The following is a 60,948-nucleotide window of genomic DNA, read 5'->3' as shown; positions in this document are numbered from 1 at the left end:
TGTTCGTACCCGCGGAGGGGGAACCGGAGTTCCGTTTGTAATGGCACTTTGAATGCCAGTGTCTGTGTTCATTGTGGCTGTCGAGGCCTGAATATGTATGTAATTTCGGCACGGAGCCGTGTTTTTTCCTCATTTTCGAGCACTAAGTCTCGCCTGTTGATTATCTGAACCGCTTCACCAAGCATGAGTCGCCCCGTGTCAAGGTGACGAGTGTGGTATCCGTATCCCGGAGGCGTAGGAGTCCCTCGGCTCGATCGGCCTTGTTGTCTGAGGCTCCTCTAGCTTAGTTAAAGAGACCCCTTGGCCGCTCTTCGATGAGCCGAGGCCAGGGGTAGCGATATCAGCACGAACAGAGGCGGAGATGGCTCGAAAATGAAAACCTGGTTGGCCGGAGCCTAGTCGGGTTGTCCGTCAACGGGACCGACGCCGGAGTTGACCAGCCGAGGCCTCGGACCGGGCTGGTGCCCTTGGAAGATGGTTAGCCGAGGCCCCTGGGGTAACCGGCCGAGCCGCCTGCTCGGACCGGATTCCCGGAGAAGTCCCTGGACCGCGTCGCCGTCCGAGGCTGGGTCGGATCTCACTGAAGGTATTGTCGATGACGAGGGTGCTACAGCCCCCTTCCAGCGTGAAGACCTGAGCCTGCAGGATCAGATTGTCTTGTAGCGTGTGCCTTCTGCGGCCGCTGAGGCCAGAAAACACACCCTCGCTGAGTTGTAAAGCTGCGTCTCCTTTCCTCTTATTTCGAGCATCTGGACTTTTTTTGTCGGTAACAGGGATGTTTGTGCGAGCGAGAGTTGCTTCTCGCGGAAGGTGATGAGTGAGGTATCCGTATCCCGGAGGCGTGGGAGTCCCTCGGCTCGGTCGGCCTTGCCGCTTACGCGTACTTTCACCCGTCCATGAGGCCCTGTCACCGACTCAGTCGAGAAGGCTTGAAGGACCGCTTCGGCAGAAGAGCTTCCGAACGTAAAGACTTGTTCGGTCCGCGGGATCACTTTATCCAGACGCGAGTTACTTATCGCAGAAGGTGATGTGTGAGGTATCCGTATCCCGGAGGCGTAGGAGTCCCTCGGCTCGGTCAGCCTTGACTGCTTACGTGTACTCCGTCGTTTTCAGGATCCGCTTTTCGAAGTAGTCAAAAAGCATGAAAGATATTCTGGAAAAAGGGATCTTTTTTCGAGAAAATTTCGACGCAGAGGGGGTCTCCCCCCTTTTAGCCCCCGAGGGAGGGTCGGGCTTTGCCGAGGCGAGGCCGACCCTTCCTTGATGACTAAACTTTGCGTGGGTGCGAGGTATATGAACAACTTGAAAACATCTTAAGGGTAGAAGCGACGTAGCTGTTTGATGTTCCAAGCGTTGCCGTAGACCTCGCCTTGATTGTTGGCCAGCTTGTATGTTCCGGGCTTCAGAACTTTGGCGATGACGAATGGCCCCTCCTAGGGGGGCGTGAGCTTGTGCCTCCCTCGGGCGTCTTGTCGCAGCCGAAGCACCAGGTCGCCCACCTAGAGGTCTCGGGACCGGACCCCTCGGGCGTGGTAGCGTTGCAGGGACTGCTGGTACCGCGCCGAGTGTAGTAAGGCCTTGTCCCGAGCCTCTTCCAGCTGGTCCAGCGATTCTTCTCGGCTAGCTTGGTTGCTTTGATCGTTGTAGGCCCTCGTCCTCGGGGAGCCGTATTCCAGGTCAGTGGGCAAGATGGCCTCGGCCCCGTAGACCAGGAAGAACGGCGTGAAACCCGTGGCTCGGCTTGGCGTTGTCCTCAGGCTCCAGATCACCGAGGGGAGTTCCTTCATCCATCGCTTGCCGAACTTGTTGAGGTCGTTGTAAATCCGGGGCTTGAGCCATTGTAGAATCATGCCGTTGGCACGCTCTACTTGCCCATTCGACATGGGATGAGCCACGGCGGCCCAGTCCACCCGGATGTGATGATCCTCGCAAAAATCCAAGAATTTTCTGCCGGTGAACTGGGTACCGTTGTCAGTGATGATGGAGTTTGGGACCCCGAAGCGATGGATGATATTGGTGAAGAACGCCACCGCCTGCTCGGACCTGATGCTGTTCAGAGGTCGGACCTCGATCCACTTGGAGAATTTGTCGATGGCGACCAGCAGGTGCGTGTAGCCCCCGGGCGCCTTCTGCAAGGGACCGACGAGGTCCAGACCCCATACAGCAAAGGGCCAGGTGATGGGTATCGTCTGCAGAGCCTGAGCGGGCAGGTGGGTCTGCTTCGCGTAGAATTGGCACCCTTCGCAGGTGCGGACAATTCTAGTGGCGTCAGCCACCGCCGTTGGCCAGTAGAAGCCTTGTCGGAAAGCATTCCCGACAAGGGCTCGAGGCGCTGCATGATGGCCGCAAGCCCCCGAGTGTATTTCTTGCAGGAGTTCCTGACCTTCGGCGATGGAGATGCATCGCTGGAGGATGCCCGAGGGGCTGCGGTGGTAGAGCTCCTCCTCATCGCCCAGCAAGACGAACGACTTGGCGCGTAGCGCTACCCGCTGAGCCTCGGCTTGGTCGAGGGGTAGCTCTCCTTGGCGGAGATATTGCAGGTACGAGGCCTGCCAATTTCGATCAGGCGTGGCCCCGCTCTGCTCCTCCTCGACGTCCAGTGCCTCGCCCTCTGGGGCCGAGGGTACCTCGGGCTGAACCAAGGGCGCCTCGGGCTGTGCCGAGGGTGTCTCGGGCTCGGGCGTGTCGTCGATCTTGACGGAGGGTTGATGCAGATCCCGGGAGAAGACGTCCGGGGGAACCGTTGTTCGCCCCGAGGCTATTTTAGCCAGCTCGTCCGCAATCTCGTTGTAGCGCCGAGCGATGTGGTTGAGCTCGAGCCCGTAGAACTTGTCTTCCAGGCGCCGAACCTCATCGCAGTAGGCCTCCATCTTCGGGTCGCGGCAGTGGGAGTTCTTCATGACTTGGTCGATGACGAGCTGCGAGTCACCGCGGGCGTCGAGGCGTCTGACCCCTAGCTCGATGGCGATCTGCAACCCGTTGACCAGAGCCTCGTACTCAGCCACATTGTTGGACGCCGGAAAATGGAGGCGTAGCACGTAGCGTAGGTGTTTCCCGAGGGGCGAGATGAAGAGCAGGCCCACGCTGTCACACCCGGTTTCAGGAGGCAAACCGAATGCGAACTATGTACGTGCCAGGATCAGAATTCACGTACACAGCGATTACATAAATGAACATCATCGCACAGTGCTCGAATAATAACATAAAAGAGTATTAACTTATTACATCACAGAGTCATAGACATCCACATAGTCATCAACTTAACAGTTAAATCAAAGTGCAAGCGAAACACAGTAAAGATAAGGCCTTCACAGGCAGCTGACTGGGGGTTGCCGCCAACCCACACCTAAAACTCGTCGTAGTCTTGAAACTCCTGGAAGTCTCCTTCCACGACTTCGTCTTCTCCTGAGCAGTGGTTGCAATGTGGACAACCTGGTGTTTTGTGGTAAAGCAAGGATGAGTACACATCAACGTACTCAGCAAATGCCCCGTTTGGCTGAAGTGGACTAGCTTTATGTGGGGTTAGGCTCAAGCAGTTGCTTTTAGTTGGTCAGGTATTTATTATTAGTGAAGCCAGGTTTTAGCAATAACTAACCCGTGAATCATTTCCTCATCGAGGAACATCATTATCATCATCGAACCAAAATCATAAATAGAACCATTGTATCTCGAACCATTCGTATCTCTAATCAAAGAGGATCCCAAGGCCGCTCTTAACCGTGAGCACGGCTGATATATCAGTTTCACTACCCTCTGCAGAGGTCGCACACTTTACCCATGAGCCGTGATTCCCTCTCTAGCCCGGGCTTGCAAGACCCTTATTCACTCCCAAGGTGAATGGCCAGGGATTCACTACGAAGCCTTTACAAAGATTCCCTAGAGGTCATAGCTGCCCGTTAGGTTTCTCCAGTTTGATAAACACAGTACCTCTCCCCGCAGGAGGGTGACTAAAAAAGACAAAACGAAAAAACCTCGGCACTCAGCCTCGGCAGAGCAAGCACTGTGCCTGGACCCCATTGACGGCACAACGGCGAAGCAACTACACTTCTAGTTCCTCTAATTAATTAGCTAAGGGCACCCCATTCCACCCTCATGGTTGCACTGTTATCCCGGGTGGTCTCTCAACGAACTGGTCCTTACGGAGAGGTACTCAGGAAACAGCCTGAGCCCCCTAGAGTATCACCAGATCAACAATATAATCAGGATAACAGTATCGTATCATAAATAGTCACATCATGTTCATTGATTAAATTAAGGCAATAGCAAAATGCTAACCATAATCACCCAAAAGGTCATCAAGGATAAGGTAAAGTATAAAGCTAGTCAATCCTTAGATTTCAATTAAATACTGCGGGAAAGTCAATTATAAGTGAATAGGACATAATGGGTCAGAGGACACTTGCCTTCACCAAGCTGCTGCTGCTCAGGGTCTTCATTCTCGTAGAACTCGAAGAGTTCAATCTCTTGGTCGCCGAAGCTTGACTGTCGATTCCTCGAAGCTCGAAAATGGATCGCAGTCTATTCGCGACGCACAACGAATACAAACAGACACAAAACAAACAACCATATATATGCATAAGAACATTACACTATTCAAGTAAGACATAATAAAATACGCAAAATAGAATAGAGTGTGTTACTACGGTCACACGAGGACAAAGAAACGCGACGGTCGAGGTTACGGTCGAGAGGTTATCGCGTCCACAATAAACGAGTATTAATCATAATATCTAATTCGACATTGTCAAATATAAGTAATATCTGTAATTTAGTTCGATTAATCCGCTATGCTACGAATGTCAGTCAAATAAGTAATTTAATTAACACGATAGATTCTACGTGAGGCGAACTTACGATACACGAAATAACACGACATCGGAAAAACAACGCGCGGACACGCGCGACACAGCACGCTGACAACACACGAAACAACGCGCGCGACCAATGCGAATGACGCGCGAATCAGCACGCCACCACGTGTGGAACAGCACGCGCGACACACATGACCACTGCACACGTGAATGATGCGCGACGAAGTGGGCGAACAACACGTGATACTCGTGAACGACGCGAGACGACACGCGAATTGCGCGCAAATTAAAACGATAACTTAGTTTTAATTGAATCGCTATTTTAATTACCATAAGACAAACTAATAATAATTAATTATAGTTAACTATAAAATGTGTTACGGCAAAACTATATTTTTAACGTGTACACGACATTATTACGAAACTAACACAACTGGAACAGATAAAAAGGGTAATTAACACAAGAAATATGGAATAATTACTAAATCACGGATTATCGACATGTCGCATACTAATTGGCTGAAACTTAGCCACGAATGACCATACTGAAGGTCCACGAGATCCGGTGCGGGATTTATAAAACAAAATGCCAACTCGTGGCCAGATGTAGACACGTGACCATGATTAGGGAGACAATTTCTCCTGGTTATTCTTGGTTGCATGCATGCATATAAATGGGGCCCACTAGCGATTTTATTTTCTTCAACCTTCATGTGCATGACGGTTGACGGCACAGGTGCGACCGTGCGGGTTGGCATTCCCTGGTCATGAACGGACGAAGCGCAATGGCAGTTTTTATCTTTCTTCTCTATTGCATGCGGCAAAATCGGATCGTGCAACGAGCACTCCTAGTGGGGCGGGGCTACGCAGGCAGCGCGGCATGGCGGTGCGGCTGCGGTTGCGGCAAAGCTCGCAGCCATGGCATGGGACTCACGGTCAGGAGGCAAGGCAAACGAGGATGCACCCTGTTCACATCCGCGGCTAACAGGAAGGCAGGCTCTCCGGCTAGGGCGGCACATGTCTCGCCGGAGCCGAGGTCGAGGCTGGACAGCCATGATAGCGAGCATGTTCAGCGCAGGGCCGGGGCTGGGCGAGCCGTGCCGGTGGAAGGGCTCTAGCCACACCTAGCACGTGCAGCAGAGGGGAGGAGCTAGAGCATCGCCGGTGGGCCTCGACCGCTCACGGGCTCATCGGGCACGGGGAGAGGTAGACGTCTTACCATGGCAACGACGGACGAGGCAATGGCGCGACGCGGTGGGCCAAGGCTGCTCCGGGCGAGGCGGTGATGGTGGCGAGGTCGAGTCCGGGCACAACGAGCTTAGCGCTGGCTCCCTGCTCAACGACGACCAGGCCGCACGGCTGTGAGGTGAGGCGAGGCACGACGCGACGGCGATGGTGAGCGTGTGGGCTGCGCAGTGGTGGGCATCGAGATCGGCTGAGGTGGCGGAGGATTGAGAGATGCCGGAGTTTTTTTTATTCGTGCAGTTAGGCAGGGCCGCAGTGGTGGTTGCAGCGTCGTGGCCGGCTCAAGCGGGTATGGGAGGTTAACACGAGAGGGATGACAAGCGGGTCCCGCAACGTGGTGTGACGGCTGGGTGGGAAAGGCTACTAGGAGACCGACAAATGGGACCCACGACATAGCAGCTAGGCGCTCCCCGTGCACGCGCTGGCTGGGCTGGGTCGTTGCTCAGGACGGGTGGGAAACTATATATGTAGAGATATATATTTATGAATATATTTCTTTATATTAAATCATGTCAATTTATTCCAAATTAAATATTTTGTTTTTTTTCAACGTGAACATCACCAAGACTATTTTGGCAGAAAGAAAGAAAGAAAGAAATTGTGCTTGGGCAACAGATGCAACACACATATTCAAAATAGCACCTGTAAATACCAGGTTAACTCTCTTTTTCTAAGGGAAAAGAAAAAAAGGAGAAAAAAATAAAGGTAACACCAGAATTTGATGGATATTAGAAAAGAAATTTTGTACCCAAAATTCAGGGTGTTACACGCGCCGGCTCCCGTCTTCATCAGCGACCCGTCGAAAAACATGGTCCAGAGCTCCGGTTGAATCGGAGCCGTCGGCAGCTGGGTGTCGACCCATTCAGCTACGAAGTCCGCCAACACCTGGGACTTGATGGCCTTCCGAGGGGCGAACGAGATTGTTTCGCCCATGATTTCCACCGCCCACTTTGCGATCCTGCCCGAGGCCTCTCGGCACTGGATGATCTCCCCCAGGGGGAAGGATGACACCACAGTTACCGGATGAGACTCGAAGTAATGTCGCAACTTTCGCCTCGTCAGGATCACTGCATACAGCAGCTTCTGAACTTGTGGGTAGCGGATCTTGGTCTCGGACAGCACCTCGCTGAGGAAGTAGACTGGCCTCTGAACGGGCAATGCATGCCCCTCTTCTTGCCTCTCGACCACAATCGCGGCGCTAACCACCTGAGTGGTCGCGGCGACATAGACCAAGAGGGCTTCTCCATCAGCTGGGGGCACCAAGATAGGCGCCTTTGTAAGGAGCGCCTTCAGGTTCCCGAGAGCTTCCTCAGCCTCAGGGGTCCAAGCGAAGCACTCGGCCTTCCTCAAGAGGCAGTACAGAGGCAGACCTCTTTCGCCGAGGCGTGAGATGAAGCGGCTCAGGGCCGCGAGACATCCCATGACCCTTTGTACGCCTTTTAAGTCCTTGATGGGCCCCATGCTGGTGATAGCTGAGATCTTCTCCGGGTTGGCTTCGATGCCTCGCTCGGAGACGATGAACCCCAAGAGCATGCCCCGGGGCACCCCGAAGACACACTTCTCGGGATTGAGTTTGACGCCCTTCGCTTTGAGACATCGGAATGTCACTTCAAGGTCGTAGAGGAGGTCGGAAGCCTTCCTTGTCTTGACTACGATGTCATCGACGTAGGCCTCGACCGTGCGACCGATGTGTTCGCCGAACACATGGTTCATGCACCGCTGGTACGTCGCGCCCGCATTCCTCAAGCCGAACGGCATGGTGACGTAGCAGTATATGCCGAAGGGCGTGATGAAAGAAGTCGCGAGCTGGTCGGACTCTTTCATCCGGATTTGGTGATACCCTGAGTAGGCATCGAGGAAGGACAGGGTTTCGCACCCAGCAGTGGAATCCACGATCTGATCGATGCGAGGTAGAGGGTAGGGAACCTTCGGACATGCTTTGTTGAGACCAGTGTAGTCTACACACATCCGCCATTTCCCCCCTTTCTTCCTCACAAGCACAGGGTTGGCAAGCCATTCGGGATGGAATACCTCTTTGATGAACCCTGCTGCCATTAGCTTGTGGATCTCCTCGCCTATCACTCTGCGCTTCTCCTCGTCGAATCAGCGCAGAGGCTGCCTGACGGGTCGGGCTCCGGCCCGAATATCCAGCGAGTGCTCGGCGACATCCCTCGGTATGCCGGGCATGTCCGAGGGACTCCACGCAAAGACATCGGCGTTTGCGCGGAGAAAGTCGACGAGCACTGCTTCCTATTTGGGGTCGAGCCCGGAACCGATCCGGATCTGCTTGGAGGTGTCGCCACTGGGGTCGAGAGGGACGGCCTTAACCGTCTCCGCTGGCTCGAAGTTGCCGGCATGACGCTTCACGTCTGGCACCTCTTTGGAGAGGTTCTCCAGGTCGGCGATGAGGGCCTCGGACTTGGCGAGGGCCTCGGCGTACTCCACGCACTCCACGTCGCATTCGAACGCGTGTTTGTACGTGGGGCCGACGGTGATGACCCCGTTGGGGCCCGGCATCTTGAGCTTCAGGTAGGTGTAGTTGGGGACGGCCATGAACTTCGCGTAGCATGGCCTCCCCAGTACCGCGTGGTAGGTTCCTCGGAACCCGACCACCTCGAACGTCAAGGTCTCCCTTCGGAAGTTGGAGGGCGTTCCGAAGCAGACGGGAAGGTCGAGTCGTCCGAGGGGCTGGACGCGCTTCCCAGGGATGATCCCGTGGAAGGGCGCAGCGCCTGCTCGGACGGAGGACAGATCGACGCGTAGGAGCCTGAGGGTCTCGGCGTAGATGATGTTGAGGCAGCTGCCCCCGTCCATCAGGACCTTGGTGAGCTTGACGTTGCCGACGATGGGGTCGACGACGAGCGGGTATTTCCCCGGGCTCGGCACGTGGTCGGGGTGGTCAGCTTGGTCGAAGGTGATGGGCTTGTCGGACCAGTCTAGTTAGACTGGCGCCGCCACCTTCACCGAGCAGACCTCCCGACGCTCTTGCTTGCGATGCCGAGCCGAGGCATTCGCCACATGCCCACCGTAGATCATGAAGTAGTTGCGGACCTCGGGGAACTCTCCTGCTTGGTGATCTTCCTTTTTGTCGTCGTCGTGGGCCCTGCCACCCTCTGCGGGTGGCCCGGCCCTGTGGAAGTGGCACCGAAGCGTGACACACTCCTCGAGGGTGTGCTTGACGGGCCCCTGATGATAGGGGCACGGCTCCTTGAGCATCTTGTCGAAGAGGTTAGCACCTCCGGGGGGCTTCCGAGGGTTCTTGTACTCGGCGGCGGCGACAAGGTCCGCGTCGGCGGCGTCGCGTTTCGATTGCGACTTCTTCTTGCCTTTCTTCTTGGCGCCGCGCGGAGTAGACGCCTCGGGAGCCTCTTCCGATGGGCGGCCCTGGGGCTGCTCGTCCTTTCGGAAGATAGCCTCGACCGCCTCCAGGCCAGAGGCGAACTTGGTGGCGATGTCCATCAGCTCGCTCGCCCTGGTGGGGGTCTTGCGACCCAACTTACTCACCAGGTCGCGGCAGGTGGTGCCGGCAAGGAACGCGCCGATGACATCCGAGTCGGTGATGTTGGGCAGCTCGGTGCGCTGCTTCGAGAATCGTCGGATGTAGTCCCGGAGTGACTCTCCCGGCTGTTGCCGGCAGCTCCGGAGGTCCTAGGAATTCCTGGGGCGCACGTATGTGCCCTGGAAATTGCCGGCGAAGGCTTGGACCAAGTCATCCCAGTTGGAGATCTGCCCCGGAGGCAGGTGCTCCAACCAGGCACGAGCGGTGTCGGAGAGGAACATGGGGAGGTTACGGATGATGAGGTTGTCGTCGTCCGTTCCACCCAGTTGGCAGGGCAGGCGGTAGTCCGCGAGCCACAGTTCCGGTCTCGTTTCCCCCGAGTACTTTGTGATAGTAGTCGGGGGTCGGAACCGGGTCGGGAACGGCGCCCGTCGGATGGCCCGACTGAAGGCCTGCGGACCGGGTGGTTCGGGCAAGGGACTCCGATCCTCCCCGCTGTCATAGCGTCCCCCACGCCTGGGGTGGTAGTCTCGGCGCACCCTTTCGTCGAGGTGGGTCCGACGGTCGCGACGATGGTGCTCGTTGCCGAGGTGGCCCGGGGCCGCAGGCGCGGTGTTGCGCGTGCGCCCGGTGTAGACCGAGGCTTCCCGCATGAATCGGGAGGTCGCGACATGAGGTTCCGAGGGGTGTCCCTGCCTTCGGGAGGCAGAGCTCTCGGCCCGTCGGGCCACAGCGCCTTCCAGGAGATTCTTGAGCTCTCCCTGGATTCGCTGACCCTCGGTGGTTGATGGCTCCGGCATCGCACGGAGGAGCATCGCTGCGGCTGCCAGGTTCTGGCCGACCCCGCTGGATGCGGGCGGCGGCCTGACCCTGACGTCGTTGGCAACGCGGTGCTGGAAACCTTGGGGCAGGTGACGTATTTCTCCGGCCGAGGGTTGGCCCGCCCATACCTGCCCGACGTCCCGACGGATCGGCTCAAGCGCTCCTGCTCCCTCGTCGAGCCTGGCCTGCGCCCCGCGGACTTGCTCGAGCTGTGGGTCGTGACCCCCCGCCGGAACGGGGACCACAGCTAGCTCCCGCGGGATGTCGGCGGGAGGCACCGGCCTAGGAAGATCACCGTCCTCCGGCATGCCGAGACGGTTGCCTTCGGAGGGATCCCCTAGCTCGACGTGGAAACATTCGCGGCTTGGGCCGCAGTCCTCATCGTCAAGGCTGCGGCTACCGTCGGAACAGTCGGAGAGGCAGTAGTCACATGCGGTCATAAAGTCCCGCATGGCACTGGGGTTGCCAAATCCGAAGAAATCCCAACAGATGCTGGGATCGTCATCTTCCTCGGACCCAGAGGGCCCGTAGGTCGAGACGTCCGTCAACCGGTCCCAAGGCGACCGCATACGAAACCCCAGAGGGGTTGCACTCGCCTCAACGAGAGCGCCCGCTAAAGCAAGGTCGCTAGGCGGGTTGAGGGCGAGTCGAAATGATGTAAGATGGGAATTAGTCGGTACCTTTTGGTCGACGAGGAGCGACATAGTCACGTCGGGGACTGGTTGCACCGTCGTCTCAGGTACGAGGGCGACGTCCTGCAAGCTCTCCGCGAGTGTGCTGGCGTCGTCTTCTTGCTCGGGATCGGCGTGTCGCGGGGGGACGGCGCTTGCCTTCGTCTCGAACGCGAGGTCGACGCCCGGCGTGCCTTCCATTGGGGCGTCGGGGACGTCGATTCGCTCGACGGCCGACGAAGCGCGGCCTCCCGCTTGGCCTTGGTTGCCCCGCGTCCTCCTCCGTTGGCGGGGGAGAGGATGGGGCGAGCTCGAATGTTGTTCTTCCATCATGCGGGGAAGACGTCGTCGATTCCGCCGCCGGCGGGCGGGTTGTCGGCCGCCATTGTCGTTGTCGCGCGGCGGTGGAAGGAGTATCATGTCGTAGCTGCCGTCGAAGGACATGAACTCAAGACTCCCGAAACGGAGCACCGTCCCGGGCCGAAGAGGTTGCTGGAGACTGCCCATCTGGAGCTTGACGGGAAGCTGTTCGTCAGCACGCAGCAGGCCCCTACCTGGCGCGCCAACTGTCGGCGTTTCGAGACCGGGAGGTCCCTAACCGACGAGTGAGTGTGCCGCGTGCCCCAGCCCAGATGGGTCGAGCGAGTGGGCGAGCGCGAAGGGGGGAAAGCGAGGTGGCCGAAGACGGGCGTGAGAGAGGTGGGAATCCCGCGGCCTTCGTGTTCGTCCCGCGCCCAGGTCGGGTGCGCTTGCAGTAGGGGGTTACAAGCGTCCACGCGGGTGAGGGAAGCGAGCGGCCCCAAGAGAGCGCCTGTCCCGTCCTCGTCCCCGCGCGGCCAACCTTCTCTAAGAAGGCCCTGGTCCTTCCTTTTATAGTCGTAAGGAGAGGATCCAGGTGTACAATGGGGGTGTAGCAGAGTGCTACGTGTCTAGCGGAGGGAGATCTAGCGCCCTAAGTACATGCCAATGTGGTAGCCGGAGAGATCTTGGCACCCTGCTGGTGTGATGTCATGGCTGTCGGAGGAGCAACGGAGCTTGGCAGAGGGACAGCTGTCGGAGCGGTCGAGTCCTTGCTGAAGTCCCCCTGCTTCCGTAAGGGAGCTGAGAGCCGCCGTCGTCACAGGGCACGCGGGGCGCCATCATTGCCTATCTGGCGGAGCTAGCCAGATGGGACACCGGTCTTGTTCTCTGCGGCCCGAGTCGGCTCGGGGTAGGGTGATGATGGCGCTCCCTGTTGACGTGGCGGGCCCGCGCCCGAGGCCGGGCGACGTGGGGGCTCCTCCGAAGCTGGGGTCGAGTCTGTCTTCCGTTGCCGAGGCCGAGCCCAAGCCCCTGGGTCGGGCGAGGCGGAGGTCGTTCGGCAGAGGCCAGGGCGGAGTCCGAGCCCTGGGGTCGGGCGGAGCGGAGTTCGCCGTCTTCCGGGTCTTAGCCCGAGTCCGAGCCCTAGGTCGGGCGGAGCGGAGTTCGCCGTCTTCCGGGTCTTAGCCCGAGTCCGAGCCCTGGGTCGGGCGGAGCGGAGTTCACCGTCTTCCGGGTCTTAGCCCGAGTCCGAGCCCTGGGCCGGGCGGAGCGGAGTTCGCCGTCTTCCGGGTCTTAGCCCGAGTCCGAGCCCTGGGTCGGGCGGAGCGAAGTTTCCTATGGCGCCTTTGACAGGGCCTGACTGCCTGTCAGTCTCACTCTGTCAAGTGGCACTGCAGTCGGAGTGGCGCAGGCGGCGCTGTCCTTCTGTCAGACCGGTCAGTGGAGCGGCGAAGTGACGGCGGTCACTTCGGCTCTGCCGGGGGGCACGCGTTAGGATAAAGGTGTCAGGCCACCTTTGCGTTAAATGCTCCTGCGACTTGGTCGGTCGGTGCAGCGATTTAGTCAGGGTTGCTTCTTAGCGAAGGCAAGGCCTCGAGCGAGCCGGAGATGTGTCCGCCGTTAAAGGGGGGCCTCGGGCGAGACGGAAATCCCTAGGGGTCGGCTGCCCTTGCCCGAGGCTAGGCTCGGGCGAGGCGTGATCGAGTCGCTCGTACGGACTGATCCCTGACTTAATCGCACCCATCAGGTCTCTGCAGCTTTATGCTGATGGGGGTTACCAGCTGAGAATTAGGCGTCTTGAGGGTACCCCTAATTATGGTCCCCGACACATAAAAACATGTAAAATCTAAAAATAGAGACAGATCTACAATTGCACTCCAAAATAGAGACACTAACGTAATTGTTCTTTGTCTTTTTTTATCAAGACTTAACAACGTTAGTTACAACTAACAGAGTAGGGACATATATCATTTTTGCTTTGAAAAACAAGAGCAAACACGCACGCAAAAGTCTAAAAAATAGGGGTAAAATGCAGTTAAATCCCAAAACAGGGACACTCGCACAATTACACCTAATATTGTATTAGGTGTAAAACCGTGTGTTAGACCCTTATTATCGAAATCACAATTCACGGTTGAGTGGTTGCTCATCACTGAGCTATTACTCTAAGGTGGTAGCTAACCAGATAGATTAGATTGGTGAGTGGTGATCAAGTACCACTCGTAGCATTGTTATTTCCTTATCTTTAAAGCCGCACGGAAACAGCGCATACTAGACTATCCACGTCTGCAGAATTTCGTCTCCCGCACGATTATTCATCTACGGCCACGAACGCCTCCGATCCAGGCGAACACCTCAACATGTTCCAGAACCCACGCGACCGTTCGACCGAATCCGAACGGACAGATGACAGAACTCCTCACATCTTCTCTCAGGATAAGGCTAGGCCTAAAAAATGGTGGCGGCGGACACCGAGCGAAGCGCTGCTTTCCACTGTGTTCCGTACTCCGCCGTTGTCTTGCTCCCTCTCCTCTCGGCTACTTCGATCTCCCTTCCATCTCCTCGCTCTCCGCCACATCGTCGATCCTAGCCTTCGCCGCATGCTTCCCGAACGCGCTCGACTCTGTCGGCTCCTGCGATTGGGACCCTTTCGTCTCCGTCCTCGAGGCCTTCGCCTCCTGGGACGCCGCTGGGCTGGGCCTGAGCTACCGACACCAGGCAGCGGAACCAACACCACGAAGGACCATGCAGCGACATCCGTCACCGGCGTTTCTGCTTGGCGACGGGCTGCGAGGTGGGAGGACATGGCGGCGCACAACACCCGTCGGTCGACCGGCACGCTGCCATGGATCGGCAACGGTGGTGCGATTCGGATGTAAGTGTGGCCGGTCCAGCACTCTAGTTTTTATTCTGTGCATTTAGTTTAGAGATGGGTTGAATTTTGGATTAAACTATTAAAGTTGCTTGTTAATTATAGAATCCTGTTTTTGTGGGCGCTTGGATGGTCCCATTAATCTGTTAGGAAATCTGGCGAAGTTTTTGTTTCCATTGTGAAGGGAGAACGGTGCTTTACCCAATTACCCACAACATTCTTCTCTTATGTACGACTAGAGGTCCAATACGTTTTACTGTTTGTTCCTTCAAGGTATGGTCATATCATATGGCGAGTGGTGAATGCAGTTTGGTTTAGTTCTATACTTGGCTTATAGCGTGTTTCAGACTTGATACCAGTAGTATCCGGTAATGTAACATATGCGCAATGCTGTGTTGGCGCCGTATATTGTTTCTTCATTTTGTTGGTTTATGCATGTCTCCCCTTGTACTCTGCTTGTTAATAGCTTCAATATGCTGATGTTGTCTGGCAATCTAATATGAAAATATTTGCACAAGTTCAAAAGCCAAAAGGCAAAGTTGTGTGATTGTGATGCAGTTATACTTGCTAGTCTGTTTTTCAGATTTGCTTCAGCCTTCTCACGTTATATATATTTTACAATATGTTAAGTTACTCAATCCAAATTTCTTAATACTTTGTTGTGATTCACTATATGATTCTTGTTCAAGTATTTTATGCTTGTTCCTTTTGAACGCCAGATAATGCTTATATTCTATGTGTTTGATGTAAATTGTACATATCTGTTGCAGTTATTTTTTTTATTTAATCCCTGGTTGATGCTTTTTGGGTGCAGAATGATATGGAAGTTTCTCACCAGTATGTTTCTAGGGGGATGCATACCAAAAGTAGCAGTGGCAATAGCCTGCAGAGTTCATTCCATAAGCCATCTAAAGCAAATCAAGCCGTTGTGGGATCATCCGCATCTGGAGCAAGCCGACTGTCGTCGACGACACACACATTGCATTTTACTTAACTGCAATCTATTTGTGCTCCCCAGACACTCATGGTAATAACTTAGTCTATAAAGAACATATTTAATGTACTTCCATTTCTTGCTATAATTAGAGAAGGAATAATGAAAATGGTCCTATGGTTTAGCACCGAGTAGGGTCATTTTTAGATACCAAACCAAATTAAAGATAGAATGTATTGATTTATGATGTTACGTCAATGTTTTCGAGCAGATTTTATTTAAAAGGAATTTACACCGCTTTAGCTTCAAAAGTCGTATCTCACTTAATTGTGTTGATGGAATGATAGACCAATATGTGCCCCTTTGATGCCATGTGCATATATTTAGACAGGTGTCTGCAATAGTTGACTCTAAATTAATGTGAAGCGTGCAAAGCATGTGGCTTCCCAGTGGACCCTTTAAAGAAGAGAGAGTAACTACGTAACTTACAATAGAATGCTCATTTAGATAAGCCAAATTGATCCTGATAAATTCTCCCTTTTTTGACATATTCCTGCCACGCACCCAGAAACTGAGGATTGCGATTGATCTAGATTGGAACGTTAGAGGTCTTTGCATTCAAGAGCCCAATAGCTTCAGTTTAATCATCATTCATTCCAGGCAAGGATGCTGCTGGCCACCAGTTGTCATCTTTTTTTGATGCTTCAGATGTACTCTGGTCTTTTAGAAGTGGCACACTCAGTAGTCAGTATTGTTTTAGTTATTTGTTTATTGGCATGCCACACTCCTATCTATAATGGTTGGCATGCATGTGTGGATTGGTATAGCCATCGGTGACAGAAATAGGCACTTCTACAAACTCTAATATTTTTGCTTTATCTTTTGGAAAAATCATTGCCGCGAGTCTGAATAAGTACAGGCACTTCGAGTCTAATATTTTTGTTTCTTATTTATGTATAAATTAAGATCACATAAACGGATTTAACACCGCGCAGGGCGTGCGGCAATACACTAGTTTGTGATCGTAACGGGCCGGGAAGTGCTCATCGTTTTCGGTAGTATGGAAATTACAGGTCCTGACAACCGCGGAGTCCCTGTCGTCATCAGTGTGGAGTCATCATCAAGTGGGACGCTAGCGTCCGGTGATGAGGTCAATAAAAAAAACGTCACGAGAGGAGCACTAGCTAGCCGCGGCTGGTGAATGGTGATCCCCCTCCGGGCGGGGTGCTTTGCTTTTGTCGTGGCGTTTGCCTTTGCGGCGCGCGCCCCCGCCGTCAGGTGCTCGGGGCGATGACCGGATGGGCTCATGCATGCATGCGGTAGCCAGAGCCAGAGGCGTGTGGACGCTCGAACAGCAACTGCACTGCACGCACGGCTGGCCCTGCTGCTCGCATCCACACCGGCCAGCACGTCGTCGTTGGCCGGTTGAGCATTGTTCTTCGTTGTCGTCGAACGCAGCGGCGGTGCGGCCCTCCTTTTTAATTTCTTTTCCTGCTGTCTCTGTTACCCCGAACAAATAAAACAAAACACCATGCATGGTATGCACGCTACTGCTGTGTCCAAGGACACTGCACGCACGACGCAGGGTTGAAGGTTCCTGAATCTTTGAGGCCGCAGAGGAACAGTCGCAAACGCTGTGGTACGCGTACGCCTGGCCCCATCCGTAGCGTGGCCATGCATGATCGCGAACAACGCATGCCCTTGCTGCTACCACGTCAGGTGGCTGGCGCTATATATGAGTGAATTCCTTGCGTCGTTGCCTGCATGCATATGTGGGTCATGGCGAGCGACAGCGACCGGCGACGCCACTTCCACAACTTGCGTCAATTTATAATTAATTGAATTCATTCCCCCGGCCTCGCCACGATCTTATCAGGATACGGAACGGACGACCGGCCGGGGTAGAATTTGGAGTCACCTCCGCCAATCCATCGGCAACACACGTCGCGAATTCGAGATGTGCATGGGTGACCTAGACTTGGAAATGTGCCTGATCCATTCAGCCAACGCACTTGTGTGGTGCCCCTCGCTACATCAGTACAAAATTTACCTGGAACCTTTGGCAGGCCCGCTTGTCGATCTAGATTTCGTAGACGATATATATATATGATGGTGTTCTCTTAATTGTGGGTACGTAAGAGCATCTCCAAGAGCTTTCTAGAATTCTCTCTTAAATCAAGATTTTTGGGAAAAACATAAAAATGTGTCTCTTCAACAGTTCCCTAAAACACTCCTAACTTTTCCATAGCCTTTAAAACTACCTCATTTGTAGCTACAAATGAGGAGGTTTTTGGCTCCCCAGAAACAATCTGCCGCTTTAAGAAATCTGTTGGAGAAAGGATTAAAATCTACCCCCACTAATTTTTTAGATGACCCTTAAAACTGATTTTGAGGAGTCATTTTCTAGGGAGCTCTTAGAGATGCTCTAATAACCTTTTGTTCTTCCATGTGTCAATAGTGGACAGCTAATTGATCTCCCTTTAATATAGCGGAAAAGAAGTCGATATAATAATGTTCCTGATTCTGAAACTAAGCGCAGGATGATTAGAGCGCGCACTCTTAACTGTGGACCAAAGATTCGTTCAATGATTTTTTTTTTTTTTGTCTCTGGTGACTCGCGACGACGTACTAGCTGCTGCCCGATAGCGACTTAACTATCATTATCCAATGATTGACGGCGGCAGGTGGCTACCGCCGTGGCAGCGTGATGCCTCGAAACGACGGGAATTTTTTTTATTAATGCATGATGATGAATATATGCATGAACAATGAGGAGAGAAAACATCGCCATTATTAGGGGAAGAAATGCAAAGCTTGGCAGGTTTAGTTTTCTGCTATAGCACGCGTGGAATATTCTAAGCAACCACCACTAGCTACTACAGTGGTTATTCCGTTTTTTTCTATAAAAAGAATGGTTTTATTTAGTGCATGATGATGAATAGATGCATGAACAATTAGGAGAGAAACATCACCATTATTATAGGGGAAGAAATGCAAGTTTTGGTAGCTTTAGGCCGCGTTCGTTTGCTTTGGTTTGAAAACAGACATGTATTTATTCCTGGTCCATATAGAGTGGATCCGGGTGGTTCACTGGAACCTGGTCTGTTATAGATCCGGCTCTGAAATGAAACCTGGTGGCCACTAAAGTTTGTTCGTTTCAGCCTGGACTAATTCCATTCCATGCAGTTAATTCCATTCCAACAAAGCAACATTTTGCAACAACAGATCTGTCAACACGCAGATCGATCGAGCAGCTGGAAAATCAACGAAGCCATCCATTCCAACAGCTGACGTACCAAATCACAGTCTGCTTATCGTTGATCTATGGCAAGCATAGAATAATTGCTTTCCTATGCAAACCTAATTATAAGATGAAGTAATTTCTTTATACAATATAACTGGATGAACCAGCTAGAGAGCACAGATAATCATCGGAAGTTAACACTGGACTGAAATCTCAGTGATCAGGACAAAAAGCACTAATTAAAGCCACACTAATATCCTGGCTCATACCGAAAGTTCTCAAAGGGGAAGCATCACCGATTGATTACCCAAACCTGTCCAAACAAATGGAACAATTAGATTGGAATATAAAGGCCCAAGTGAATATGGTTGAGTGGAAGGTAAAGACACAAATATCATACCTACTAAGCCATCTCATTTCTTAGCCAAATCAAAGCTGATTCTTGATCCGCTTCACATGCACATATGAAAGTCTCTCTATTCTCTTTGCTCTTGGTGAAGACTGAATATGCTTTTGCCTTCTCCATTTTGGTCACTTCTTCCATTGTGTTCAGAACTGATATGCACCTTTTGATGGAGAAATCTTCACTTTGAGCTGCCTCCTTTTCTCTTGTCTCCTTTTCTCTTGCTTCCTTTTCTCTTGCAGCTTCATCTTCTACTTGCTTGCTCCTCATTTCTAGGTATTTGTTCATCATATTTTCTATGTTGTCAGTCTTTCTAGGCTTCTTTGGTTCCTTTTCTTGCTTGTTTCTTGACGCAGCAGGTCTTCGCTGTCCACTTTCTTCATCTCGTGACAGAGTATTAGTCCTTCCTTGAAGCATATCTTCATTCCTTTCAGCGAGTGCATCATCAACTTCATCATCTACATCATGAACAACATTCAGATCAAATCCTTGTGGTCCATCTTCTGCATCCTGAAGTTGCTCATTCAGTTCTTCCTCTTGCGGTGCCTCAAGAGAAGTGCAATTCCAAGTCCCTTCAGCCAAGTGTCCTACACAATGACAAAGAAATATATATTATATATTTCAGTATATTATATATTTCAGTACGATGTTTGGAAACTTACCATCATAAAGCTCTCCCAAAGCATCAAAGAGCGGGAAGGTTGCCTTGTTGTTGTTAAACTTCTTGATTTTAGGAAATGTCTGCACAATTAAAAAAACATTGATCAAATACGAGATTATCATTATAAGGTTATCCTACATAACTAATTTAATAATTGAATTTCAATAAATCAACTTACCACCATGAGATTCTCCCACAAAGCTGGTGGTCCTTCAACCATATTCCTTTTCTCATTCCAGGTGGACCCACTCTGTTGCTTTGCTGCTTTGAGCATCTTGTAGTCTCTCTTCAGCTGACCTTCTTTATCCTGAATTTGAGACTTTGTAAAGGAGACATACTTGTTCCTCACATGAAACTCCTTGACCATTCTATTCCACCCTTCGGAGTTCCAACCATTGTCACCTCTATATCCACTTTCTTTAAATTCATGGAGAATGTCAACAAGAGACCTCTCAAGACCTGGATTCCAATCCGCTCTTTGTTTCACTACTACATAAACAATGGTCACGCATCAGTAATACAAAACTTACAAGAAAGCATGAAGAAACATTGAACACAATACCTCTTGGAGAACTTCCACTCTTTTTTGCCCCACTGCATTTAGGAGAAGTCTTCTTTTTAGTAGCACTTGTTGTAGGAATGAACCTACGCAACTTTGGGGAACCACCTATGTTGAACCTTGGGGAGCCTTTTCCAACCATAGCTTTTTAAAGAAAAAACGTATTACATTTTACAATACTACTAATTTAAATTATTACAACTTATTCAACCACGAAAATACTAATTTAGATGTTGTTGGTATTGAGCCCACATTTCTTGGGCGATGGTATCTCTTAAAGCATTGCCTTGTGTAGTGCCTGGGTCACTCATTTGATCACCACTTGGTAGAGCAACAAAGTTTGATGGATCAATATTATCTGGCTGATGATCTAACCAATCTTCATCACCATGAAGTGATCGAATTAGATTATGGAAGATGGCAGCAGCTATAGGTATCTTTACTTGGTTTTCCAGTGTGTGGAACGTGGCAACTTTGAGAATGGGGAAGCGCTTTTTAAGCACCCCCAAAGCCCTTTCCACATGGTTCCTCAGAAGTGCGTGGCGATGGTTGAAGAGCTCCTTCGGGTTCTGTGGTCTTCGATGTCTAGCCCCAAATTCCTTCAAGTGGTACCGAGCTCCTCGGTATGGAGCAAGAAAAGATGGAGTATTTGCATACCCTCCATCAACTAGATAGAATTTTCCTGGAGGTACCTGGAAACCCTTGCTCATAGCTGATCTTAGCACTCTAGAATCTGTGGCCGATCCCTCCCATCCACTAGAAACAAAAGTGATATTGAGATCGAAATCACATGCCACCATCACATTTATGCTTAGTGTTCCTTTCCGATTTCGAAAAGGAGAATGTTTATCGGGAGATATGGAAATAGGAATGTGAGTTCCATCAATGGCACCAAGACAATTCTTAAAGAATGGATAGAATCTAGGATTATCTTGGATTTTTTGATGCACTTGATTAGGATCAGGAGGCTGAATGAAGCGACGAGATAGGACAGGAATGACCTTATTGAAGAAGTGGTTGATGTGATGATGGAAGGTGTCATTACTGTGCCCAAAATACACTTGGAGATCCTGATATGAGGCGTTGCGACTTAGCATGTATAAGAAGAACCCCAACTTCTCCTCGACCGTGATCCTTGTATCAACAATGATCCTTCTCCTTCTAAGATAAGTTGCAAGCTCTCTGAAGATATGTGGTTCCATCCGAAATGTAACTTGACAGTTCTTGACATGTCCCTCGAGGAGTCGACGAACCTTAACCTCGCCTGTCTCATTTGAGGTATGACGTTTCTTCTTTTGTCCCCCACCTCTAGTAGAACCCATTAGATATAAGGCGGGGAAAATAAATATCATCATGTCATCATCTTCTTCTTCCCTCCTCTTTCTAATACGATCCCGCAATGAGATACTCATTGTAGAACTAAATAATATAGATGTATTGTCAGGTAGAAGTTAAATAATAAAATAGAATTAAAGCAAATCATGTATCGCTTCAAAAGTACAAGTAACAAGGACTAAAGTAAACCATATATACGTACAAAGAATTTAATACCTTTTGGAGTTGGTACCGGATCCCAAGAGGGAGGAGGTTCACCTTCCCCAACTATAATTGGTGTTGTAGGGATCTATATGTAACAGCTCAAATAAATAGCTGGCATACATGATCATAAAGTATATACTAAATTCTTGAAGAAAACACATGAATCTAGGCACACAAATGAATCGGGATAAATAAATCTACGCAGGACAAATGAATCTAGTTTTCATGTCATTCTGCAAGGAATTCCGGTGACCAGACACCCACCCTACGTTCACAAAACTATATGCTAAAATCAGCGTAATGGAACACATCTCCTTTCAGTTTGAACACAAGATTTGCTGCCAACTCATGTACTGAAAGATACAGGATATATTGAGGCCATGCAATTCTACTCGCCTGTTCATTTCAAACTGGAAAACAAACATAGTCTGGAACTGAAATTTATACCCAAAGTACGTAAGAGCAAGATAAGACCCTGATCCATTGCATGCATGGTGATAATTAAGTGCAAGATTTAGTTTCATCGAAATCTATAATTTGCGATAAATTCAGCGGGAATCGAATTTTCTAGATGCCCAAATCGGAATTCGAATGCTAGAGACAGGCACAGAGCTAGCCTTGCTTCTTTTTATCTGAATGTAACCAAATAATGAAACAGATATATAGAACATTCAGCTCAGGATGCAATATTAAACAGAAGTGTCATGCATGTCCGAATTCAGTCGTTTCAGGCAGGCAATCAATTCAAAAACATTCGCAGGGACTTGATATATACAAGCAGAAGTGAAGGTTTCTGAACAAGAACTTGAGAGGCTGGGCAATGATACTAGCTAGCAGCAAGCAATAGCACGCAGTTCTTGCAGAGCGATAGTAACAAGCAGTAACACACAGTAACATGCACGGACCAGCAGATCGCGCGCGAGAGTGAGAGGGCGCACGAACCAACAGATCCTGCCGAGCAGCCGGCCAACAACGACGCAACGACGGCAGGGGCAGCCGCTGCCGTCAACGGGGCCGGCGGCCAGGCAACTTGTGATGACCCCAACGAGGACAGGAGCGGAGTCGCAGTGTCGAGGAGCGAGATCGAGATCGAGGGTAAGAAGAGAGCATATCTAGATCCTCACCGGGGAGAAGGCAGCGGGGAGGGTCGTCGTCAGGGTTGTGCGCCGCCGCCGTGCCGGTCGCGTCAAAGCCGCCGTCGCGCCGGTCGCGTCCGCCGCGTTGGTCGCGTCGTCCAGGCTTCGATCCGGAGGCTACGACACAGGGGTTGGTTCCGGGTTGTGGAGTGAAGGGAAATTTCAATTCGGGCCAGTTTCGATTTCAATTCGGGCCAAAACGAACGGTTTCAAAGAGTTATACCAAATTCTAAACCAGGCCCATTGGTTCCACCCGGATAAGGCCTGGAATGGGCTGATCAGCTGAAAACGAACGCGCCCTTAGGGTGTTTTAGGGCGTGTTTGGTTTGAGGAATGAAGTGATCCATCTTTTTCTCACTCCTCCCATTTTTATTTGGTTTGTTGAATAGAATGAGTTGATCCATCACCACCTCATTCCTCATAAGCTAATAATTAGTGTATACATGGGGAGTTGGTTGATTTCACCAAAATTGATGGAATAAATTTATGATGCATTGAATGACTACATAAACCAAACACACCATTAGTTTTCTGCTAGCACGCGTGGAATATTCTAAGCAACCACCACTAGCTACTAGTGGTTGTTCCCTTTTTTCTATAAAAGAATGGTTTTATTAGTTCTCAGCCATGACGTACGTAGACTTGATACTGTTAGAATCTATACTGTCTAGGATCGATTCCTAAGTCCTTAGAAAACCAATCTGTAACTGAAAGTAAAATCTTGATGACGAGTAGATCTGATCTACTAAGAGGAATAGGAAAACATACCTTTGTTGTTGTTGGAGAGTTGCAGTTGCCGTCTTCATAATGTTGCCCTGCAGAGAAACAGCACGCATCGAATCCGAGCTGCTACAGGTTGTAGCGTTTCCAGACACTCCGACACTTAGGCGATGGGGCCTCTGGGGACTAGGGTTTTGGGGCAAGGTACTAGCGTTAGTCTTTCCTGCGACCCCTTAGTCCAATATATAGCGTCGTGTGTCTGGGGGCTCCAACCGAGGTTAGCGTGAGCCCTCCCGATCAAGGGTCCGATTAAAGGAACGATAGTTGGGTTAAGCCCAATCCAGACTCTATTGACCGGCTGTAGAGGACACACCCAACAATCTCCCCTTTGTTCTCTACATTCCTTGTACTCAACTTTTCTGGATTCCATCCCTCGACAAGTTTACACATAGAGACCAATGCGTGACAATAACCGATTAAGTATCATCGCACTCATTGACTACAACATGCTCGCCTGCTTCAGAACAAAAAGAGACTTTATTTGGTTTCAATCTGTAGCCCCTTTGATTCAAGGTCATAGGTACTCCCTTAAACCCATGCCGGCTGCGTGCTTACTAAACACGCTGGGTGGAAGACCTTTTATGAGCGGATCCGCTAGCATCTGCTATCTTCTGTTATGCTCATCTTTTATGGTTTGATCCTGAATCTACTCCTTAACAATGTAATACTAAAAGTCAATGAACTTGGCGGCGCCACATGACTTGCTGTTATAGGAGTATGGTACCGCTGGCTCATTATCGCAGTAAATTCTCAGTGGTCGCTCTATGTTATCAACCACTCTTAATCCGGGTACAAATCTCTTTATCTTTATTGCCTGCCCATTTGCCTCATGCATGGTTACAAACTCAGTGTGCATTGTCGACGATGCTCTCGCTGTCTGTTTGCAACTTTTATAAGAAATAACTCCCCCCAGATATAGTAAATTTATACCTCGAAATAGGGAACTAGATCTTCTGTTTGTTAGCATGAGGCCATTTTCGTACCTTGGAGGTACATTAGAGCCTTCTTAACTGCTTAACAGTGTTCTATGCTTGGGTTGATCTGATATCTCCCAAGCATCCCGGTAGTAAATTCTAAGTCAGGGTGAATATACATTTGAGCATACAAAATGCTTCTGATAGTAGAAGCATATGGTACTGACTTTATCTGATCTTTCTGACACTGAATCTGGGGACACTGATGATTCCCAAACTTATCACCCTTGACTTTTGGCGCAGGCGCGGCCTTACACTGATGCATACTGTACTTCTTTAGTACTTTTCTATGTATGACTTCTGTGAGAGTTCTAATACTTCATTATGTTTATCTCTGTGGAATTCTATTTTAAAACATAAGAGGTTTCTCTTATGTCTTTTTATATCGAAGTTCGAGGAACAAAAACTTTCTGTTTCCGCCAGTAGATCTTTATCACTACTAGCTAAACATATGTCATCGACATACAGAACAAGGAAGATATACTTTCTTTTTCCTTAGATTTCGCATAAATGCAATTGTCTTCCTCGTTATCCTCGAAACTAAACTTTCTGATAGTCTGATCAGACTTGACGTACCACTATCTGGAGGAATGTTTTAATCCATAAATGGACCTCCTTAAGTGACATCTCTTGTTTTTCTTTTACTGCTCACAACAAAACCCTTTGGTTGTGTCATGAACACGTTTTTCTGTTAACTCTCCATTTAGTGATGTTGTCATTACATCCATCTGATGGAGCTCTGGATCAAAAAGAGCCACTAATGCCATAATGATCTGAAATGAATCTTTTGTTAGGACAAGTGAGAAGGTTTTATGGAAGTCAATGCCTTCTCACTGTGTGAACGCCTTGGCCACATGTCCTTGTATCTTTCTATATTTCTGTTAGAGTCACGCTTGGTCTTCTAGACCCACTAATTTGCGCTTCTCGTAGCTGTTTCATATGTAATGGGATCACTTTCTGCTTCAATGTCCTCACACATATAAATCTCATCGCTTTCTATGTCTACACTTGTGTAAACTTCATAATCATCAGGAATCGCAGATCATCTAGACCTTTGAGACCTTCATAAACTTGTTTCTAGTTCTGGTTCGTTATGGGGCTCCTGCATTGGTGCGTCACTTGGCACAACACTACCACTCTCATGTGAGCTCTCCTGTGCAACCGACTCAGAAGAGCCAGACTGTTCAAAAGGTGAATTGACTTACTCTATGGTAGTTGCACTTGGTGATGCAATATTTGCAGCAAGGGTTTCACCTCGAGTCGTTACAACTGTTGGTGGAACCACAGCGGGTATCGAGAAGTATGGTTCTTCAACCATCGGAATTGGGACATACGTCCTCTTTTCCTGAAGGTCAACCTCTCTGAGTACCTTACTCCCCTTGATCATGTCATCTTCTAGGAAAATGGCATGTCTAGTTTCTATAAACTTGGTTTGTCTGCCTGGATAGTAGAATCTGTAACCCTTCGATCTCTCAGGGTAGCCAATAAAATGACAGTTAGTGGTTCTCTCATCTAGCTTTTCCTGTCCAGGATTAAATATTCGAGCTTCTGCTAGACAACCCCATATGTTGAAGTAGTTGAGCGTGGGCTATCTGCCAGTCAACAACTCATATGGAGTTTTAGCCACTGATTTACTAGGAACTCTATTTAGTATATGCATGGTGGTTTTTAAAGCCTCCATCCATAGACCCAATGGTAAGTTAAAGTAACTAAGCATACTCATTACCATGTCCATCAGTGTTCTTCTTACGCCTTTAGGCAACCACATTCTGTTGCGGTTCACCAGGTGTTGAATACTGTGCTACAATACTGTTTTCACTTATGAACCTCGCGAAAAGATCCTGGGACCTGTCCATACTCAGTATGGTGCCCTCGGTACTCCCCCACACGATTTGATATGACAATCTTTGTGTTCAAATCGTGTTGTTTTTCTACATCAGCATTGAACTATTTAAACTTGTCTAATTCTTATGATCTGTCCCTTAAAAAAAAGGGTAAATATAATCGTAGCGAGAGTAGTCATGTGTGAAGGTTTTGAACAAGTCAAAACCCATCTACTGTCCTAACTGGAAAAGGACCACATATATCTATATGAATAATTTCTAACACTCTCGTACTGTGCATGCAATCTTTGCATTGCACTAAGTCTGTCAAGTCTAGGTGATGGAGAATCTGTCCCTTCTGTCAAGTCTAGGTGATGGAGAATCTGTCCCTTAACGAGACTTCTTTTCTCCCCCTCGAAATATGGCCTAAACGATAGTGCCATAATTTCGACGAGGTTTCTCCATCACGTTGTTTTCTTACTCCTGCCGATGTTGGCTAGTTTGTTTTCTGGTGTATCTAGCACCATTGTGCGAAGATAAATAAAACATGTCTCGTCAGATGGCGAGACCAACATCTTTATTATCAAAATTGAATAACACATAGTCTCTGTCACCGAAGTGATAGTGGATGCCGATTGTCTAATCACGAAACTGAAGTTAAGTGTCTGCTTGCTTTCCGTTAACCACTGTAACTGTTTTCAGCCCTCTAGGAGCCTTAGGTTTGTACGGAATTGCATTCTGTAGCATCTATTGCAGGAATTCTGGATGCTTTCTATTGTATGCCCTGTCTTCTTGCAATAGAGGCAGGTCTCAGGGGGGTCTGAGAAACAGTCTGATTGTTGCATATAGAAAACATCGTGATCATGTTTGATCTTATTCTTGAACCTTTCTTAGAGGTTTTGTTCTGTTTGAGGATTCTTAGTTTGGGAAGATTGATAGAATCACTTATTTGACTTATCAACCATTCCTCCTTCTGGACACATTGTGTCGTGAGTTGATCTATATAGCACTTGTCCATTTAGACAGGTGTTTTACTGATCATGAAATGTTTCATATTCTGGAATAGCACCCTCAATAGGATCCTGAATGAGACTCTCATTGTGATCAAGTACATTACACTTGAATCTTTTTCAGTTGACCTTATAGATGCTGTACTGCGCCATCTTAAGGTCATCCTAAGGTGAGCCTACTGTAGGCTTAGTGGGTTTCTCAAACCACAGTGAGGAATCTATTTCATCCACTGTAGTTATCATTTCAATCTTTTCCCGCCATAAGTGACAATAAATACCACATAGCGGTTTAATCTACCTTATCTGACCACTAGTAGGCCAATATGTGTACTTTTGCAAAGTAAAACAGAAAATATTTAGGACATCTGAAGTAAATACTGAAACATAGAACTTGCATGAATTAAATATTCGACGTTGGTCAAATAATAACCATGTCTGATCTACAAAAATTTCTTGTTCTAACATTCTAAACCATCGTTGGATGATCTAGAAAACTTAATTCTTGTATAAAATGTGGCAACAATATTCGACGTTGGTCAAAATATTCAATCACCACAAAAAAATCTGAATTTCTATGCACTTAAAGAGAATTAATCCACGTAGGCTTCATAATAAACAATAATGCATAGAAAAACAAATAATAATCTGGTTCTAAATTTTAAAACCATCGTTGGATAATCTAGAATATGTATACTTCTGTTCAAAATGTGGTAACAATATCTAACGTTGGTTAGAATATTCAATTACCACAAATTTTCTGAATTCTATGCAATTTAGACAATAAATTAATCAACGCTGGTTTCATAATCAACTGAAAAATTGCATAAAATATTGAATAAAGTACCAAAGTACGCAGCGGAATAAAATAGTCCATAAATATATCTGTAATTCTCTATAACTGAAAAAATATTTCCGAAATATTTCTGATTTTTCTTTACAATTTTTCTTATTTTCTTTTACTGTTTCTGATTCCTGGAAATAGAAAAAAATAAATTCCAGGAAAAAATGGAGCCATTTCGGCTCTGGTCGGCCTTGCGGCTCAATTCGGCTCTGGCCGCGGGAGAGGGGCGCGCGCCCAGTCACGCTGGCTGGCGGCCCAGCGCTGTGGTGGCTCAGCACGCTTCCACTGCGTGGGGAGAGGCGCGCGCACGGGACCTAACATGGGCCTGGGCCGGAAATTCAGCCCAACCGCATGCGCCTCCCTCCCCCTCCTCAACTTTGCACCGTTGGATGTGATCCAGCGGACAGGATTGAATGGCGCACTGTTCAGGGTTTTAAATAGCGGAAATCTCGGGGTGAGGAGAAACCCTAGCTCATTTCTGTTCTCCTCCCCAGCCGCCAGAATAGTATCCAGCCGCCAGGAAGCATGGCCGACGGCGCCCTTCTCATCCTTTCTCTGTTTCTGTTCTTGCACTGCCAGGCCGTGCCCTTTCCCACTGGTGATGGCGAGTAGCTCAACTGGCCCTTACCGCCAACGAGTGCGTCCCCATGTGAGGGTGCGCGGTCGTCGGTCGGTGGCCGGTGAGAGCTCGGCTAGCCCAAAAAAAAACAAAAATATGTCGGCCATCGCCTTTTGAACCTTGCCCGACGACCAAAACCGGCCGCCTCTCCTCTCTGTTCATGCTCTTTCTAATCTCTGTTTCTAAGTTCCAGACCGCTCACCCAAGAACCGGTCGCCAGGAGCTTGGGCCGACCGAGCTATCCTTTTCTCCCTGCTCCTTTTGGCCGTTCGCCCCTTCTCCTTCTTTGTTTCTGTTTTTTTTATTTCTTTCTAGCATCTAGCCGCTAGTTACTCTCTCTATTTCTGTTTTTTTTATTTCTTGTTCTTGAATCTGGCGCTATTTCCCTCGCCTTGCGCGGGCAGGTCTTTTCCTTCACCAGAGTTGGTCGGCCGATTATGGGGCGCCGTCTTTAACCTTTCGAAACTCGGATCTAGTCCCCGTTTACTCGAATCCCTTATTGTGTGTGAATGAATGTATGAGATGGATCTAATGTAATATTCGGGATCGAGTTATGAGCTGATAAAACGTAGATCCGAGACCTTGCGTTATTTCTGTTATTTTCTGTGATGATTTTCTGTACCATTTCTAATTTATTCTGTCATCTAGGCCACAGATTTAAAATACCTCGAGCCACTGTGATCTCTGTTGACCCAGATTTAACACAGATTAGGGTTAGGTTATTAAACCCTAACTCTAATACATCGATCTGTTTTTACTATCTCAGATTTCATGGGTTTTGCCGAGATAGTCTCTGTCAGTGGCCAAAACCCTAGATTTAGGGTTAGGTAAACCTTAACTCGAGAGATAAAAAATATTCTTTCTATTCTAATCTATCTGTTCAATCATGTTGATCCGAGACTTTTCTGTGATCTCATAAAACTAATACGGATTAGGAGATCTAGGGTTCTTAGGATGTTCTGATACCATTGTTAGAATCTATACTGTCTAGGATCGATTCCTAAGTCCTTAGAAAACCAATCCGTAACTGAAAGTAAAATCTTGATGACGAGTAGATCTGATCTACTAAGAGGAATAGGAAAACATACCTTTGTTGTTGTTGGAGAGTTGCAGTTGCCGTCTTCATAATGTTGCCCTGCAGAGAAACAGCACGCATCGAATCCGAGCTGCTACAGGTTGTAGCGTTTCCAGACACTCCGACACTTAGGCGATGGGGCCTCTGGGGACTAGGGTTTTGGGGCAAGGTACTAGCGTTAGTCTTTCCTGCGACCTCTTAGTCCAATATATAGCGTCGTGTGTCTGGGGGCTCCAACCGAGGTTAGCGTGGGCCCTCCCGATCAAGGGCCCGATTAAAGGAACGATAGTTGGGTTAAGCCCAATCCAGACTCTATTGACCGGCTGTAGAGGACACACCCAACAGATACAATAAAAATGGAGAACGTGCATTCCAAGGACTATCAATTCTAACACTATCATCACCCATATATGTTCGGGAAACATGGTCTCTGATTGGATCTAGATGGCTAGAGGACGTGAATAGCCCATTAAATTAATCTAATATCATGGACTAATAACTTAACGGATAATAGATCACACACATCAAGGGATGTACGTCAGTGGTGACGTGCCCACCGTTGTAGCCTGTCTCGTCGTCTGACGCGTTCGCGGAGGATCACCGGCGGCTCCGGCCGGCCGCCGCGTATCAGTCTACAAAAGGCCTACTCATACACACCCGACCTGAGCTGTATGGCGGTTGACACGATGGAATCGGTTGCCGTCGTGGCCGTGCCGTTCCCGGCGCAGGGCCATCTGAACCAGCTGCTCCACCTGTCGCTGCTGCTGGCGTCGCGGGGGCTGTCCGTGCACTACGCGGCGCCCCCGCCGCACGTCCGCCAGGCGCGCGCGCGCGTGCACGGCTGGGACCCCAGGGCGCTCGGCTCCATCCACTTCCACGACCTCGACGTGCCGGCGTACGACTCCCCCGCGCCGGACCTGGCCGCGCCGTCGCCGTTCCCGAACCACCTCATGCCCATGTTCGAGGCCTTCGCCGCCGCGGCGCGCGCCCCGCTCGCGGCCCTCCTCCAGCGCCTGTCCACCAGCTACCGCCGCGTGGCCGTCGTCTTCGACCGCCTCAACCCCTTCGCCGCCACGGAGGCGGCGCGGCTGGCCAACGCCGACGCGTTCGGCCTGCAGTGCGTCGCCATCTCGTACACCGTCGGGTGGCTGGACCCGGGGCACCGCCTCCTCAGCGACTACGGCCTCCAGTTCCTGCCCCCCGACGACTGCATGTCCAGGGAGTTCGTCGACCTGGTCTTCCGGATGGAGGAGGAGGAGCAGGGCGCGCCCGTCGCCGGCTTGGTCATGAACACGTGCCGCGCGCTGGAGGGCGAGTTCCTCGACGCCGTCGCCGCGCAGCCGCCGTTCCAAGGCCAGAGGTTCTTCGCGGTCGGCCCGCTGAACCCGCTCCTGCTCGATGCGGACGCCCGGACGGCGCCGCGGCACGAGTGCCTGGAGTGGCTCGACAGGCAGCCGCCGGAGTCGGTGCTCTACGTCTCGTTCGGCACGACTTCGTGCCTCCACGCCGACCAAGTCGCCGAGCTCGCCGCGGCGCTCAAGGGCAGCAAGCAGCGTTTCGTCTGGGTGCTGCGCGACGCCGACCGCGCCGACATATACGCCGAGTCCGGCGACAGCCGGCACGCCAAGTTCCTGTCCGAGTTCACCAGGGAGACCGAGGGCACGGGGCTGGTCGTCACCGGGTGGGCGCCGCAGCTGGAGATCCTGGCGCACGGCGCCACGGCGGCCTTCATGAGCCACTGCGGCTGGAACTCGATCATCGAGAGCCTGAGCCACGGGAAGCCGGTACTTGCCTGGCCCATGCACTCCGACCAGCCGTGGGACTCGGAGCTTCTGTGCAACTACTTCAAGGCAGGGCTCCTGGTCAGGCCCTGGGAGAAACACGCTGAAATCATACCGGCGCAGGCCATCCAAAAGGTGATCGAGGAGGCAATGCTATCCGACAGCGGGATGGCGGTGCGGCAGCGGGCCAAGGAGCTCGGGGAGGCGGTTCGCGCCTCCGTGGCTGACGGCGGGAACTCGCGTAAGGATCTCGACGATTTCATTGGTTACATCACAAGGTGAAAGTATGACGACGACGCATCACGCATGCATGGGGGATACAATACAAAAACTTTTTGTGCTTTCAGCGGTTAATCGGAGAACTTTGAATCGTTCACTGCAAATAAAAATATTACTGTCGAAATTTTTAAATGATACGTTGTGTCAGAGAGATACATTATAGCAGTATTGTCTTCGTTCTCGAATATCGTCCGCTGTTTCATTTTTAACTAAAATAATACAGTCACAAAATATAATTCGTTTTAAACTAATTACATATTCATTGAGTAACACATGAATGAATGTATAGTTTCAATATATATATCTATTGGTGGAGGCATGCTTCGTAGCCGAAGATCCTAAAGAAAGAAACACCTTGAGCGGATCCTATCAAAAGCAGTGCCGAAGCTATCACCTATAAAGCTTCGGCATAGTGACATGTCTCAAGACGAAGGAGTGAACCGATCTAAAGATGAAATGACCAATAAACACATGATAGTTTGTGTCATGATTGTAATCGATTGTAAAGGGCATAAATGTAATTTCACACAGGCTGCGCCCTATGCCTATAAATAGATGAACAATACCTCCGTACTGTTCACGCAATCTTGTAATCGCTCACACGCGACACTAGGATTATTGTCTTCTGTCAAGACGAAGGTATAAATGCGATTAAGTGTTATGTTTTAATATTTAAGCTTGCATAATGGAATATATGAATAAGTTTATATGTTTTGATATATTATTCCTTCATGTTTTATATTTTATATTTCATCTTTCATTATTTCATTATTTCACAACTTTATCCACGAAGGTATGACCTTCGTGATTTCTGCTCATGACCGTCGTCCGAAGTTCATTATAACCTTGGGGAGATAATGCTTTAATGGACGAAGGACATTAACATTTAACATTTTATGTTGCCTTATTCTTAATTCAAAGCATTTGAGAACAAGTCCCCAACATGCAACATCTATATTTATTATCATCTACAAAAACTATTTTGGGAGAGAGTATTTTTTAGCCAAAAGAGGTCTAACAGATTTGGCCACGTCCAAGGTTAGCCTGTTGTTGGCGGACCCGCTTGACCGTTTGGATTTGGAAAAAAAAAATCTTTGCATTTCAGATGCAAACACATTACTTTGCAGACTGTTTTGGGTTTTAGAGTTTTGCAGGCCCACATGAATAAAAGAAAAACAAATTATCAAGAATTAAGTTGTAAATTTTGATTTGTTTTTGTGGGTCTCTAGGTGGTGGATGTGAGCAAGGATTCCAAAACTGCCGAAAACCGGCGGTAAACCGCTCGGTAAACCGAAACCGCCAGGGGGCGGTAACGGTTTTCCAGCGTTTTTTTTGAATTCAGTCCAAATTTAAAAAATTTGAAAAAATTTATAAAAAAATATATGATAAAAAACTACATGCTTTTCTGAGTAATTTGGTATAGAAGATATTTAAATTCAAATCAGTTTAGCCAACAAAAAAATAGAAACATATATGGACCCGTTATGGACCCGTTAACCCATTAACAAAAAAATCTAAAAACTCCTCTCCTCCGCGTCCTCCCCAGCTCCCCTCACTTTCCCCATTCACTTACGCTCTCAGCCACAGACCCGACGCCGCCGCACACGCAAAAATCGCCACCGCTGCGACTTTTACCGGCGGCTAAGCGCGGTTAACCGCCGGCCAGGAGCGGTTTACCAGCGGTTTACCGCCCGCTTCGCCGCTGCCCCCCATCGTCGCCGCAGATCCCCTCACCGACGGGTTCCATCGCAAAACCGGCGGTAAACCGCCCACGGGGAGAGGTAAATCGTGTTTTAACACCGGTAAACCGGTTATGGTACCAAGATTTAGCTCTACTTTAGATATTTAGTGCCTAGATTTGGATTTTTAATGTTTAGGTTTTCAGATTTCATTCATATTTGCGTTAATAACTTAATACATAGTTATTGTTAGATTCCGTTCATGGATTTTTAATATTTAGTGCCTAGCTCTGTTTTAGTTATAGTATATGTAACTCATAATATTATTTACTACTAATGTAAATATGATTTTGTATTGTTGTTATAGATGTGTTGGCTTATGGTTTATGTATTAGTTATGGTTTAGTTATTGTTTCAAGTTATATGATATTTTTGCCACATCTGTAGGAGACATGTCGGATGAAGATAGAGATAGAGAAAGAGATAGAGATAGAGTCTGGTTGCACGGAGAGAAGGTTGGCGCAGGTTTCAAATGCAAGTATTGTAGAGAAACAAAGAGCGGAGGGGGTGGTACCCGATTGAAGGAGCATCTCGCGCATAGAGGGAAGAATGTCAAGAAATGTCCCTCTGTTCCTCCAGACATAAAGGCATACTTCCAGCTTGACATAGATAAGACAAAGGAAAAAAAGAGTTCTAGGTTCAGGCAGCAGCTGAGGGCAGATGAGGCAGCACGAACCCATTTTGGGGACGATGAGTATGAGGATGACCTTAAAGCGGCTCTGCATCAGTCACGTGTGGAGCACGAATTTAGTCAGAGGGTTGGTGCAAGGTATGACAGGGGTGGTGGATCCTCCAGCCAGAGGGTACCTGAACGTGTTAGAGACTACAATCTTGCTCAAGCCTCTGGACTAAGGCAACAGAGGATAGATACTGGTCCCTGGACAAGTAAGGGAAGGAGCTCGAAAGAGATTCTTGGTAGGGCTTGGGCAAAGGCTTGTCATGCCATTGGCATCCCGGGTCGAAAGGTCGATAACCCATATTTTAGGGCCGCAATTATGGAGTCCCAAAAACAAGGTAACAAATAACACAATATATTTTTGTTGTATTGGATCTATGTTGTTGACATAATCTTGTTGCCTTAAATGCAGGTGTGGGGGTCAAATTACCAACTGGTCGAGAGATTGATGGCAAGTATCTTGATGAAAATGTTAAGGAGTTTCAGAAGGAGATTGACAAATGGAAGATTGAGTGGAATGAGTTTGGTGCGACTCTAATGTGTGATTCATGGACTGGTCCTACACAAAAGAGCATCATTAACTTTTTGGTGTATTGCAATGGGATGATGTATTTTTTAAAGACTGTTGATGCAACTGGAGAGGTCCAGGACCATAAATTCATAATGCAGGTACGTATGTTGTACATACTCGTAGTTGCTTCACCCTTTTTTTACTGGCCACTCATACATATGTTGATGTAGCAGGAGATAAAAAATGTCTTGAAGATTATTGAACCAGAGAATGTTGTCCAAATTGTAACATATAATGGTTCCAACTTTAAGAAGGCTTGTAAGATGCTGAGCAGAGAAGCCATAGAGTACAAGCATATAGTATGGCAGCCATGTTTAGCACATACCATTAATCTGATGCTAAAGGACATTGGGAAGTGGGCACATCATGAAGCGATGATTCAAAGCGCACAAAGGATCTGTAGTTGGATGTACAACTCATCAAGTTTACACAGTATGATGAAGAAAGCCATCGGAGGTGAGTTAGTGAAATGGAATGCTACCGGATTTGGCACTAACTACATGTTCTTGGAAAGTTTCATGAGAAGGAAGGATAAGTTCATGGTATGGTTTATGTCACCAGAATTCAGGCACTCACGTTACTTCCTAACTGAAAGGATGTTTGATTCAAATACTGCTGCAATGGCACTCCAAGAGTATGACTTCTTCAAGAGGAAGATTGGAGACTTCTCGAGTGATCTTGCAAGGAGAATGGTCGTTGACTGTCGGTGTTTTGGGTCCGACCGCACACCCGGGGTTGCCCCTCAAGGTGTTTTTAGGAGTAGGACGGTGTCGATGACTGTAGCAAAACGGTTCGTGCCGATCGCACGAGGGACAGTGGACAAGGTTTACAGGTTCGGGCCGCTTAGAGATGCGTAACACCCTACGTCCTGGTGAGTATATGAGCGAGGTTACAAGAGGACTCTCTGGATTGAGGGCGCCGAGAGTTTACGTGGGTGGCTAAGTAAGAGTAGGGCCGATCGTTCTGAAGGGGTGCCCCCTAGGCCTTATATATTCGACCGTGGGGCAGTACATGTAGATATGATAACAACAAGTAGCCAAAAGATAGTGAACCTCCTGAGTTTATCCCTACGCAACCCTCGCCGACTTATCCTCGCATGGCTCCGTTGCATGGGGGCTTCAGCGCGGGAAAGTCGGGTCTCTGTTGCGATTCATTCGTTCGACGTTGTGGGCCGTCCGGGTTTGCACCAGTCCAGTCTCACGTCTTCTCTTCTTTGTTGGTTGCCTTTCCCTAGGCCCACGAAAGAATGACCTTACGAATTATTGGGCCATTGGGCCTTTCGTGAGGCCTTTTACTTCTTTAGTGGACCCAGGGGATATCTATCCCCCACAAGCCCCCGATCTTTGGGTTGATTTAGAGGTAATCAACTCAAAGATCCAAGGTCTAAAAAATGACTCCCTGCTGTCTTCTCTTGCTCTGATCACTCGTTCGACCAAAGTTTAGTTTTGTGCTTGTGCCTTAGAGGTCGGCATTTTGGATTATAAGATTCTGGACTTCATTGGGTGCACCGGAGGTGCACCCAATGGGTGTAGCCCCCGACCTTTGAGTAGATTTTAGAAGATAATCCACTCGAAGGTCTTTCCCAGGAACTATCTCCATTTGCGTTCCTGCATCTCGGTTGAGGATTGGTCTTTTTAATCTTGTCCCACGCCTTAGAAGTCGGCACTATCTTGGTTTGGAATGATAATCCATGGGGTGCACCGGAGGTGCACCCAATGGGTGTAGCCCCCGACCTTCAAATGGATTCTTTAAGGATAATCCATTCGAAGGTCTTCCTTTCGTTTGTAGAAACTGGCATGAAGCTATTTTGCATTATGCTTTGGAGGTCAGCATTATGTCATCAATATTTTGCTGCAGAGATCAGCGTATATTTTGTCTTTAGCAGCCGAGTTTGCAATCCATCCATATCTTGCTAGGTAGTGCAATTTATTTGCTTCTGCGATTGATTGGACGTTTGACGGACGTTCTCTGTCTAGTCTTCACGTCGCTTCTGTCGGCCATATCTTGTACTTTGCTGGCTATATTTGGCTTTCCTCTGACCCTTACTGATATCTCATTTTTGTCTTGAGGTATTCACTGCATGCCCTGCACGGATGTGACCGTTTTGAAAAATATACTGATAATTCCTGGGCGTCCCCCCCAATGGGTGTGGGCAAGGGACGACTTGGTACGCTGAGTGTTTTAGCCGGCTGCTTCTGAGTAGTAATGTGATGGGACGGCTAGTGTAATCATATCCTTTGCGCTGTTGACTGGAGTCCCAATGGGTGTAGTGTTGCATGAAACGGCGTCCGCCGTCTGACGTGTCTTCAGATGGGTGGGAGTGCTTATTGAATGCTTTGCGACTGTTCAGTGACCGCGGTTGAAAGTGAGCGGTTGCCTTTCCCTTCTATAAATAACACCTTTGCTTCTCTGGTTTTTTCACATCTCTTCGCTGCTTTTTACTGCCTTCTTCTCCTCCCTTCTGTCTGCTTCCACCATGGGCAAGAACAACAAGCGCAAGCGTGAGCCGACTCCTCCATCGGAGGATTTCGGCGACTCGGAATACTCAGAGGAGGAGTTCTCCTCCGAGTCCGAGGGATCTCCGGCTCCCGTCTCTCCCCCAGCGTCGTCTGATGATTCAGACGACTCCCAGGGGATTGCCGCGGAGGTCTGGACGTACATCCAGGCCGTCGAGCGATCCGGGCTCGAGGGCTCGGATGAGTCTGAGTTCTCCTCGGACGAGGAGGACTCGGACGGCGGCAAGGACGAAGATGACGATGACGACGACGGCGACGACGACGATGGTGGCGACGGCGACGGCAGCAACGGCGGCGGGGGCAGCGGCAGCAAGGACGGCACCAGAGGCGGCACCAGCACGGGCAGTACCAGGGGCAGCGGCGGCAAGGGCAGCAGCAGCAAGGACGGCACCAAAGGCGGCAGCAGCACGGGCAGTACCAGGGGCGGCGGCGGCAAGGGCAGCAGCAGCAAGGCCAGTGGCTAAACGCCACTGGTCTTTAGATATTAGTATAGTGTAGTTAGAATAAAGTAGCAGTAATGTAGAGTAGTATAGTGTAATTTAGTAGTAGTAGTAATGTAGAGTAGTAGTAGGGAAGCACCAACTCGCAGAGAGTTGGTTTGTAATGTCATTAACTTCCCCTTAATGAAGAACTGTCCTTGACCCCCTTTTTGATGGCTCGGCGTTGCTTTTTCTGAATGTTGAACTGCTTCTTTTGATATAGTAGAAACAACGCCGAGCGATGTGAAGGTTGACATCAGCGTTTTTAGAAGTAACACCAAACAATCGAACACAAGACCAGCGTTTTTAGAGGCAACGCCGAATGATAGGAGGTCGGCGTCGGCATTTTAGAAGTAATGCCGAGCGACGGAATACGAGTGTGGCGTTTTAGAGGCGACGCCGAGTGTTTAAAGGTCTACATCGGCATTTTAGAAGTAACGCCGAGAGATTGAGTACGTGGTCTGTGTGTTAGAGGCCACGCCGAGTGATTAGAGGTCGGCGTCGGCATTTTAGAAGTAACGCCGAGCGACAGAGTTCGAGGTCGGCGTTTTAGAAACAACGCCGAGTGATTGGAGGTTGACGCCGTCATTTTAGAAGTAATGCTGAGCGATTGAACACGAGGTCAGCGTTTTAGAGGCAACGCCGAGTGATAGCCAGCCTCACGAGTTGTTTTAAGAATAATAACCGAGTGACGAAATGGCACGTCGGCTTTCTTGGAAATAACTGTCGGATGTCCACGTGGCATGCTAGGATTTCGGAAATAACCGCCGGGTGATGACTGGACACTTTTTGAATGGGTATCTGGCTTAAGAATATTCCATAAGAGTTGCGCTTTTAGCTGCCTTTGCTTTCCGTGCCCTAGTTCTTGCATTCCTGCATCTGAATCTCCTCTGCCATTCGCCTCCTACTCTGTCCGCCAGTGAGAAGCAAGATGGCGCCCAAGAGAAAAACTGCGAACTCGTCTGCTGCGGTGATCCCCGCAATCGACCCCAACAGTCAGTTACCTTTCGCAGGTAACCACATGTTCGTTATTTCTGAATCTGAGCTTCTCCGTCTTGTCTCCATCGGAGTTCTTCCTCCGCGGGAACTCTGTTCTTGGCGGATCTGCCACGGGACTACTGTCCCGACCGAAGATACCCACGAGTCAGTAGTTTATGCTCCCTTTCTTCTCCGCGGCCTCGGCCTTCCAATCTCTCCTTTTTTCTGTGGCCTTCTTGACTTTTATCATATCAACTTGACCCACTTGAACCCTAATTACATTCTCCAAATCTCCATTTTCGTTCACCTATGCGAAGCCTACCTCGGTGTGCTGCCGCATTTTGGTTTATGGAAGTATTTGTATCATTGTCGCCCTGGAATGGCTGGGGGCAACATCAGCTGGTCGGAGGTGCTAGTTTGGAGATGCGTCGTGGGCGGAAGACCGAGTATCTTGAGATTCCCCTCAAAGATAGCATTAAAGGATGGCGCCTGGAGTGGTTTATAGTTGACAATTATGGAAATTCTCTCCCCTCCCGGTCGGGAAGACAGCTAGACGTTCGCACTCCGAGTTGGACTGAGTCTCCCACAGATCAGGAAGTTGCCGAGGCAGGCGTGTTGCTTACTGAAGTCAGATTACTGAAAGAGAGAGGTTTGACTGCCGAAGCTGTGGTCACTGATTTTGTTTTCAAGAACATTCAGCCACTGAAAGACAGGGCTTATCCAGCATATCTGTATCAAGGGCTGGCCGACTCAACCCGGATTACTAATAAGAGAATTCCTTCTGTTGACTTGGTAAGCCGACTTGAAATGATCCTCAGGGGTAAAATTTCGAATGTTGGTGCTCCAGTGGCATACTCGGCTTGGAATCTATCTCCTCCCAAGGCTTTCACCCTTTTTGTGTCAAATCCGCCCGTGACCGACAGCAATTTGGGCCTTAGAGTGCGACCCTCTGCTGAGGAAGTCAGTACTTTGGTTGCTTCGCTCGGGGCAATTCCTGATGATGAACGGCAGGTTTATTTTGAAGTGCCTCTGAACCCCAGTGATGCTGACATAAATGACATGCTTGATCTATTAGCTGAGGATTCGTCCGATGCTGCTCCTGATGGTACCTTGGCAGTGGTGCCCCTTCCAGAGATTGATACAACTTTGGATGTCCCGAAACCTGTCAGCACTCGTCCAAGGCGCCCTAACCGAACCAGTCAGCCCGAGCCTTCTGCTGATGAGCAAAAGAAGAAGAGAAGACGCCTCCGGCGAGTATCCAGTTTTGATGAAGACGCTGGTACCTTAGCTTCTGCTGCTGAAGAAGTGACTGCAACTGGCCTTACTGACACTGAACCCAATGGGTGTGCCCAAACTGCTACTGATCCCAATGGGGGTGCTGCTTGCGTTGTCACTGTGGAGGATGAGGAGGAAGAAGATGAAGTCCCTTTGACTCGGAAAAACAGTCAGCGGCTCATCGCCGGCGGTGAGAGTAGTGGGGTTCCTTCTCCTGCATTGTCTGCCCTTATTGGTCTGCAAGAACTGTCCCTGGCCAACTTTGATCAAACTCTAGAGGATATGGTCCCAGAGGACTTGTTGTCAGAGCCTATGGATGATGATGCAACAGGGGCTTGTGCTGCCGCGCCTGATGCTGGGTTAAGGTCATCCCGTGCCTCGTCGACCTTAGAGCGCGATCTCGAGGGTCGGGAGACTGATTTGGATCGTCCTGGTCCCATGGAAGTAGTCGAAGGCCCATCAACCTTAGAAGTGGTTACTGCAGAGAGCCTGGACCCCAAGAATAGTGCTGACGCATGCTCAGCCCCCGAGGATGTCGCTGGGGATGACTTAGCTCGGATGAAGAGTATAAGCCACTGCCCAGCCCCCGAGGGTACTGCCGGGGATGATCCGGCTCAAGTGGGCAGCGCCAACTATAACCCAGCCCCCGAGGGTGCCCGAGCAGGGTCTCCTTCCTGTACTTCCATGGACGTTCACGCAGGATCTCCTCCACATTCTGGCTGCATGGTGGTAGCCCAAACTTTGGATCAGGGGGTCGCTTTAGAGGGCAGCATCCCCACTGGTCTGGCATTAGGCTCTGTTGAAAGTACTGAGCTCGTTCCTGCTGGTCTGCTGCAAGCTGCTTCGGGTGGTGGTCCGGCACCTGGTTATCAGCTGATTTCTCCTGGATTGGGAATCCCTTCGCTCTTTTCCAACCTCCAGGTGCTGTGCTTTGCTTTAGTTTGATCTTTATGTTGCATGAATTGTTGTCATTATGTTCATCCGCTCTTCTTATCAGGCTTTGGTGGATGGAATGATCAGCCAGTTGAAGTCACATGGTGCTTCCCTCCCAGAAGTGGCTTCATCTCTTGAGCGTTGGAATCCGGTGTTGCTTCCTCGTCGTGTATCCGAGTTGGAGGCAACTAATGCTGGTTAACGCCCTTTCTTCTTCTTCCTTGCCTTTGTTCGCGGAATGTTTTACCTTTTAACCTTATTTCGTTTGATTACCTCTTGATAGGAATGACTCGGCAGATTGCAGCTCTTGAGGAAAAACATTCCCGAGATCAAGCTGAGATGGCTCGGCGGTTTGCTGACTTCGAGGAGAAGTACTTTTTTGAGCCAAACTGAGTTGAATCAGGTCTCTGCTGCCTTGGATGACGCCAATGCTCTGAGTTCTTCTCTCCATGCTCGGCTCGATGCTGAGAAGGTGACTTACAAAACTGTGCCTTGCCTTGCTGTGCTCTTTCCACTTGTTTAGTTTCTGAAGGGGTTGACTTTTGTTTGCAGGAGGAAAAACGTATTCTCGCTGCTTCTCGCGATAATCTGGATAGGTTGTACCGAGATTCTAGCAATTCGCTGACCATCTTGGAGAGGAGCCACCGTTTTACAATGGAAGAACTGGACAACCAGCGTTGCAAGCTGCAGGAGTCTTTGGATGAAGTGACCCGCCTTACGCAGTTGCTATCAGCAAAGGATGCCACCATCAAGGAACTCCGAGCTTCTAAGAAATCCATTGCTCGGGAGTTAGAAGCTGCTCGGCTGACCACTAGGGTTGCCGAAGAAACAGCTGTCACTTTCAAAGCTCAGCGCGATAAAGCCCTGGATAAGGCTATTCGGGCGGGACGAATCTTGATGAGAAGACCCGACGTGGTTGTTCCTGAGGATATAAGGGCGGACGTGATCGCTGCCCCTGATTCCTCGAGTCGCCCTTCTTCGTCGGTTGCTCCTGAGAAAGATATTGCCAAATAGAAAACATTTTGCGTGCTTTGAGCGCGCGGTTAGTATGATCGAATTAGAGGACCTCAGTTTAGTATTCGGACGATATGATTACTCTCTTATTGTATCAGAATTCATTAGTTCGTAATTTTGTAGTAATGAAACGACGTATGATGATTGTGAGATTCGTTTACGGGATATAGAAGTCATCCCCTGAACTGCGTGAGCGCGAGTATGCTGTACCGACTTAAGCCATCAGTAACTTTAGCCGATAATTTCGTTTGTAGGGCATAGTGGTTACCCCGAGTTGGGTTAGCGTGAGCATGTTGCACCGCCTTAAGTCGTTGCCGACTTAAGTCGATTGCTCCGTTAGCAGGGCATAGTGGTCACCCCGAGTTAAGCAAGCGTGAGCATGTTGCACCGCCTTAAGTCGTTGCCGACTTAAGCCGATTGCTCCGTTAGCAGGGCATAGTGGTCACCCCGAGTTAAGTAAGCGTGAGCATGTTGCACCGCCTTAAGTCGTTGCCGACTTAAGTCGATTGCTCCGTTAGCAGGGCATAGTGGTCACCCCGAGTTAAGTAAGCATGAGCATGTTGCACCGCCTTAAGTCGTTGCCGACTTAAGTCGATTGCTCCGTTAGCGGGGCATAGTGGTCGCCCCGAGTTAAGTAAGAATGCAAGTCAATCGTCGATGAACTGAGTATCTTTGAAAACCTCTTTTTTATTGATGACATATTTCCACTTTACAGATTACATCGTTGCCCCAGCAGTTTTGAGATACAGCTAGGGATAAAACTTTCTGAGGTGTTCTATATTCCAGGAGTTCCCAACTTCTGTGCCATCCATCCGAGTGAGACGATATGATCCGGGCCGAGTGACCTCTGATACTATGAAAGGCCCTTCCCATAAGGGTGATAATTTGTGTTGTCCCTCCCCCGTTAGAATTCGGCGGAGGACGAGGTCCCCTGTCGAAAAGGAACGTCGCCGCACAGCCTTGTCGTGATAGCGCCTCAGAGTCTGCTGGTACCGTGCAGATTGGATCACTGCGTTCAGTCGTTCTTCCTCAAGTACATCAATATCCTCCAGCCTGGTGGCCTCGGCCTCTGCTATGCTTTCGAAGATCAATCTTGGCGCCCCGAATTTGAGATCAGCAGGCAGCACTGCCTCCGACCCATAGACCATGAAAAAAGGAGTGTTTCCATGCAGGGCTCGGCTAGGTTGGGTTCTCAGGCTCCAAACAACATAAGGCAGCTCTCTTATCCACTTTCCTGCGGATTTTTCATTCTTATCGAAGACTCTTTTCCTGAGTGCCTCCAGTATCATTCCGTTGGCTCGCTCAACCTGCCCGTTGGCTCTTGGATGTGCTACAGATGCATACTTGATCTGAATGCTTTTTTGCTCGCAGAAGTCAAAGAATTCTGAGCTGGTGAAGTTGGATCCTAAGTCGGTGATGATGCTGTTTGGTATCCCGAATCTGAATATTATATCCTGTATGAATTCCACGGCCTTAGCAGAGGTTAAAGAAGCAATGGGCTTGAACTCTATCCATTTAGTGAATTTGTCAATCGCCACCAGTACATGAGTATATCCCCCTTGAGCCTTCTTGAAAGGTCCAATCATATCCAGCCCCCAGCATGCGAAAGGCCAGGTTACTGGTATGGTTTGCAGCTGCTGTGCAGGCATATGCTGTTGCTTTGACAGGTATTGGCAAGCTTCACACCTCTGAACTAGCTCGGCTGCATCATTCTTTGATGTTGGCCAATAGAATCCTGTCCTGAAGACCTTCCCGACTAGTGTTCTGGAGGCTGCATGTATTCCACATTGCCCTGCATGGATTTCCTCCAGAAGTTGTTTCCCGGTGGACGGGAGAACGCACTTCATGAGAACTCCTGATGCTCCCCTTCTGTATAATATCTCCCCAATGAGTGTGTAGTGAGCCGACTGCCTGGCAATACGCTCTGCCAAGTTCTTGTCGTCTGGTTCTTCTTCGTTCTTTATATACTTAATGATCGGCCTTCTCCAGTCATCGGAGTCTGACTCGGGTTGATCTACGATGTCGCACTCTTCTGTTTGATCCATTGAGATGCTCGGCTGCATAATTTCTTGCACGAAAACTCCGGGTGGGACCTGAGTTCGACCGGATCCGAGTTTGGACAGTACATCGGCTGTCGTGTTCCGATCTCTTTCTACATGATGAAATTCCAGACCTTCGAATTTATCTTCCAGCTTTCGGACGACAGCGCAGTATTTTCCCATTGAATCACTTGAGCAATCCCACTCCTTGTTTATCTGGCTGATAACTACCAGAGAATCTCCGTATACCATCAATCTCTTGACGCCCAGTGATATGGCAATGTTTAATCCATGGATCAGAGCTTCATACTCGGCTGCATTGTTGGAGGCCGGGAATAGTAACTGGAGGGCGTACTTGAGGTGTTCGCCTCCAGGTGCAGTGAAGAGAATCCCTGCTCCTGCTCCCTGCAGCTTCAGCGAGCCATCAAAATACATTCGCCATACTTCTGCAGTCTCTGGATTATCCGGTACTTGCTGTTCGGTCCATTCTGATACGAAATCTACTAGTGCTTGGGTTTTGATGGCGGTGCGAGGTCGGAACTCGATGTCGTGTGATCCCAACTCGCAAGCCCACTTGGCTATTCGGCCAATGGCTTCCTTGTTGTGAAGAATATCCCCTATTGGAAAACCAGTGACTACTATGACTTTGTGGTCGTCAAAGTAGTGGCACAGCTTGCGGGCAGTTAGAAGTACTGCGTATAATAGCTTCTGAACTTGAGGATACTTTTTCTTTGAGGGGCTCAGAACTTCACTGATGAAATAAACAGGATGTTGTACTGGGTAGGCATGCCCTTCTTCTACTCGCTCGACTACCAACGCGGTGCTTACCACATGAGTCGTGCAAGAGATGTACAACAGCAAATCTTCAGTCGGTTGAGTTGATGTAGCTCGCCGAGGTGGTTTCAGTACTGGTGGTGTTGTTAAGAATTTTTTCAATGCATCTAGAGCTTCTTGTGCTTCTGAAGTCCATTGAAACTTATCCACCTTCTTAAGCAGCTTGTAAAATGGCAAACCTTTCTCTCCCAGTCTAGATATAAATCTGCTCAGAGCTGCCATACATCCAGTGAGTCGCTGAACCTTCTTTTGTGACCGAGGAGCTTCCATCTTCATGATAGCTTCGATCTTATCTGGATTAGCCTCAATTCCCCGGTGGTTGACGATAAATCCGAGCAACTTTCCTGCTGGTACCCCGAAAACGCATTTTTCAGGATTGAGCTTCCATCTATATCTTCTCAGGCTGTTGAAAACCAGCTGTAAATCTTCGATGAAGTTTTCCGAATTCTCAGTTTTGATCACCACGTCATCAACGTAAGCCTCCACACGCTTGCCCCAGTGATCGGCTAGGCATGTTTGAATGGCTCTCTGATAAGTCGCTCCAGCGTTTTTGAGGCCGAACGACATGGAGGTATAACAGAAAGCACCAAACGGAGTGATGAACGCCGTTTTTTCCTCATCTTCTTTTGCCAGACTAATCTGGTGATACCCGGAATAGCAATCTAAGAAAGACAACACAGAACATCCAGCGGTGGAATCCACCACCTGATCTATCCTCGGGAGCCCGAAGGGGTCCTTCGGACAGTGTTTGTTGAGATCAGTATAGTCGACGCACATGCGCCAATCCACTTTATTCTTTTTGAGTACAAGAACAGGATTGGCTAGCCACTCAGGGTGTAATACTTCTCTAATAAATCCAGCCGCGACCAGACGAGCTAATTCGGCACGAATGGCCTCTCTCTTGTCGGGCGTGAAACGACGTAGCTTTTGCCGGATCGGCCTCGCCTGGGGATAGACCTTCAATTTGTGCTCGGCCAGTTCTCTTGGGACTCCCGGCATATCCGCAGGTTGCCATGCGAATACGTCTCGGTTATCTTGCAGGAACTGGACGAGCGCGCTTTCCTATTTGTCACCCAGACTGGAGCTGATGATGGCCGTCTTGCGCTCATCAGCGAACCCCAGGTTGATCCGCTTGGTTTCTTCAGTCGGCCGCATAGAGGTTGCGGCCTGAGCTTCATTCGCCGGTACCGTGGGGTCCTCATCAGGCTTAGAGTTCGCCGATGTAGAAGGAACCGTCGACGGCTTGGTGGTGAGAGCTGCTTGGATGGCCACTCGGAAACATTCTGCGGCGCCTTGGAAGTCGGCGCGCACAGTTATGATTCCTTGCGGTCCTGGCATCTTCAGTATCATGTATGTATAGTGTGGAATGGCCATGAACTTAGCCAGCCCCGGCCTCCCGATGATGGCGTTGTACCCGCAGTCGAAATTTGCCACCTCGAACCTCAGGAACTCGGTTCGGTAGTTCTCCGGAGTTCCGAAAGTGACCGGCATGTAGATGTGGCCTAGCGGGTATTCCCCTTCCGTCGGCACGATGCCAAAGAAAGGAGTGTCCGACTGGTGGAGCTCTTTGAGGTGAACTCCCAAACCCTGAAGTGTCCGGGGGAAAGTGATGTTGATGCTGCTCCCCCCGTCCACTAGCACCTTCTTTACCCGGCTTTCTCGGATCACCGGATCGACGAGAAGCGGGTATTTGCCTGGATGGTCGAAGTTGAGCCATTGATCCTCCCGAGCGAAAGTAATTGGGTGCTCCGACCACCGGTATGGGGCGGGAGGACCGGTGGTTGCCACCAGTATCTGGCGGTCGTTGAGCTTTTGTTGTCTTTTGTTCTCCTGCGACCCATGTCCGCCGAAGATGACGTTGACCTCCCTGTCAATGCGTGGAAAAGCTCCTCCTCCCCCCTCCTCCTGCCGATGGGGCTGTCGTGGTTCATCTGGTCCTCCCCTCGGCGGAGGAGGCGGTAGAGGTTGGAAGGATCGACCGTGCCCGACGGAGTGCTTGAAGTCCCGGCAGTTTCGAAGAGTGTGGCGCATGTCCTTGTGGTACGGGCACTGGGCGTCGAGGATGTCGTCCAGCGTGCGCTCGCCTCCACGAGGTCCTCCTCGGGCGCGAGAGGCGGGCGGTCCGGCGGCGTGTACTTCTTCTCGAGGCCTCTTCTCCCAGCGTTTGTCGGATGGCTGGTTCGCGTCGCGTCGTGGTGCTGCCGGTGCAGGCTTTGCTCCTCCGATGAGATCCTGGGCCCGCTCGTCGGCGGTGATGTAGAGGTCGGCTTCCCGGAACAGCTCCTCGGAGGTAGTCGGCGCCTTTTGTAGTATGGCTCGGACAAAAGCCGAGTCATTGGATCCTCTGTAGAAGTCCTCGATCACGGCCGCCTCCGTGACCTCGGGGATGCGGTTTCTCATGGTCTGGAACCTTTTGAGGTATGACCGGAGAGTCTCATCCCCCCGGCGCTTGATGGATTTGAGGTCCCATGGTTGCGCTGGCTTGTCGGAGAGAGACTGGAAGTTGGCGGTGAAACGTCGACTGAAGTCTCCCCAGTCGTCGATGCAGTGTCGAGGTAGATGTCGTAGCCACTGCAGCGCGTCTTGCCCAAGGACGATGGGTAGATACGCGGTCATGACGTCTTCGGATGCTCCGGCAGCCCGAGCAGCGGTGGTGTAGACGGCTAACCAACCCCCTGGATCCTGCTTAGGTTCATATTTGTCGACATTGGATACCTTGAAGTTGGGAGGCCATTGGATGGCCCTAAGGCGCGGAGTAAGAGCGGATACTCCGCACGTGTCCTCCTGTCGTCGGGGATGACGTCTGTCCCGGGGAGGGGAGTGGTGGTGGTGGTTCCTCGACCGTCCCCGGGTGGTACCGCCAGTTGAAGCTGTTGCCGACTCAGTCCTGGTGGCCTGGCTTTGAGTCGGGAAGCCATGATCTCGGTCATACTCCTCCCGACGGCGAATTTCGTTCTCATGCCGCCGTTCGCGCGAAGCATTGATGGAGCTTCGCGCGTCTCGGCGACTGTTGATGGCGTGTCGCAAATCGTTCGGTGGGTGAGCGAGCGGTAGAAGATGGTTGGCCGCCTGAGTGAACAGGCGTCGGTATCCTTCGGCGTCGGGAGTCCGAGGAAGTCCGTCAGCTATCCGAGCTAGAACGCCTCCGACCTCGCTCGGCGTGTTCATAGCTCGGGCGAAGTCGGGGTTCAGGTTGCGCCCGAAGAGCGGATTCTCCCGGCGTTGCCTTGCATCTTGCTCGGCTTGCTCCTGAGTCCGTCGGCGATCACGTCGTCGGGAGTTCCTTCGTTCCCTGAAGACGCGTTCTTCCGGAGTTTCCCCTATCTCCGAGACCTCGTCTCGCGAGACAGGCTGCTCCGGATCCCGTTCTCCAGCCGCGTGATGTAGTCGAACGTTCCTGCGTCGGTTCCTCCGTCGGCGGGATTCTCGTTGAGGTGGTTCTTCTCCAGGCGCGGTCGGTTCGTCGTCAGAGATGGTGGGCGACTCCACTCTCTTGATGAAGAGGATGTCGGGGTAGAATGGTACTGCCGTTGTGGCGACTTTCTTTCCGTTCTCCTTTGAGGTTAGAGGAACAGGAAGAACGACTTGCCTCCCCCTGGTCTCCTCCTTTCTCACGACCTGTGTCCATTCTTTCGTCGGGGAAGTAGACGGCGGGGTCTTCCGAGTTGGCGAGCTTCTAGCTCCAGCCTCCCCGGAGACGATCTTTTTCCGAAGAGCAGGAGGTTGCGCCTCTCCGGCATTTTCGGGGTTTGTTGGAGGAGACTTCTTTTCCGGCGGATCCGCGATACGGTGTAGAATTCCCTCTTCATCCGCGACAGACGAGATCGTCCCGAAGCGGAACACGGATCCGGGACGCATGGTGATCTTGCTGCAGAAGGTGACGGCCATTGAGCTAGCTTCGATCGTCGACACACTCCCTACCTGGCGCGCCAGCTGTCGGTGTTTTGGGTCCGACCGCACACCCGGGGTTGCCCCTCAAGGTGTTTTTAGGAGTAGGACGGTGTCGATGACTGTAGCAAAACGGTTCGTGCCGATCGCACGAGGGACAGTGGACAAGGTTTACAGGTTCGTGCCGCTTAGAGATGCGTAACACCCTACGTCCTGGTGAGTATATGAGCGAGGTTACAAGAGGACTCTCTGGATTGAGGGCGCCGAGAGTTTACGTGGGTGGCTAAGTAAGAGTAGGGCCGATCGTTCTGAAGGGGTGCCCCCTAGGCCTTATATATTCGACCGTGGGGCAGTACATGTAGATATGATAACAACAAGTAGCCAAAAGATAGTGAACCTCCTGAGTTTATCCCTACACAACCCTCGCCGACTTATCCTCGCATGGCTCCGTTGCATGGGGGCTTCAGCGCGGGAAAGTCGGGTCTCTGTTGCGATTCATTCGTTCGACGTTGTGGGCCGTCCGGGTTTGCACCAGTCCAGTCTCACGTCTTCTCTTCTTTGTTGGTTGCCTTTCCCTAGGCCCACGAAAGAATGACCTTACGAATTATTGGGCCATTGGGCCTTTCGTGAGGCCTTTTACTTCTTTAGTGGACCCAGGGGATATCTATCCCCCACATTGACCGCGGGACTTCTCCTTCGAGTTGGTGGTCCATGTTTGGATCAGATACGCCAACACTTCAACGTGTTGCTAAGCGGCTGCTATCACAGTGTGTCTCGTCGAGTGGGTGTAAGCGCAACTGGAGTACTTTCGCATTCATCCACACAAAGCTCCGCAACAAACTCGGCTACTTGAAATTGCATGAGCTTGTGTTCGTTAACTACAACCTTCGTCTTCGCATCCAACGAGCAACTGGTACACCAGAGCCTAGTGAGTTTGATCCTGCCTTGGCCTTCATGGATCTATCATTACATAGGCATAATGAAGCCATTAGAGATTGGATGGAAAGAGGAAGATCCAATGCACCTCCAACATTGGATGAAGACTCACCTATCAGTGACACTCCTCTTCCTAGCACGCTTTTTACATCGCTTGTACGTGAACAAGGAGGCACAGAGGAAGTGCAAGAATGGGCCGATGAAACAATTGGTGACACCCACCTTGGTAAGCGGAAGACAAGACTTGGTCCATCAGATAGGAAAGGAAAAAGGGTCAAAATCACCGATCAAATCGAAGAGGAAGACGAGGATGAAGACAGTGATGATAACACAACCGACCCTAGTGCTGGTGATGATGACAGCCATGGTGATGCTGGATTATATGGTGGAGGGAGTGGTGCAGGAGGGAGTGGTATGGGAGGGAGTGGTGCAGGAGATTGGAGGTCCACTGGAGGAAGTCGGTTCACCCATTCCACACAAGATTCTTACCATGATGCACCTCATTCACAGCGGGAGACAATAAGTGGTCGACGTCGTTCGGTTTCATTTCCTGTCCAAGATGGAATCCGTAGCTCAAGTAGCTCTGGTTCTTCTAACTATCCGACTGGACAAGACCCAGTCTATAACCCTTATGCATGGCAATGGCAACCGAGTCAAGGAACCTATGGACCCCCTCCACCATCAGGCGAAGCACCACCATCGATCATGTATGGGTATGGAAACTATGGACCTCCTCCACCACCATATTCAAATTTATCAAATATGTATCCACCAGGACCACAATATGGGTATGGACAAGTTCCCGCTGCACCGGTATGTTCTTCTGCTTTGTGGATAAGTATTTATTTGTCGTTCTTGTTTCCTCACTAATGTATCTCATATCTTTTGTATAGGCCTATCACTATCAGTATGACGGATTGGATCAATATCACGACCCTTTCAACATGCCTGAGTACTATCACTATGACTCGAGCTGAACATGTGAGTATTGTGAAATAAGTCGACCTATGTGTCGTTGCCTCGTTGGAGAGGTGTAAACGAACTTGTATTTGAGTATTGCGAAGTTCGTTGGATGTTTATTGCATGAGAACTAGAGTTTGTGGTTGCATATGTATGTTGTATGTTATTTTGATGAACTCATGTTGTGTGGATCAATTAATATTTACTGTACAATGTGAATTGAGCAAACTACAAATAAACCCTGCCAAAATTTTCATTTTTTTCTGCTAAAAACGGTAAAAACGAGTTTATTTCACGGTTAACCGTCGGTTTCTACCGGTTTTTCGCCGGTTTTTCGCCGGTAAACCAATTCAAATTCAAACTGATTTGGTTTGGCCAAACCGGTCGATTTTTACCGGTTTCTGCCGGTTTACCGGCGGTAAACCGTTACCAGTGGGGGCAGTTTTTACCTCCCCACCGATTTTGTAAACCCTGGATGTGAGAGGCTGCAAAGAAGTGTGTTTGCGTCTCGAATGTAGATAATTCTTTTCCAATGGTTGTGGGTCAGCTCAGGCATTGACCACCACGATGACCGGTGATCGGCAGACAGGTGCAGAGAGCAGGGCCATGGCCGGCGGGAGCCCAACTTGCGCCACCGTCCCACGACCGCCAGGTCGCCAGCGGCAGCACTGCATGCATCGGCCGTGTTGGTCGACACTCGGCAGGGCCGCTCGCGCCGACCGGGCGGCCGGGTGCAGGCCACCTAGTCTGCCTTCGTTTATTCCCGGCGCCTATCCTACACTACACTACAGGCCAGCCCCCTCGGCCCGATCGGACCGCGCTCGCGCGTGCGGGGCACCGGGCGTCCGGGTCGCACCAGCTTGCCATTATACTATGCCGCGCTGTCGCTGCACGCGCTTCCGCCGATGCAGCAGGAGGCACGGCTGTGTTAGAGATATAGTTTATATCCATCTATAGAAAGGTAGTTTAGGGGACTAGATATTCTCTCCTGGTCTTGTGGAGCTGCGCCTCCTTTTTCTCCTATGTTTGTTACAGAGTCCTTATCATGTAATCCTCTATTATCATGTAATCCTCTTCTATAAATATGAGAAGGCGTGACCTGTGAAGGTCAAGGCGCCATACATTAACATGGTAACAGAGCCATAAATTTTCCGGCAAAATCTAACTTCATCCTCTACCTCCTCCTCCTCTCCTTCCACCACTACTACCATGCTTCCTTCCATGGCGTCTTCCTTTGTGCCAATTCATATTCATCATGCTGTTACAATACGACTCACGAAGTCTAACTTCCTCCTCTGGCGAGCTCAATTACTGCCCTTTCTCCGCAGCGCCAAATTGTTGGGCTATCTCGATGGTTCTCTTTCCCCTCCAGCTCAGCAGATTGCATCTACATCTGACAATGGCATCACCATGGTCTCCAATCCAGATTATGATCGCTGGTTCGACCAGGATCAGCAGGTTCTTAGCGGCATGCTGTCATCCATGTCTGAAGAGGTTCTGCGGGATGTGATCTCAGCCTCCACATCAAAAGGAGGCCTGGGATATCTTGCAGAGAATGTTCTTCTCTGCTACTCGTGCTCGCATGGTGCAAATTCGAGTTGAACTGGCTACATCCAAGAAAAGAGATCTATCTGCGGCTGATTTTTTTCGCCGAATCAAGGGGCTGGCCAATGAACTTGCTGCTGCAGGTGCTGCTTTACGTGATGATGAGATAATAGCATATCTTCTGGCCGGCCTTGGCTCAGACTATGATTCTTTTGTCACATCGATGACCACCAGATCTGAAACCATTACTTTGGATGATGTATTTGCCCACCTCATGGCGTTTGAGGCCCGCCAACTTCAGCATCAGGTCGAGCTACAACTTCATACTGGTTCATCTGCCAACTATGCCGGACGTAGCGGAACACCAATGAATCATGGTCGTGGCCGTGGCCGTGGCCGTGGCTGTGGCCGTGGTCGGTTCCCGCCTCCTCGTGTTGATACTTCTCCTCATTATTCAGGGGATAATCAAGGATCAGCTACTTGACCAACTTGTCAGATTTGTGGCAAAGAGGGTCACACTGCAGTTCACTGCTGGTATCGTCATGATGATTCCTACGATGAAGTACCGCCGTTGGCTGCATTAGCTGCTTCATCCTCCTACAACGTCGATCCCGATTGGTACACTGACACGGGTGCTGCTGATCATATCACCAGCGATCTAGATCGCCTTGCTGTTCGGGAACGTTATCACGGCAACGACCAAGTCCGAGTGGGTAATGGCACAGGTTTGCACATCTTACATACCGGTCATTCTTCAATTACTACTGCTGTTCGTCCTCTTGCTTTGCGCCATATTTTACATGTTCCTGAAATTTCTAAAAATCTCCTTCCAGTTCATAAATTTTCTAAAGATAATGATGTTTTCTTTGAATATCATCCATGGCATTTCTGTATAAAGGACCGGCAATCGGGACGCAGCCTGCTGACCGGTCGATGTGAGTCCGGTCTCTACCCCATCCGATCGTCTGCAGCTACTACACTCAAACATGCTCTTCTCAGCAGGTCTGCAAGCAAGACCCAGTGGCATGCCCGTCTCGGCCATCCCTCTTCACAAGTAGTTCAGTCCATTTTACGTCTTAATAATATTCGATGTACTAGTGAACCCTCTGCGTCCGTTTGTGATGCTTGCCAATTAGCTAAAAGTCATCAGCTACCGTATACTGTCTCTCTTCATCAATCCACTTCACCATTAGAATTAATTTTTTCTGATGTGTGGGGTCCTGCCCCTAAATCTGTTTCTGGGTTTAAATATTACATTAGTTTTATTGATGACTATAGCAAATTCTCTTGGATATATTTGATGCATGATCGCACGGATGCCCATCGCATATTCTCACAATTTCAAACTCATGTTGAGCGTCTTTTGAATGCTAAAATTAAATGTGTTCAGTCTGATTGGGGTGGAGAGTATGAGAAAATTCATAACACATTTTTTCGCTCACTTGGCATTACTCATCGTGTTTCATGTCCACATACACACCAACAAAATGGCTCGGCCGAACGAAAGCATCGTCACATTGTGGAAACTGGCTTAGCTCTTCTTGCTCATGCTGACATGCCCATTAAATTTTGGGACGAGGCTTTTCTTACAGCTACATACCTCATCAACCGTCTCCCAACCCGTGTCATTGATAATACTTGTCCCCTTGAACGCCTGCTTCATAGTCCTCCCAATTACTCTCTCTTAAAAATCTTTGGCTGCGCATGTTGGCCACATCTTAGACCCTACAATAAAACTAAACTTTCTTTCCGCTCAAAAGAGTGTGTTTTTCTTGGCTATAGCAACTTACATAAAGGATATAAATGTCTCGATGTTGATTCTGGCCGTGTTTATATTTCTCGAGATGTTGTCTTTGATGAGACTATTTTTCCTTTTAAACGTCTTTCTTCGAATTGCTCTCAGGCTGCTCAGTCTGTTCATCCTAACTCCACATCGCGTAATTTGCATTTGGATAGCAGCAGTACTATATTGATGCAAGGCCATATGTGTGCACCTGTTTCTCCTAATTTTTTGGATGCAGCAAGCCCCACCGTATCAACCTCTACAATGGCCAACCAGCCTACGGAATCATGTATTCAGCCCTCTGCACCTGCTATTGGTACGCTCCATCATCCACATGAGAGCTCTCCTGATCCACCTCAGCCTGTGGAGAGCTCGGTTGACATATCAGCACCTGATCTGGTTCTATCACCCAATCTTGCCTCTACAGAAGCTACGGTGACACCAGCTGCTGTTCAACATCCATATGGCACTCGAATGAAAAATAACATCCGGAAACCGAAGGTTCGTACAGATGGCACAGTCACGTATTCAGCTATCACTTCGTCATCAGTTGAACCAACCTCTTATAAATCTGCTATGGGAGATCCTCTATGGCGGCAAGCAATGAATGAAGAATTCCAAGCTCTCATTCAGAATCACACATGGCACTTGGTTCCTCCACGTGATGATATTAATATTGTTGATTGCAAATGGGTCTACAAGTTGAAACAAAAGCCTGATGGCTCTATTGACCGCTACAAAGCACGCTTAGTTGCAAAAGGGTTTAAACAAGAGTATGGAATTGATTATGATGACACTTTTAGTCCAGTGGTCAAGCCTACCACTATTAGGCTTTTGCTATCTCTTGTTGTATCACATAATTGGGCCATTCGTCAGATAGATATCCAAAATGCTTTCCTTCATGGTATTCTCAAAGAAGATGTTTATATGAAGCAGCCTCCTGGATTTATTGACCCTAAGCATCCTAAATATATTTGCAAACTTGATAAGTCCCTTTATGGTCTTAAACAGGCCCCACGTGCTTGGTTTTCTCGCCTCAGTTCTACGCTCATTCAGTTGGGATTTATAGCATCTAAGGCTGATGTGTCCTTATTTATCTTCAACAAAGAGGGTATCAGGATGTACATACTTATTTATGTTGACGATATTATTATTATCAGCTCCTCTCCCTCGGCTATTGAGAAGTTTTTGGCACAACTTCGGAGACATTTTGCTGTCAAGGACCTAGGTGCTCTACATTATTTTCTCGGCATTCAGGTTACTCATTCTCCTAATGGTCTCATACTGACGCAACACAAGTACATCAAGGACCTGTTAGCCCGGACTAACATGCTTGCGTCCAAAGGAGTCAATACCCCTATGCTCCTGGATGAGAAATTGACTCTAAATGGTGGTGATATTCTCTCTGCTGAAGATACCACGAGATATAGGAGTGTGGTTGGCACTCTACAATATTTATCATTGACTCGGCCTGATATTTCCTACTGTGTCAATCGAGTCTGTCAATTTTTATCATCTCCGACTACGGTGCATTGGGTGGCTGTCAAGATGATTCTTCGTTACTTACATCAGACCATTGATTATTTCTTGCGCTTTACCAAGTCTGGCTCTTCTTTATTGAGTGCTTTTTCGGATGCTGATTGGGCTGGTAATCCGGATGATCGTTGAAGCACCGGAGGATATGCCATATTTCTTGGTGGTAATTTAGTTTCTTGGGCATCCAGAAAACAATCGACGGTATCTCGTTCCAGTACGGAGGCTGAATATAAGGCAGTAGCAGACACCACTGCTGAACTTATTTGGATTCAGGTTCTTCTTCGAGAACTTGGTGTCCCACAGCATCGACCTCCGAGTCTGTGGTGTGATAATATCGGTGCTACTTATTTGACCAAGAATCCCATCTTTCATCGTCGAACAAAACATGTGGAAGTTGATTACCATTTTGTTCGAGAGCGTGTTGCTGCCAATCAACTTGATGTTCGCCCCATATCATCGAAGGATCAGCTTGCTGATATTATGACGAAACCTTTATCAGGATCGGCGTTTAATATGTTCCGGCACAATCTGAACTTAGTATCGCACCGTCCAGATTGAGGGGGATGTTAGAGATATAGTTTATATCCATCTATAGAAAGGTAGTTTAGGGGACTAGATATTCTCTCCTGGTCTTGTGGAGCTGCGCCTCCTTTTTCTCCTATGTTTGTTACAGAGTTCTTATCATGTAATCCTCTATTATCATGTAATCCTCTTCTATAAATATGAGAAGGCGTGACCTGTGAAGGTCAAGGCGCCATACATTAACAGGCGGCACTCAGGTTCAGTGGCTGGCCCCGATCGAACGATCCGTATCCAGCTCACCAGCTGCAGCAGCGAGGGGGACGAACGACGACTAGTTTACACATTGCTGTCCGGTACATGTACGTGTAACGTTACGTACTCAGGGGATCGTGTGGTTGTGTGCGCGGCACAAACTCCTCTGCTCGGTGGCAGAGAGGAATGCATGCATGTAGCGCCATGAAGCATGTAACGGCGAACACCAGCAGCATGCAGGCGCATCGGTCTCTGCATGCTTCTGTACCGCCCCGACCGGAGAAGATTCTTTGCAGGAAGGACGGCAATGGCTGGCTGCACAGCAGAGGACGGAAGGCGGTGGCAGGTTCATGTATCCGCCGCCTTCGTCCTCGTCCTCGTCCTCGCCGGGCGTCGCGAACGCATCGTTGCAGCCAGCGGAAACCGATGCGACGCTCCTTGCATGAGGCAACAACGTATTCCATCATCCACCATTCTCGCTTGCTATATCTGCAGGAAGCGCGCAGCACCATTCTCGACAGAAAATGTAAAGAAACGAAAGCATCAATCAAATTGAGCAAGCGACGATTCATATATGTCACCGGAGTGACTAGGCAGCAAGGCAAGAGCAACGTATTCTATTTAATTCATCTGGGACGTAGACCACGTAAACTGACCAAGAGACGATGGAGGCATAAATACTGTCCGAATTTGGCACATTTAAGCCCACTCATGGATGACCCAATTTATATAAGAAAGGCAGCTGAGGAGATGTGTAGAGATCACACGAGAGGCTTTAGTCCCCCGTTACTCATCTAGGTAGGAGATAACTAATCTAATTGTGTAACAAATGCTACTGATGATTATACTTTCTCTGTCCCAAATTAAAACCCGATTTAGAATAATTAATGGGTTTATAGAATATATAATGTATGCGTCGTATATATGTGTCTAGATCCATTATCATTTATTTGAATATAGACACAAAGATCAAAAGCCACTTATGATTATAATTTCTCTGTCCCGTATCTGTTTTAGATAATTAATGGATTTATACAATATATTAATGTATGTGTTTGTGTTTTATATACGTGTCTATATCCATTAATTTGAATATAGATATAAAGATCAAAAAACTAAAAACGAGTACTACTTTTGGACACACTGAGTGGAGTGTTTTGCTTGTGAGGCGGATATAGATTGGACGACATGAATAGTTATGAAGATGCCGTCCCAGCTTAATCGCCTATGCACGGGTACAGCCGTTGCTTGTTCATTGAATTGAATCCCCTCCGACAACATGTTCAGTGTACTCTGTAATGGTATCTCGTCAACAAGCGCTCCAACACCGGTTTGAGTAGCTAAGCCCTTCTACAGACTACAGGTATCCATCCTTGCTTTAAAACAAATATATAATAAAGATATTTCTGGTGGCGTGCCGGGACACTTGTTCCTCTCCATTGCAAAGGAAGGCACACCTGTTGGCACTTGGCAGCCACAGGACAATCCAAATTGATGGGTCTCTCTGACTCTCTCTCTCTCTCTGTCTATCTTTTCCTTGATAAAATCCAAATCATCGGCACTTTTAAACGGTATCTTTTGCGTTTTCTAGTTGTGTCAACACACACTCTTCACATGCAATAGAACAAATCTCTAGCTTTGCCTTTATCTGATACTCCCTCCGTTTTGTTTTTTTTATTTGTCGCTGGATAGTGTAAAATTGCACTATCCGGCGACAAATAAAAAGAAACGGATCTGCCTCTGACGGCCACAAAAACCTGGACAGAGAATATCCAAAACAGTGCTGGCAAAAGAAGGCAGAGTAGTACCGGACCGGTCCAGCCCAGGTGCATGCATCCAGCCCCTCGTCGTGTCCTATATAAACCGCCCAAAGGTTGTTCGTTGTTCGCAGCAAAGACGGCACTGCCCAAACCACCTCTTTGGCCGTAGTATCGCACAGGCGCACAGCACAGCACGCTCTATCCACTCCTCCGCTGCCACCGCTACTGCTGCATCAGCAGAGCAAGCGGCAGGCGCTGCAGCGCAGGGCAACCGAACACATGGCTCAGATGATCTCCACCATGCCCATGCTGGACGCCGCCCCGGCGGCCGCGTCCACCATTATGCCCAGACTGCAGGCCGCCGCCGCCGCCGCCGCCTGCCTGGACGCGCCGCCCTCGGGCATCGCCGTCGTGTCGAGGCAGCACGTCCGCCCGGACGCCGCGTCGGCGCCGGCGGTCGGTGACCTCGCGCTGTCCGTCTCCGACCTGCCCATGCTGTCGTGCCACTACATCCAGAAGGGGCTCTTCTTCCCGGCGCCCGACCTGCCCATGCCCTCGCTCGTGCTGCTGCTCCGGTCGTCGCTGTCCCGGGCGCTCGCCGCCGTCCCGCCCCTCGCCGGCCGCCTCGTCACGCTGCCCGACGACGACGGCCGCGTCGTCGTCCGCTGCAACGACGGCGCCGGCGTGGACTTCCTGCACGCCGTCGCGCCCGGCCTGTCGCTCGACGACTTCCTCGTCCCTGGCGCCGACGTGCCGACCAAGCTCACCAAGGACCTGTTCCCCATGGACATGGACCGGACCGTCAGCTACGAGGGCCACCGTCGCCCGCTCGCGTCGTTCCAGGTCACCGTGCTCGGCGACGGCGCCGTCTTCATCGGCATCGTCGCCAACCACGCCGTCGTGGACGGCACCTCCTTCTGGCACTTCTTCAACACCTGGGCGGCCATCTGCCGCGGCGACTCGCCCACCAGGCTGCCGGACTTCAGCCGAAACTTCTTTGGCGAGTCCACCGCCGTCCTCCGCTTCCCCGGCGGCGTCGGCCCGTCGGTGACATTCGACGTGGACGCGCCGCTCCGTGAGCGCGTCTTTCGCTTCAGCGCTGACGCAGTTCGCCAGCTGAAAGCGGTAGCCAACCGTCGTCCGAGCCGTGGCCAAGACGCCGAGGTTTACGGCAAGATGGCGCAGGACCCCAAGAACGATCCCCTAGTGCGCGGGCGCGGCGGGGAGGAGATCTCGTCGTTCCAGTCGCTGTGCGCGCAGATATGGCTCGCGGTGACGCGTGCCCGGAAACGCCTGGATCCCGACGCGACGACGACGTTCCGGATGGCCGTGAACTGCCGGCATCGGCTGCGGCCGGCCGTCTCCCCTGCCTACTTCGGCAACGCCATCCAGAGCGCTGTGACGACGGCGACGGTGACGGAGCTGCTGGCTTGCAGCGATCTACGGTGGGCCGCGGGCAAGCTGAACGCGAGCCTCGCGGCGTACGGCGACGGCGCGATCCGGCGCGCGGCGGCGGCGTGGCAGGCCGCGCCCCGGTGCTTCCCGCTGGGCAACCCCGACGGCGCGGTGATCACGATGGGAAGCTCCAACCGGTTCCCGATGTACGAGGGCAATGACTTCGGGTGGGGGCGGCCCCTCGCGGTGCGGAGCGGCCGCGCCAACAAGTTCGACGGCAAGATGTCGGCGTTCCCGGGACGCGCCGGGGACGGCAGCGTGGACATCGAGGTGTGCCTGACCCCGGACACCATGGCGGCGCTGCTCCGCGACACCGAGTTCATGCAGTTCGTGTCGGGCCCGTCGCATCTGTTGTGATGTACTGTGCTGTACCGGTGCCATGCGTGCGGGCGCGAATGGGGCCATCGGGTCGGGCGGCGTCAGGGCTGCTGTTGGATTTGCTCGGTCGTCCTTGCCTTTAGCGAGAACTAGCTAGTTGGTGCCAAAGACATTGTATCTGTCTCGCTTCTTCGCAGTGCTGCGTGAAATCGTGTTAGTTAGCAACTACTACTAGTACTTGGAATTTGGAAACTACTGTTATGCTGCAGCCTCTGCAAGCGATGCAACAGCGTGGAGAATATGAACCGTGTATATTAGACCGTACAAAAAGTTATATAAAATAACCTTTTACCATTAGTTTCTCTTATAATCTAAAGTTGATGGTTTATAAATCATTATTATTTCATAGGCACTTTCTACATAAATCTACCAATACGAATTTAAACTTTGAATTTTATAAACCATTATTATTTTATAGACACTTTCATGCAATTAAACTAATTATTGATCAAAATTTATAAAATTTGACTTTTCTATAATTAAATAGGATTACCATTTTTTAATGGAGAGAGTAATCCACAAACTCAGTGGGTCTAGTAATGTCATTTTACAACGTTATATTTGCATACCAGTTGCCTAAAACAGCAAAAAAAAACACCCTTACATAATTAAATAATTGAATTTTCTTATAGGATCTAAAATAACTATTTGTTTTAAATTTTAAATAATGAAAGTAGCATTTTATTTCAAAAAAATATTATATATCTTTGGGTCCTCTATTTGGATTTTGTTTGTTCATATTACTAGTGTCGGTGTTTCGAACCTCCGCTCCGACAAGTAAATTTCTATATACGTGTTCTAGGGTTCGAACGATGTGCTCGGTGGGCGTAAGATTTATACTGGTTCGGGGAGCACGTACCTACATCCAGTCTTCGACGACTCGCGCTACCGACACTTTTGTTGCTCGATGCTCGTAGTAGGGGTTACAAGCAGTCGAGCGAGCGGGGCAGCGGTTGGGGGCTCCCTTGGGAAGGAGCCATTATACAGTGGTAAAACAGGGT

At 49.7% G+C, this 60,948-nt stretch overlaps 3 protein-coding genes and 1 long non-coding RNA gene across 11 annotated transcripts; 2 read left to right on the top strand and 2 right to left on the bottom strand.

Moving 5' to 3' along the window:
- Positions 1 to 4,314: 4,314 nt before the first annotated feature.
- LOC118473178 (uncharacterized) lies at positions 4,315 to 6,405 on the bottom strand. Its single transcript, XR_004852272.1, has 2 exons — positions 6,031 to 6,405; positions 4,315 to 4,518 (listed from the first exon to the last, which is right to left on the bottom strand). It is a non-coding gene; the product is annotated as an uncharacterized lncRNA (long non-coding RNA).
- Positions 6,406 to 18,409: 12,004 nt separating this feature from the next.
- On the bottom strand, positions 18,410 to 28,216 carry LOC103636475 (L10-interacting MYB domain-containing protein). Of its 8 annotated transcripts, none has more exons than XM_035961929.1 (7): positions 22,685 to 27,604; positions 21,573 to 21,645; positions 20,025 to 21,440; positions 19,641 to 19,951; positions 19,464 to 19,542; positions 18,799 to 19,388; positions 18,410 to 18,711 (listed from the first exon to the last, which is right to left on the bottom strand). In XM_035961929.1, the coding sequence occupies exons 3-6, from the start codon at positions 20,161 to 20,163 to the stop codon at positions 18,802 to 18,804; spliced, it is 1,116 nt and encodes a 371-aa protein (XP_035817822.1). In that variant the 5' UTR covers positions 20,164 to 21,440; positions 21,573 to 21,645; positions 22,685 to 27,604; the 3' UTR covers positions 18,410 to 18,711; positions 18,799 to 18,801. The 8 variants fall into 8 exon arrangements, with proteins under 8 accessions (XP_035817822.1, XP_035817823.1, XP_035817821.1 ...); XM_035961930.1 differs by having other exon boundaries at positions 19,641 to 19,948; XM_035961928.1 differs by having other exon boundaries at positions 20,025 to 20,165.
- A 2,148-nt stretch (positions 28,217 to 30,364) lies between these two features.
- LOC103636476 (cis-zeatin O-glucosyltransferase 2) lies at positions 30,365 to 31,979 on the top strand. The gene has a single exon (NM_001369850.1). It carries the CDS (start codon positions 30,490 to 30,492, stop codon positions 31,879 to 31,881), a length of 1,392 nt encoding a protein of 463 aa, NP_001356779.1. The 5' UTR covers positions 30,365 to 30,489; the 3' UTR covers positions 31,882 to 31,979.
- A 26,266-nt stretch (positions 31,980 to 58,245) lies between these two features.
- Positions 58,246 to 60,244, top strand: LOC103636474 (HXXXD-type acyl-transferase family protein). The gene has a single exon (XM_008658822.4). It carries the CDS (start codon positions 58,394 to 58,396, stop codon positions 59,924 to 59,926), a length of 1,533 nt encoding a protein of 510 aa, XP_008657044.1. The 5' UTR covers positions 58,246 to 58,393; the 3' UTR covers positions 59,927 to 60,244.
- The last annotated feature ends 704 nt before the right edge of the window (positions 60,245 to 60,948 follow it).

Source organism: Zea mays, chromosome 8 (genome assembly GCF_902167145.1).
Source record: "Zea mays cultivar B73 chromosome 8, Zm-B73-REFERENCE-NAM-5.0, whole genome shotgun sequence".
Taxonomy (NCBI): Eukaryota; Viridiplantae; Streptophyta; class Magnoliopsida; order Poales; family Poaceae; genus Zea; species Zea mays.
The sequence above is the reverse complement of the archived record's forward strand: the minus strand, read 5'-3'. Positions and strand labels throughout refer to the sequence as shown.

What these genes read in the sequence shown, in the direction of transcription:
- LOC103636476 (NM_001369850.1), top strand. Translation starts at nt 30,490, where the DNA reads ATGGCGGTTGACACGATGGAATCGGTTGCCGTCGTGGCCGTGCCGTTC.
- LOC103636474 (XM_008658822.4), top strand. Translation starts at nt 58,394, where the DNA reads ATGGCTCAGATGATCTCCACCATGCCCATGCTGGACGCCGCCCCGGCG.
- LOC103636475 (XM_035961925.1), bottom strand. Translation starts at nt 21,433, where the DNA reads ATGAGTATCTCATTGCGGGATCGTATTAGAAAGAGGAGGGAAGAAGAA.